At 34.5% G+C, this 72089-nt stretch overlaps 2 protein-coding genes across 2 annotated transcripts; both read right to left on the bottom strand.

Annotated features, from left to right (window-relative positions):
* Positions 1–23017: 23017 nt before the first annotated feature.
* On the bottom strand, positions 23018–32757 carry LOC129319421 (helicase sen1-like). The gene is made up of 8 exons (XM_054964486.1): positions 32384–32757; positions 29331–30780; positions 26701–26889; positions 26294–26389; positions 26054–26213; positions 25820–25949; positions 23967–25733; positions 23018–23861 (listed from the first exon to the last, which is right to left on the bottom strand). The coding sequence occupies exons 2-8, from the start codon at positions 30658–30660 to the stop codon at positions 23532–23534; spliced, it is 4002 nt and encodes a 1333-aa protein (XP_054820461.1). The 5' UTR covers positions 30661–30780; positions 32384–32757; the 3' UTR covers positions 23018–23531.
* Positions 32758–47663: 14906 nt separating this feature from the next.
* LOC129319420 (uncharacterized) lies at positions 47664–67218 on the bottom strand. Its single transcript, XM_054964485.1, has 9 exons — positions 65952–67218; positions 63031–64504; positions 52053–52241; positions 51664–51759; positions 51424–51583; positions 51211–51340; positions 49365–51131; positions 48358–49274; positions 47664–48187 (listed from the first exon to the last, which is right to left on the bottom strand). The coding sequence occupies exons 2-8, from the start codon at positions 64385–64387 to the stop codon at positions 48906–48908; spliced, it is 4068 nt and encodes a 1355-aa protein (XP_054820460.1). The 5' UTR covers positions 64388–64504; positions 65952–67218; the 3' UTR covers positions 47664–48187; positions 48358–48905.
* Between the last annotated feature and the right edge of the window lie 4871 nt (positions 67219–72089).

Below are 72089 nucleotides of genomic sequence, written 5' to 3'. Positions count from 1 at the left end.
ACTGAGAAGAGGATTAGATGGTCCAAGATTTAATGAAGAGATTAGTGCCATTTCAGTAGAGTTGAAGAAGCTCAAGGGAAGATATAAGAAGAATAAAATTGAACTTAGGAACCATAAATAGAGCTTTAAATTGGCAATGGCAATATTGTTAATGTCATGGGTAATCTTCTTGTTTTGTTAGAAGAGGGGTTGACTAAATGGATATGGTTATTGTGTATTGTATTGTAAGTTGTAATGAAAACGGTTGATCCCCTGTTATGATGCTAAATCTATGTCTTTATAAACATAAAATGAGAATTAACGTGCAAGTTTGCTGAACACAAAATAGACTTAACACAAAATGAGACAAAAATGAAATATAAAGTTCCCTGTTGATTTTCATAATCTAAAGTACACAAATTAGTTTGCTAAAAGAAATGCCACTTTACATCAGTGTATCACTTGCATCACTATTAGTGTAACAAAAGAGAAGGCAAAAAATGCCATCACAGTGGCCAAAATGCCATCAACTATAATTTACATTAGACAACTTAATTTTGACAACTTAATAGACTATTACACAAATTACATATTCCTTGTGTTGCCCTTAGTCTTGCCAGTTCTCTTCTCTCTCTCTGCCAAGAGGTGTGATGTTGTCATATATGCCTTGCCCTTCCACATCAAACCAGGGGGATCGATTGGTAGTTGTAAACTTTGTGATGTAGAGGTTACTTCATTAGTTAAGGATATTTTTCTTGACCCCTCTCTAACCTTAGACGTGTAACGTCTTGATCTTCTCATTTCTTTCTCATTGGGTATAGGGAAGCGTGTCTAAAGGTCAGCATTTCACATCATGTATTCCTGTCTAGAGCCTTCAATAATCACTTGCTCAGAAATTTGTCTAGGCTATAATGTTTGGGAAAATTGTTAGTTAGACAGAAATGGAAACAAATATTGAAATAAATCACACATATTCCACTTAAAATAGTAATAACAAGTATTGAAATAAGTCACATAATTGTTGAAATAAGCTCACATTTACACTATCCTACTAGCGTGCTCGTCTATTATGATGCCCATTCTACTTGGTTGCTTCCTTCTAATTGGTTGCTTTCTCCTTAAAATAGGGGGTTGCACAGCTTGAGTCAATTGACTCTCATTGGGTTGGCTCACAGGCATTTCATTGAAGATGCTTTCTGAAATAATAGCATTTAACATAATATTTATTCAAATCTCACAAATACAACGTCTAACAGAACAGAAATGAGAATTTCAATTTACCTCCTTGCAATAAAATTTATTGTGTCCTTTTTTCTTGTAAACACTACAAATGATGGATCCACCCTTCTTGCTCAATTTTTCTGATCTGATTCCAGCCCTAGCCTTCCTCCTATCTATCTCTTCGATTCTAATTCTCTTTTTTTAAGCCTTGCAGGCAACATACAAAGAGGTGGTGGTAGCATAGGAAAAGTATTTTCACTATCCTAAAAATTCTTACCCTTGATAGGCTGCAATTTTTGCCTATGGCTAATGGTGTCTGAGTCCTTGTGATAAAAGGGTGAAATTTGGGTAATGGGGTCCAGCTTCATATGATAAGGCACAAATAGCATGTTGGCATAGGATTCCAGTCAAATCCCATGCCCGACAAGTACTCATCTTCCTAGTTATAAATACTATGTGCCTATCCCGCCCTTTAATGACCTTATAGCCCTCATCCTCATTAAATACAACAGTACACTTAGAAGCAAGTTTACTATTTCCATCAAACAATTCCATACACTTAGTACTATAATCACTTTGCCACTTAGTCACACAATTTTCACTCTCTACCCACTTTTGCATCATTTTTACTCGTATACCATTAAACATGCTAATAATAGGTAAACACCTGTATTCATCAATCCACGAATTAAAACTCTCAGTGAAGTTGGTATCAACTACCCATGTCTGATATCTAAAATTGAAGCAAGCTCTTACCTATGCTTGTATTGGATAACTTAACACTGCCTCTGCTACTTGGCTACTTAAGTTGCTTATAACCTTAAGGTTGTCTTTAAACTATACCTTGAATGAGCTCCAAGCACATGCGAAGAAGATCTTCCTCAATTCATTCCCTTCCATCTCTTAGGCCAATTTGCATAGATATGCTGAGCACAGCCTATGCTCAGCCTTTGGTAGCACATTGGACATAGCAGCCATCAAGCCCTACACAAGAATATTAAACATGCTAAGAACACTAGACAACAACACAACACATACATTTACATTTGTATATCTTACCTTCTGCATATCTGACATAATAGTCATTTTTGACCCATTGCCAAGATCTAGTGACCTCTATAGTTATTGGATAAACCATGTCCAATTTGTGCCAGTCTCTTTTTCAGTCAATCCGAAGGCCAGCAAGTATAAGGAATCATCAGCATCTAAACCTACAGCTATAAGTAAAATGCCCCTAGCTTCTCCTTTAAGAAATGTCCCATCTATTCCTATAAATGGCCTACAGCCCTATTTCCAACCAACCTGAAATATATTATTTATATAAGTCAAACAAATTTTACAAGGTAATAAAAAAAATTCCTAAAAAAACAAGATTTATACCTTTAAAGCATTGAAGCAAAGGTACATCCTCTTAAAAACTCTTCTTCCAGCTTCTAGGGCCTTATTGCAAACCTCAACACTTGCATCAGTTCCTAGATTTGAGATCCTCAACTCATCGTAGTAGGCTTCTAGCTTGCCAAACTCATCTATATAGCTCCTCTCCATCTCTCGAAGTATTTTCCTCTTTGCTCACCTACACTTATGGATACTCACGTGCACCTTCATCTCCTTCTCCACATCTCTTTTCATGTCCTTTAGCTTGAAGTAAGGATTTTCTTGAACTTTTTCCTTGAATTGGTTAGCCAACCAATACATAGAGGCTCGTGGGTTCTTGTAAACCCTAGTACACTTATGCTTATAACACAAAGTCTTCACTTTCATGCCTGGATTGGATCCATCTTTGGAAGTATAGAGAATAAATGGACACCCTTCTTGACATATATACTGGATCCTATTTTTCTCACTCCTATTTACTCTTAGAATCACACCAGTATATACTGCATAGTTGTCTACAACCATTTTAATGGCACTTTTGTCAGGAAAAGTCATGCCCACATTAAAAAAAGGCTTGCTTCCCTCCTTTATAGGCTTTCTAAGCATCTTAAAGGGCCATGGTCAGCTTCAAGGCCTTATGAATCCTCACTGCTTCTCCTAACAGATGCCTCACTTTCATAATATGGAGACAGATCATCTAAACTTTCCTCAATATCATTATCCATAGAATCTTCCTTATAACTCTCATCTTGACTACCAGACAAATCAATATCATCCCTTTCAGATACATCACTACTAGACAAGTCCTTACCATCTTGAATAATTTAGTCTGCAGACTCATCTATTACTCCTACCATCCTTTCCACGTCTTCAGGTATGTCATCAAGACCTTCTACATCCTTTATGTCATCATCAATTACATCTTGCACATTGTTTATCTTATCTTTAGAAGTTAACTCTATTTTTCCCTTAGAAATTAACCCATCGCCGCATAACATATTTTCAATTATTGAATCATAATCACCTCTCAGTCGCCTTCTCGTCTGTTTCCATCTTTTATCTGCTGTATCCAACATTTGGCAATATATAGCTAGAAGCTCTGCTCGTCTCGCATCACTTAATAGCCCTTGGTCATTGCCCTTTTCTTCTACAGCATTAACTCTGGCCATATTACTCTACTCACAAAAAATAGGACAAAAATTAGAGGATGAAAATCCAACAATAAAAATTTGAAGATAAAAATTAAAGGATGAAAATTCATAGATTTTAAGGGGATTTTATTGTTTAAAGGACAAAAATTAGATGATGAAAATCCGAAGATGAAAATCAGTGCTTACATGTGCTTCTATAGATTCCTTTTCTTCTGAAACCCTAGTAAGCAATTCTTCTATCACATGAGCCCCACTTCCTTTGCTACCTCGTGTGTCGACCATTGGTGCTTTTCCTTTCTTTTTCCCCATTACAAAAATCTCAATTCTAGATGAACCCTACAAATCTCTCGATTTTTTAGTTTGAACAAACATACATCAGTTGTGCGTAAGCCTAAAACACAAGAATAAACACATATTTTTATTTCATCATTCTGTGCTTATTTTCAAAAATTGTGTGTCGACCATTGTAGCTGACTCATCATTTTCAAACCTACAACAATAAGCCATATCAGCGTTAGGCTAGTTAGACGATAGGTGGTAAGCAGTTAACACATAAAATAAATGGAGTTAAGAGGCAAGAGACAGATTGGTTACTTTTGCACCCATAAATGTGATGTTATGGGTATTTTTGCCCTTTTCATCACTTAAGGATATTGGGTGCCCCTGACTGCTCACTTTGTGGGTATTTTTGCCCTTTACCCTAAATATTTTGGTTGCCAACTAAGATGCATATATATGTGTTTATTGTATGTTAGGTAACTTGCTCATATAATCTATATTACATCTCGCTGAGTGTATCATAATGGTGAAGGTAGGCCTAAATGCTATTCAAGCAAGAACGTGATATGATGTGTAACTTGTTCTACTAAGTCATAATGTGTATTTGTATGAAACTTGACTAATTAGTAAAGCTTGGCCTCATTTGTATGAGTCAAGTATATTATGGGTCCTGATTATATGGTGGCATATCGCTGTGCACGACACAGAGTAAGAACTCATGGCTCTATATCACATATCACAGTGCATGGCACGTTTTTCAAAAAATAATTATTTGATTTTCCTATGAAGTGGGTATGCATCTATGCTTCTGTAAGCTCTTTTTATTGAACTTTGAATTTATGATAAACATCTTTTCAATGAAGGTGGGATCCCATATTTAAAATAAAAACAAATTAAAGGCTTGTTTGTATTTATTATTCTGTATTTATGTTGTGATTTGTGGTTAGTAAAAGTAAAGTCTATCGTGAAAAGCAAGACTTTACAGTTTCTAGGGAAAAACCAGGGGAGAATAGAGATAATATACAAACGATACAAAGCAGTTCTCTTTCTTTTTTTGGTATGTTTTTTGATCCACAACACTGCAAGTCTAATTGTTAGGTGGAACATATAAGAAGGTGGAACATGCGGTGAAGGTATGAAGGAGAAAGAGTGAAGTCTTGGAAATTAGCGCACGTACTTACACATATATAATATCTATGTGTGTGAGAGAGGGAAAAAATAAAGTTATAGAATATTCTAGAGAGTAGCTGATTGTATATTTTAGTTTTGTATACATGTCTCACTAGAACCCATTCTGTTGTAACCATTTTCCTTATATAATATAAATTAAAGCTTCTCTCTCTCTCTCTCTCTCTCTCTTCTTTTTCCTATTTTTACTATGGCTGCCCCTAAGTCCTACTCCTTTTATTATTTCGACTACCTCAAAGATGAATCCTCTCTTTAGCTCATCTCAGTCTTCTTCCTCAATCAAGTTAGACTAAGGTAACTATATTCTATAAAATTGGTTGCTCTTCCACTCATTTGTTGAAGGCAAAAACTTGAACACCATATTAATGGTCTTGGTCAAATTCCTCCTTACTTGGTTTTGGATAATGCCGCACTAAAGTTAATGACTATAAGGAATGGCTCATAGCTAATCATTTTCTCATTGATTGGTCATGCAACACCATGAGTGTTGATGTTAGTACTCAGTTGGTTTACTGCTAGATGGCTCAAGATCTTTAGGATAGAGCTCAAGCTTTATCTGGTGCTTTCACAAAGGCATGGCTAATAAATCATAAAGTTGAACTCCATATTATTAGTAAAAATGGCATGAAGATGGAAGACTATCTTTAACTAGCTTGTTTTAGCTAGTTCTCTTATCTCTACAAAAGACCTTATTATCCATGCCTTAATGGTCTTAATGCTGAATATGATCTGATTGTTGTTAAATTAATTTGTCCTTAAATCTCTCCTAGGTTGATGCTTAGGTATCTCTTTTGGCTTTTGAAAGTAGAATGGAGTAGCTTAATCATTTTGCTTCCCTTTCTCTAAATCTGATGGTCATTGTTACTACTCGGGATGATAGGTGTAACTCTTGGCATAGTTCACATTCATATTAAGGAAATAGATCTTGTGGATAGTCCGATAGTTGAACTAGTCGACCTTACTGCTATCTTTATTTTCATCATGGACATGATGTGGTGAACTGCTACAATCATTTTGATAAATAATTTTCTCCTCCAACAATTGGTTTTAATAGCACTTCTCCCTCATTTCCACTACAAGCATACTGTGCTAGTCTATATATAGTCACTAATCTTGTGTCATATCTGGACAACTGTGCAAATTACCATGTGACATTTGATCCTGCTCAACTTGATCATGTTACTCCTTTGGGTAAGTCATATCTCACTACATGTATTGGTAAGTGCACCTTGATTTTTGATACTAGTTCTATCACTTTTCCTTGTAATTGCAATTCTTTTCATCTTAATGATGTTTTACTTGTTCCTTCTACCATTATGATAAGTGCTTATTGCCTGGTTGAAGATAATTGTGTTAATTAAATTTCTAATACCAATGCCATTATGAAGGACAAAGAGATAGGTAGGGTGTTAGATGTACGAGAAACCTAAATAAGGAATGCATACAATGGTGGATAGTAATCACTCAGCTTCAACATCTTTTAGTTATATTTTTGAACTAGAGAGAATTTTTTCAAGTTACCTTGACTGACATTACAAGTTAAGCCATTGATAGGATTTTGAAACAAATCACAAATAACTATAACATCTCTGTTGATATTAATGAACATCATGTTTGTGGAGCTTGTCAATGTGGTAAATCTAAGAATCTACCATTTTCTTTCTCTACTTCCTATGCCTTTGTTCTACTTGAACTTATTCATATGAATTTATGGGGTCCATCACCTATGAAATTGGTCCATGGTCATAGGTTCTACATTCATCTCATTGACAATTATAGTTGATATACATGGTTGTATTCTTTTAAATATAAAATTGAAGTGGTTAATGTGTTTAATCATTTTTGAGCTATGGTGAAAAATAAATTTGTAACTAAAATTAAGAGCATTCAATGTGATGGTGACTTTGAATATAAATCATTTATCCCTATAGTTAATGCAAATAAAAACATTATGAGGTTTACATATCTATATACCTCATCACAAAATGTCTATGTAAAGTATACACATTGACATATTGTCAAATAGGTCTAACACTTCTAGCTCAGGCACAAATGCCATCAACATACTAGGTTGAAGCTTTCCAAATAGGTGTGCATTTGATTAATTGACTTCCTATACCTATATTAAATGGTGAGACTCCCCTATTCAAGTTGTTAAAAAAAGAGCCTAATTATAAGAATTTTCAACCACTCAAATGTGCATGTCATTCTTGTTTAAAGCCTTACAATGATCATAAGCTTCAATTACATAGCTAGAATTGTGTTTTCTTAGGTTGTGCATCTCAACAAAAGGGTTCATAAGTGTTTAAGTTCTAGTAGTATGTGTCTTACATGTTTTTTTATCTTTAATTATTTCCTTTCATCACAAGATTTCTGAATCGAAATGCTAGTGCTAAAGTTTTTGAAAGTAGCTCAATCTTTTATTTTGAAAATGTGGTCTATCAAACTACTACAACCATAGTACCCCTTACTGCTATTATGGCTTCTCTGACAGCTTTTTGACTCTTATCGCTAGCATCATTCTCTAATGTGCCTAGTGATATGGGTGTCTTGCCTCGATTGCTTGTTGGATTTAATTAGAGTAGTCCACAATCTATAGACCATCCACCCTTTATGGCATCTTCTGTGTCCTCAATTGAGTCCATAGAGTCTTAACATCATAGTCTAGCCTATAAAAATATCCATCAAATGGTGACTCGATAAAAGTTTGGTATGTTTAAACCAAATACCCATTTATGGGTCTTCTACATGTTGAGGATCCAATCTCTTTAAGGCAAGTTATTGAACCATTCTTTGTACGTGAAGCTTTAATTGTTGTTGTTGTGACAAGTTATGGTCGAAGAATTCAACACTTTAAGAAAAAATTGGATATGGCAACCATTTTTCTACATTAATTCTCAAAAAATAATTGACTGTAAATGGGTTTTAAAACCAAATGAAAAAATTAATACCCCAATCCTTATAATTTTTATTAGTTTTGAATCAGGTCCTCAATTTTTTTTACTTTTTATTGGGTCCTTTAAGTTTCCACTATTAAATCCATTAGTCCTTTATGTATAAAACTATTAAAAAAGGACTAACAATGTTAAGAAAACTATTATCTATTGATGAGATGGCAGACACTTAAATAAAACTTGTCTTGATGGATCTGATTAGGCATACATGTGGAAAATCAAAGCCACGTCTAAAAATAATTTTTTTGGGTTAAAATTAAACCTTAGATAAGGGGATTATGTTCTGGCACAAAAAAGTAAAAGGGTATCGTGTCTTGGGAGTGAATGCAAAAGGTGGCAAGGCACAAAGGAGTCTAAGGTTCATGAACATATAAGGGGAGAAGGGAATCATTCTCGTGAACGTAAGGAGAAATTCAAGAAAGGGATCTCCATTGTGAATGGAGGGAGAATGGAGATTGTCAAGAATGGAGATTGTTGAGAATGGATTTTGCCATCATGAAAGAAAAAGTTGAGAATGGAGATCACCTTCATGGATACAAAAAAGCCTATAATGGAGAAGATAAGGTAAGCTCTTTTTCTCTTCCATTTGTTGACAACAAAAGTATGGTTGAAATTTCATTTCCTTTCTTCAAGAGTTCCTTAGTTTCTTCTTTGTTCCTTTATTTAATTTTCTTTTGTTATTTTACTAAGGGTTATGGCATATGACATAAATGAAAGTTGGATTGAAGGGAAGTTTATGCTTGAGAGGTATAACTTGAAACTCTTATAGGTTCTAGATTTAATAATTTAAACTTGGAAAGGTGGAATTGGAATGTATAATATATTATTTGGTTATCCATCAAACAGAGGGAGAATAATTGTTATAATTTGATATAATTTTATCATCCAATTTTGTTATCCTAAGGAGAAATTGGATTCTTTATTGATGAATCAACTATTTACTATTGTTCTATTGTGTCTTTTAGGAACCATTGTGTTGTAACTATTTAACTAGTTTGATGGTCTAATTCCAAGGCTTACACTAGAAAGAATCAATCAAGGAAGAAATTCCTAAGAATAAGAGTTAAAGTCTTTATAGACTATCATAGTTTTTTTTTACTGGTTGTATATGTTTTTGTGGTTTGGAAAGTATTGAAGAATTAGAAGGATATTATTGTTAGTTTCTCTTGGGCTATTATGCAGTATTAGAACATATTGATGGTTTACTTTATGATAGGATGTTAAAGAATTAGGATGCCACTTGATGTATTAATTAATTAGTCTTCTATGTTGTAATTTTATATTGTTTAGTGGGACAAAATATATGTTGTTATTGATTAATCATCTCATTATATAGAGAAGGGACCATACAAAAGGTCCACCAATCTCTAACTTCTCATAATAAACAAATATCATATGACAAGAAAAAAATTTTTTACACTAACAAGGAAAATTCTAAACTATACTATAGAATATCAACAAAATTTTGCACTCTTTTTTAGTGTAGTATATTATATTCTATATTGAAGAACATAAAAAAAATGCTTTAAAATATTTATAAAAATTCTGCAAGGTCTATGATGGCATGATAATGCAACTTGGTATTTAATAACAACATCCATGCAATGTGCTTGGCATTTTAAACCAGATCCCAAAGATACCATATAGTGCATAATTGGCATGTTAAGCCATATCCAAAATACATTATCAAAGCAAAATAAGATATCATAAGTAATTTCTAAAAAACCTAAAGCATGAAACAACAACATTAATGTTGACTACATCCAAGTCGACTACTTAGGTGAGGTGTAACTTAAGTAGATTCTCGTGTGCATGCATTTAAACTTTGCTTGATAGGTTGGGGATAAGTTCTTCAATTATGTCTAGATTTCCCACAAATCTTACACTTGAGACTTGTATTGCATCTTTTAACTTTATTTGGTAGTGTTGTTCATCACGCTCTCTTCTTCATTTCTTTCTTGGTCTACTAGGATGCTTGTTGTATTTTGGGGGATGAATTGGTTGTAAGTTTGTGTGCTCCCACAAATACTTTCCATTGATAGGCTTGGATTATAGGGGCATAACAATCTATATAAGCTTGAAGACTAAGTATTGAATCCATATAATCAATGGGATTTAGTCAGTTGGTGTAAATGTAGCTAACAATATGCTTAAAATATACATAATAAAATATTAGGAATGTGTTAAAAAATTTCATCAAAATTTGAAAGTGAGTTATAAAAATACCTGTATAGTATTCTACTTAGTTGCCACCATTGACAAGAACAACACCTTAAATGAAGATCAGCAATAAATCATTGAGAGTTAGCCCTCCTCGGTTCCTATTTTCTAGATTCTTTATCTCTTTGTCAAGCCTCTTATAAGGTCAAGGGCACCCAATTCCCTTCCCATGATATCTTTCTGCTTTCATTCGATTTAAGAGAAATCTATCCATCAAGTATGTTTGAATCCAATCAAGAAGACCAATAATTGGTTGTTCCCTTGCCTCCAATAGTCTACCATTAAAAGACTCTAATATGTCATTCATAAAGACTTGCAATAATAATTAAAGTGTGCCATAGACCAACAAGTGTCTTACAAAAAAAAATGGTGTTTTACACCTTCAAGAAATTCCTCAAATGCTTGAACCAAACCCCACACATTAAAAAAAATAATTTTTGATGAACAAATAAATTTAATTAGGATAAATAAATACATTAAACCTTAATATTAAAATCATTACCTTTTGTTGGTTTGAAATAAATACCCATCTCTTTTCAACCATGGTCCTAATATCTCGAACAAATTCTTCAAGAACCACATCCAAGAATCCATATTTTCTATTTCAAACATTGCTACAGCTAAAGGAACATATTGCTCATTAGGATCATGAGCTACAGCCACTAATACTATGCCACCATATAGGCCTTTGAGAAAACATCTATCCAATCCAATAATTGGCCTACATGCCACCTTGAATTCTCTTTTCATTGTTCTAAGCACATATACAATCTCTTAAATATTCATGGACAATCTACATATGGCTTATTAATGACTAGGCAAAATGTGGATCTAGGGTTTTTTGATTTAACTTCCTTATGCTAGTCTCTCAAATCAATATATTCTTCGTTATAATCCCCCTCTATCATCTCCCTTGCTATTTTTCTAGCATAGAAAACTTTGTTAATTGAGGGTTGAGCCATGTAACTTTTTTTATGGTTGTTTGCACATCTGACAACTTAATATTTTTGTTGATCTTGACATTTTCTACTATCTTTTCAAAATCCACTCCTGTGAAGCCCTTTTTGCATCAATTGTTACTCAACAAGCATGGCTTGGATTGAATGTCTTTAGCTAATAGATTGAAAAATCACCTTCTTTGCTTACAAACATCAACCAACCACATCTACTCGTGCATTTAACTTGGGATCTCTCTCTCTATCATTTTTTATATGGTTAAATGTATAACCATTCAGCAAAGAGTTTTCCTTCAAAGCATTCCTAAATTGTTTGATTGAAATAAATTCCATCCCTAAAGTAAATTTAAAAATCTTTATACATCTCTATAGGATTGTACTTGTTATACTTTGCTATAAGCTTATTTTCCTCATCATCAAATGTATAGTCCTCATATAACTCATCATCTTCTAGATTCGACATCAAATCACTAATGTTCTCATTCGATACCCCAGATAAAGGACTAATCTATAAATCCATGGGTTGATGTTCTAATATATTATAATAGCTTCCATTGTCTTGTCCCATATCTTCCACAACACAACATCAATAAATTGATGAAAGTAATCATCATGCAAATCTCCTTCATCACTATCATCTAAGTATTCTTCCATCTTATCCATACTCATTCTTCCTAAATCTTCTAGGGATTCTGTATACCTAAGATTTTTTCAAATAATACAAAATCTTACCAGTCAAATATACTATACACAATTAGTATAAATGAATTATATAGCATACCAAAAATGATATATTATGTAATATTATGCTTGCATGCATGTTTATTTGTGTGTGTAGATATTGAGAGTGATAGAAGAAATAATGATAAACATAAACCACAAAGTATGAGGTATGAGGTATCTATTGGTATAATAAAACTTGGCTTCTATGTGAATAAAAACTATAAAGCTTGCTTTCTTTGATCAATGTTAGCATATGCTAAACACGAAGCATAATAATAAATCTTTCTTTGTATATGAACAAATAATAGTTCAATGTATTGGCTATTATTTTAACTATTTAAACATAGAAGAATATATGACAGTTTTCAAAAAAGAATGTAGAATATGTGATCGAAAGAGAGAATGCAAAAAAGGAGAAGAGAATGCACGCGCTAACCTTCCTTTGTAATGACGGTCTCACAAATATATTCAATTGAATGTGATATACCAATTTTAAATGAATTAGGAATGATATCTATCTAGGGCAAATCAACATATAAGTAGCTTCCATAGTACCAGGCCTTCTTCGATGTCTCGCCTCCTTTATTTTGATTTTAGATGTGAATTTTATTTTCAAATGTGGCTTTGATTTTTCACTTGTATACCTAATCAGATCTATTTAGACAAGTTTTATTTAAGTGTCTGCCATCTCATTAATAGATAACAATTTTCTTAACACTGTGAGTCCTTTTTTAATAGTTTTATCCCTAAAGGACTAACAAATCTAACAAAGGAAACTTAAAGGACCTAATAAAAAGGAAAGAAAATTAGAGGGACCTGATTTAAAACTAGAAAAAATTAGGGTTAAGGGTAAAAAATCCTTGAAGTACACACGAAAGGTCACAAATGACCTTAAACTCAACAATGGGTCATTTATATCTCTCAACTTTAAAAAATTATTTCTCCATTACCCTAACATTTAGTCAATCTAATGACTCTATCTTCATGCTAATGTGTATGTGTTTGATTGACTAGCCTTGTACATGTGGACAAAGTGAGAAAGACACGTGGTCATGATTGGGTAAAAGGGAAAAAATAAAGAAAAGAATGACAAAATTATAAGCTAACTGATCTATCTGATATTTTACATATTATACACTTGGTTTTTAGCATCAAATAGTGCATATTAGGGTTTATTTCCCAATTTTTAGTTGTGTTTTTCTATATTAACTTTATGAACCCCAATAATGCTATTTGATGATTGTTTTGACACTTTTAGATCTTAATTGAGATTTTGGGCATAATTTCTCTCTTCTTTCCGTTTTAATTGTCTTTCTAAAATTTATTTAGTTTTGTATCTTTTATTTTTATATTTTTGGAAAAAGCAAATTTGGAGCTAAGAGGCAAAGACAAGTCAACTTTATTAGAGAAACTAAGTGCAATAGAAGAGAACAAAAGAGTGGCTTATTGGCGTTACAAGGCCAGATTTACCTTGGCTGAGTTGGTGTGATTAATGGCAGAATTAATTGAAGAATTAATTAAATAAAAAAAGCCAAGGAATTAATTCATGCATAAGATGACATCATCATTAGTCTTGGAAGAGCACATATACATGAATTAAATCTGATGCAAGAAGAGGCAGTAGATGACATCATCATAAGGATTAAGATGCGCAATTTGTGCATGACAATTCAAGCTGAATCTGAAGATGAATTCACGTGGAAGCTGAAGCAAAGCTTGGAGAGTCATGTTTTTCATGAATCAAGTCACATTTCTCACGATCCTTCATTCAGCATTTAGGCACCATTTTTCTCAATTTTTCAGATTTAATTCTTCAATTTTTAATTCAATTTTTCTCAATTTCAGATCTGGACTTTGGTTATATCACCATCCAACTTTGGAATTATCACCTTGACTCACATGGATCACACATATAAAAGCCATATTTTCAAATTAGAGCCTCATTCTTTAGATTCCACTCTCTCTCTCTTTAGCCACACTTTCTCTCAATTCTTTCATTTTTTTCCTTTATTCCCTCAAGAACTCGTCCAGCTTCATTCCATTTTCAGGTTCAGATGTCATCTTCAGCCATCAAAATTCATGCCATTCCTTAGTCTTCCTCACTGTCCAGATTTATTTCTTCACTTCTCCTCTTCCAATTTACCATTTCCTCTCTTTCTTCTCCTTCATCCAGCATATATTTTGTTTAGATTTCCTCCATTCAGCACCATATCTTCACACCATTCTAGCATTTAAGCAATTTTCCAGATTCATCTTCAAACATTCCATGGAAGCTTCTCAAGCTCAAGAACTCATTTAAGTGAAGGAAAGGAGCATGAGTGGCTGATTTTTCATTGACCTTCAAGGAAGATGAACTTGTGATTTGAGATTTTTAGATTTGCTTCCCTCACTTGTATTTTAAATTCTACAATTTTTTCTACTCTTCTTATGGATTCAAATTTTAGTAGCTGTTATGTTAGTAATTTTTGATTCCATTTCCTTATTAGATTGAAGTTGTGGATGTTGAATTGATATTTAATATTGTGTTTCAGTTTTGGAATTTATGGACTCATTTGAATGTTCTTGAATGTGTTCACATGTTCTTGATGTTCTTGTTTAGATTTCTTTATATTTCAAGCTAGATCCATGTATGTTTGTATGAATTTGATTTGAGAGGTTTTCCTACTACTTAATTTATAGAAACTAAGAAAAGATTTGTGTGTGAGGGCTTAGAACTAGAGAAAGGTGTAAAGTTAGATGATTTGAGTCGAGGAAAGGGATTAAGTAGTGATAGGAGTGTCAAGAAAGTCTCTGATGTGGACCATGATTTTGAGAAAGAATTTGATAGCTCGAATGGTGAGGTAGATGATGATCAGAGGGGAGTCGAAGATGAGGAAGATGATGAACAGAAAGGAGTTGAAGGTGGGGGAGACAAGAATAAGGAAATTAATGCTTATCAATTTACTAGGAAGGATACATTTGATGATGACATGGTTGAAGCTTACTTAAATTGGCATAAGAAGTATGAGAAATAATTGGAGAAGACTAATAGAAATGTAAAGTATTCACTTGCTAATATAGAGAATCTGAAGAGAAGTGTTAGATAGAATCATCTGACAAATGAGGACAGTAGAGGTGAAGAGGAGGCACTCAAAGGTGATTTCAACTAGTGAAGATGACACTAGTAAAGAAGTGAGGATAGTGAATACTCTAGGCATTAAAGATTAGATGGAGATAGTCATAGTAAGGATATTGAAAGTGAAAAGAATGGAGTGGGAATAAGATGGGCCTAAGCAATGTAGATGGGCTTGAAGTTGAAGTTAGAGGGCCTAAGGATGAAGATAGGCCTTTCTTTATATTGGGCATTGCCTATAGTAATAGAGAAGAGTTAAAACAAGCCATTATCAAGTATGCCACAACCAAGGGCATGAATGTGACCTATGTCAAGAGTGAACTAATAAGGGTCAGGGCCAGATGTACGGAGGGATGGCCATTCTTACTCTTTGCTTCTGTGGATCAAAATTCACTTGAACTAAAGATTAAGACCCTTTGTATGGAACACATATGCGTAAAGGTCTTTAAGAACCATATAGCTTTAGTTAACTAGATCGTAGAGCACTTTAAAGACAACGTTCAAGAGAGGCCACAATAAAAGATTTTTGACATGAAGAAAGATCTATAGTATGAGTTCAAGTTGAGTGTAAGTCTGCAGAAGTGTAAAAGGGCTAAAAGGAGGATAATGCAAGAATTGGAAGGGAGATATAAGCATGAATTTTTGAAGGTTGAAGCATATTGTTGTGAGTTGAGGGATTTAAATTCTAGATCTAACAAAAGCTTAGAGCTAAGTAAAGAAGCTGCAGAGCAAGGAAGGAGGGTCTTTAGCCGTATATATGAATGCTTCAATTCATCAAAGGTCTGATCTAGACCTATTGTGTTTAAAATAGCTTTCTATGTTTAAACTAAGTTACAAGAGCGTACTTCACCTGAACTTCAGCAGGTTGATTGGAGATAAGGGTGTAGGCCTTTCATTATGTTAGATGGCACTTTTTTAAAAGGGAAAGCAAGAGGCATTCTACTGACTTCTTGTGCTTTGGATGCTAATGATTCCCTCTACCCTATTGCTTTCAGTCTGACCCAGAAGGAGAATACCAACAATTGGAGATGGTTTTTGCAGTGGCTTCAAACATGTCTTGAATTAGATAATGGCTCATCTGTCACTTTGATGTCTAATATGCAAAAGGTAACTAAGTAAATTTTTTTTGACCTAGTATGATTTACACTATATTGACTTATTGAGTTCTTTTATTCATAGGGGCTCTACTTGATTATAAAGGAGATCTTGCCTATAGCCAAGCATAGATTATGTGTAAGACATATATACCTAGATCTATTACTAGCCCATCTCATCCTCAAGTCCCTAAGTATGGTGTACCATTAAACTTAATGGACACTAATGAATCTAGGTCAAGTGAACTTAGAATCAACACTATGTCCAGCCTTATTTTACACAAGTTTCAGGCCCCTAGTGGAAGAAAAACACCTTAAGCCAAATTCATACAACCAATATGGATCTAACTCAAGTCTAAACATGAACTTGAGCAAGAATCAGCAAGAACTTATGAAATAACCCTAGAACATCAAGTTAAATCATAAATTCTAGATCTGGACATAGCATAAAAATCTAAATTCAACATTCATATTCTTATCAAATCTGAATTAGAATTACAAAATCTTTAACCCAACTAGGCGCAGAATTCGAAATCCTCAAGGAATCAAGAAAAGAACATGAAACCAAGAAAATAAATGAAAATTACAAATCTGAAAATCTCATAATGTCAAATTATCCTTCTTGGAGCTCTAAGTGCTTAGCCTCTCATGCTCTTCCTCTTACTTGAATCAGACCTTGAGCTTGAAAAAACTTCATGAAATCTAGAAATATGTGGCTAGAAATGGACTTGATTTGGAGGAAATAATGGTGCTGGAATGAGAGAAAATTAATGACACAATGGAGAATTAGGGAGAAGAAATGAAGAATCAGATTCGGACAGTGGATGAGATGAAGAGATGGCGTGGATTTTTTAGGCTGGAATTACATTTCTGGTTCTGGATTGAGTTGAAGCTAGACGTGTTCTTCAATGGGAGATAAAGGAGATGAGAGAAAATTGAGAGAGAATCAACTGATGAGAGAGATTGCAATGCACATAATGAAGCTGAAAATGAAATAAAATGGTTTATATAGGTGTGATAAATGTGAATGGGTGATAATTCCAAGCCAGATCTGAATGTGGCTAATTATGAGTTGGAAAATGAATTAAAAATGAGCAAATAAATCTGGAAAATCAGAGGAAGTGAGGCACCTAAGTGCTGACATTGAAAAGCAAAAACCACGTGAATGAAGCAAGGCTAATGTGACTAATTTGAAGGCTTAATCAGATGCCACATATTTAGCCCCTTAGATTAAGATGGTGTCACGCATGGAATGCTTCTCTTAAGCCTCATGATGATGTCATCTTATGCTCTCATTTGGATCAGATTGCATTCACACACATATGCTTCTTTGTTTTCCCTTGATGATGTCATCCTATATTTCTCTTCGATTAGCTTTGTAATTCACGCACATGCCCTTATATTTTATTTAGTTAATTCCTCCAATTAATTTCTGAAATTAGGTGCCAACTCAGCCCCCATCAAATCTAGAATCAAAATGCCAAATACCTCCTTTCTTGCTCTTGAATTCTCCAATGAAGTTGACTTAGTCTTTACCCCTTGGTTCCAAATTTGCTTCCTCAACAATCTGAAAATAAAAGATACAAAACTAAATAGAATCTAAAAAGAGAATTAAAAAGGAAAGAAAAGAGAATTTAAGCCCAAAAATCTAAATTAGCATTTGCAAGAGTCAAAACAACCATCAAATAGCATGATTAGGGTCATAGAGTAAATATGAAAAAGAGCACAATTTGATGCCAAAAAAACAATTATTTAGTGTGTAAAATATGAGATAGATCAGTCATAAATACATTGCTAGAATAAGTTGAGTGCAATTTCACGCATGATTTAGCAGGTCACTCGCAAAAAATAGCACCAATGGATAGAAACATTATTCTAACGATCTATCAACTACCGAAACTATATATGTGATTCATTTCAAGCCTGAATGAGAACTATTGTTTATTGAGCGAACTTATCTTCATCTTACCATTCAAAAAGCTTTCAAATTGTGCTTAAACATCTTGCATTCATTCATCATGTTTGAAAAGAATTGTAAAAAAGCTTTTATAAGTTTATAAGCTTTCAATTGTAATTTCATCTACTTTTTAGGAGAGTTTTCTGTGAAAGTTTATCTTCTACATTGAAATCTTGAGAAGGTATTTTTCAAGTGTTTGTAACAACTTGTTAGGTTATAGCAAGGTTTGTTGATCGATTTAGGACAAGTTAAGTCTTAAGAGTTGTACTGTGGTAGCAAGTACCCATTGAAGCTTATGAATTTAGTTGAAAATTTTAAGTGTGATCTTAAGAATTAAATGTAGGCCAAGTTTGAGGATAAAAACTAGAATAAATCTTGTATATCTCATCTTCTTTCTTTATACTAAAACATTTCACTCTTTTAAGTTTTTAAAAGTTTTAAATATCACCCAATTCACCTCCTCTTGGGTGCTAGCCTATCTTACATAATGCCGGCACCATTCCTTTGTGTTTTGTATGGAGCCATCATTTTTGTTTTGTATGCTAGCTGTGATTTAGCTATGGCCTTGTTTAGTTGCTTTAGCCTTGTGTAGAGCCATCATCTAAGATATTGTAACTTCATAACAATATTGATTATTTTTATTGTCTTATTGGCCAACCTTTAAAGGCTTCTTTGTTTAATTTTTCTATTTTGATAGTAATTTATTGAAGTTCACTTTAGTTGTTCATTGTTCTATGTTGAGCTGCTTAACTTCATCTCCATTCTTCATCATCTTAGCTAAATATGCATGGGTGTGTGCATATAGTACAGAGAAACATGGCCAAATATGCCATCATCATAAATGCATAAGGACATAATTCTTCTTATAAAGGAACATAAGCATAAAAGGTCCACAACCAATTCTTCATATATTCCATCTTCTTGCAAAATTCCAAAAATTCAATAGTCCCAATCATTCTAATCTCCAATGGTCCCAAACAAAAGCATACAATTTTTGTTAAATCATGTATTTTGATAATTACAAAACTAAAAGAAGAAGTGTTTGTTACTTGTGTAGATATCAAGATTCATGAATGTGACAAAACCTCCAAGAACTTGAAGAATCAAGAGAAGAAGATCTACAGGTTTAGTTATTTATTTCTTCTAGATTCAATGTAAAAATTATCAGAGCTTAATCAGAATGTCATTTATTTAAAATGAAATGCATCATCCTTAGGCTCTTAGGCTCATAAGTCCATTGATATTTCTTTATAACAAAGTTAAAAATCTTGAAAATAGATTTTCCAAATGAGTTATAACAACTTACTAATTGTAGCAAGATTTGTTGTTGAAATAAGACTAGTCAAGTCTTGGGAGTTGTATTGAGGTTGCAAGCACCCACTTGAGCTTGTGATTATAGTTGAAAATCTCAAGAGCGATCTTGAGGACTAGATGTAGGCCAAGTTGTTAGGCTGAACTAGGATAAATCTTTGGTGTAAAAGCTTTTCTTCCTTGAATCTTCTATTATTTGCTTATACTACTCTTTTATATCCAGAAAAATTTATTGTCATCCAATTCACCTCCTCTTAAATGCTAGCCTTATCTAACAAGGTCCACGTGATCATTACAAAAATACACTACATTCTCATAAATAAAGGAACAACTAAAAATGACCTAAGGAACACCCAAGACAATATTAAAACTCCTATTGCCATCTTTGGCTTCTTCTTTGTCTCATCCAACCCACGTGTAATGCCATCAATCTCTTCTTCCTTCTCTCTTTGTCCACACTGCCCTTTATTCTCTTTAGTCAACCTCTCAATATGACCTAAAGCTCAAGAAAACTCTGCTTTAACCTTTCCTCTAGTTCATCATCTAGCCACAAGAAAAAACAGCATCTACCCAGACATTGATACTCGACACTCAAATGCCCAAACCACACAAATTCAGATCAAGAGAGATTAGTGCTAAGGCATACCTGGCTGTAGTTTTTACACCTGAAATACCTTCTTCCAAGATTGTTCTCAGTCCATGATGTCTACCTCAGTGCAATTTCTCCTTAGAAACAATACCTCGGTGGAGGTAGGTAGTCCACATCTCCAGCTCCTTGACTTCTAAATGACACCCTCCTTCTTCAACTGGTACCTAATGAAGAACTTGCAAAAATACCCACATAACTTGCTCATGACATTTTACTCATTGAGAAGCACCTTTACTCGGTTTCAAAGGGAAAGGTGCAAAAGATGATCTTTGGTTTGCTTCAGTGTTTCTTTGACTTAAATGCCTCTTCGTACTCCTCATCTCTTCTTGTTTTAGACAAAATGCCATGCGACCTATTGATACCAACACATTTGCCAACTTAGCCATTAATCCAGCATACATGGCTTGCTAAATATGCAAAATCTTGGGCCCCACAGGCGGACAAATTGTCAACATACATTGACTAAATGTCAAGGTAACAAAGCAACAATTTTTTAAAATTAAGGTATACAAATGACTTATAGTTGAGTTTAGGATTATAAAGACCCATAACTCAAAAAACTATAAGGACCGAGGTATTAATTTTTCCAAAGCAAATTCAACCCTTATGGTTCGTTGCAAAGGCATGTAGCGAAGGGCCTAATCTTCAAGCTAGCCATGATTTGTATAGTGCTCACTATTACTTTTATCTGGGAGATCTATCAATTTGACATCAACAAGGCCTTCCTTAATGGGTTGTTGCATGAGGATGTGTATGTATGTCAGTCAGAAGGTTTTGTGGACTTGAAGCAACCTACCTATGTTTGTAAGTTGATCAAAGCTCTCTATGATTTGAAACAAGCTCCTAGATCCTGGTTTGATCAATTGAGAAATACATTGTTGCCATGGGGTTTTCAAAATTCAAAGAGTGATATCTCTTTGTTCTTTCTTTGTACTCGTAACTTAATTGTCTTCATTCTCATCTATGTGAATGATATACTAGTTACTGGTAATGACTTAACTTATTTGAAGAGTTTTATTCAAACCCTCAAAATCTCTTTTACCTCAAGGATCTTAGTCCACTACACTATTTTTTGGGAATAGAAATTTTTTGTGACAGTCTTGGGCTGTATCTAAATAAAGTAAAATATACTCTTGATGTGCTAAAAGGGTTCAATATGTTAGTTGTGCTCCTGTTCCAACACCTATGGTCACTAGTCGCCAATTGTCTAGTAGTGAGGGAGAAGTAATGACTGATCCTTTAGTGTATAGAAAAGCTATTGGAGCACTTCAATATTTGACTACCACACATCCTAATATATCTTATTCTGTAAATAAACTAAGTCAGTATACGTCACAGCCTACACTTATTCATTATTAAGCTGTGCTTCATTATCTAAAAGGAAGTAAGGAACATGTAATTATGATTTACATGTTAAACCTGTTGCTTCTATTAGACTCATGGCTTTTACTGATGCTGATTGGGCAATTGGTGTTGATGATCAGAAGTTTGTGGCTGGGTTTTGTGTGTATTTGGGAGGAACGCTCATTTCTTAGGCACCTAGAAAATGAGTCCAATATAGAGTCTGAATATAGAGCTCCAGCTGATGGTGCTGCTGAGTTAAATTGGATCTCTTCTTTAATGTTTGAGCTTGGTCTATCTCCCAAATGTCCTCCAGTCATTCGGTATGATGATATTAGTGCTAGTGCAATAGCTGCTAATCCTGTTCAACCTGCTCGTAATAAGCATATAGAGATTGACATACATTTTGCTAGAGATCAGGTACTTGCTTGGAAGTTAATTGTTAGATATGTTCCATCCTCCAGACAAATTGCGGACTGTTTAACAAAAGCTTCGACTTATCCTCAATTAGCAACTTTGAGATCTAAACTCAAGGTTGTTTGTTACACTTTCTCGTTTGAGGGGAAATGTTAGAGCATAGTATTATTTATGCATCGTATATAATATTCTAAAGAGTAGCAGAATGTACATTTTAGCTTGTATACATTTCTCAGTATAATACATTCTGCTGTAACCATTTTCCTTATAATGAATGCACTCAGAGCCAACCAAGGTAACGTGGTCTAGCAATATTCTTTCATTTTGTCCTCATTCAATCTGTGACCAATGGGAGATTAAGATAGATGAGGAGGACAAAGAAGGATTTCACTTGTAAGAGGAACCACTCGAATTATTAGTAAATATATTTCAAAACAGAATAGTGCAATTCAATGGGATTCATATTATTATGGGCAGCAAACATAAGCTAGGTGTTGTCTCTATTCTTTAAAATACTGTGAATGTGTTCAATTAAAGGAGCTCTTAAATTCTTGCTTTAGCTCGAGGCAAGACTTGACGCGACGGTGCCAAACGTTTGAGGCTAAACTTTGAACTTAAAATACCTTTTTTCTTGGTGTTGACTACGCACTATAGTTCTGGAGCTGGAAGGCAAAGATGAAAGAGGATGGACGAGAGAAACAATGTGGGGAGGAGAAAGAGAGAAGAGGGCGGGGGGCAGAGAGGGAGAGAGAGAGAGAGAAAGTGGGGGAGGAGAGAGAGATGAGAGGAGGGGGAGAGGGGGAGGGGGAGTTAATATTTTATAATAAAAAATGAATTATAGAGCCCACTAACACTAACAAACAGTATTAAAAAAAAAAAGATAAGGTAACGGGGCAACGAATCTTTAAAGTTAAAAATAAATTATTCATAATTAAATTTAAAATCTCTATTAATTTTTTGGATAAAGTTAAAAGATAAAAATAATTCAAATCTTATTTTATACAATGCAATAATTTCTAATAAATATCAGCATCAAAGAACAAAAATACTAAACCGGTCAGACGTTGAACTTCCTGCAACACCACCACCCATTAAATAAGTCAGTAATTCCAATATTTCCTTTCTTTAATCATTTCAAAGCGATACACTTATGTTTTTCAAATATGAAATGACACATTATTTGCTAAAAGTTAAAACAATAAAAGTATGTACAAGTCATTGACACCACATTGCCACCAATCCTTGAAAGGAATCATTTGGTCTCTTTCCATATTCATCCAAAATTGAGTTTTCTCCTGCCATTTTAGCTTGACACCGCAAGATGCCTCATTTTTTACCTCCATATCAACATGGCAACGTGGCTGGTTTTATGCACATTGCATTCTTCAAGCTTGTGCATCTGGCTCTCATAAAGCTCAGGCAGATTGACAAACCCCTGGCAATCCGAGGGCAAATGCCACGGCGAGATCACATGATCGACAAATCACCGCCCATGAGGATCCCTCAAGATACAGGAGGAGAATTTGCCAATGAACTTTGGATAAACGTCTCTTTTTCCATCAAAACACCAGCCATCCCTAGATTTATCACCTGGATTATTAAAAATCATCCAGAGTTCTCCCTTGAATACCTTAAGGGGCGATGATACCCATTTCTGAAGCTCGATGATGTGCCTGTCTTCTCTTCATCTTCAGGTACTGTTTCTGGCCTGGATTCCATTTGCAAGTCCATTGATCTATACCTTGGTCCACTTGATCTCAAGTTCCTTGTATTTAAAGAACCCTTGCCAGGCAACGGTGCATAAGCTGGTACTTTGGGAACCAGAAAGTCCTTGGGAAGAGAGTCCATGCCCATTAAGCAATTTCGGGATTTTGCATCAGCAATTAATGCAGCCCAGTCATCGGACTGCACCAATGCATTAGCATTTCCCATAACCTGTAAAAATTAACAAACTTCAATGCTCACCAAAAGTATACATTTGTTCTGTGTGAATGCAAGAAAGAATTTATCATTAAAAACAAATTCTGAAGAGATCCATACCCAAAGAGCTCTCCTTGCACGGGTAAGGGCAACATTCATCCGACGAATATCTGCAACAAAGCCAACCCCATGATTGGATGCCCGCACACAAGACATTATAATGACATCACGTTCCTGACCTTGGAAAGCATCTACAGTGTTAATATATATGTCTTTCCCTTCTTCTGAATTTAGCACTTCCTCAAACTCACGCTGGAGGCATTTCAACTGCAGCTTGTAAGGAGTAATTATTCCAACACTGATTTTTCCTACGCCCAAAGTTTTCAATGTTTTCTGGAGATGTTCATACAATCGGAGGCAAAACTGTGCTTCATGTACGTTTTGATAAGAAACTGATCCACCCCGGTGAGACTCTCGTCCATGACTAATATCAAAAAATAAATAAGGTCTAAGTAAAGGGTCCTTGTAGTATGCCTCATCAGGCGACTTAGCCACACTCTCACTATCAGCAAGGCGTCCTTGGTAAAAGTAACGGGAGGGGAACTCTCGGATCTGAGGATGCATTCTATATTGCACAGACAACAATATTGTTGGGCACCCTGCCTGTTGGAACCTTTCAAAGAGACTCCTACTATACATCAATGTGCCAGCTGCCTTGCTGATAACTGTGGCAGGAAGTTGCTGGGGATCTCCAACAAGAACACATCGAGCTGCACCAAGAGAGAGAGGAGGAAGAATTGCCACCTCACTGGCCTGAGCTGCCTCATCAATGACCACCATATCAAAACCATGGGTAAGGCGTGAGAACAACTTACGACCACTGCTAGAGACAGTAGTAAAAACTATCTCAGCCTCATTCGCAAAGCTTGCCTCAAGATTAGCACGGGCCTCTTCTAAATTGAAACTACTACCAGGACGGAACCTGCTTTCTAAAATAAGAAGGCGAGACATCTCCACCAATACTTTATCCCTGCTTTCAACGGCAGCTGCAAGGTTTTGTAGCAATGTATTTCGATTCTGGTCTCGGGCCATAAGAACATCAGGGTCTACTCCTACAGACCCCTGTGAACAAACAGCAACAGCAGCAACATTAAGTTCTCTTTGAAGACAGCTTATCTGCTGAGATAACTGTGCCTCACGATTCTTTAATTGATGCAACCACCCTAGAATTTCTTCACGACTTTTGATCAAAAGCTGCTCAGTTCTACGCTCAACAGAAACTGCCTGTGCAGCACGTGTCTGAGAATCAACCCCAACTCGAGCAACATCAGGCCTATAAACTTTCATTTCTCCATCAATAAATCCACGATCCAGAACACGCGCAAGAAGCTCATCAGTGGCAGCATTGGAAGGAGCACAGACCAGCATTCTTGGTTTTGGGCAAAATTTTGGTAGAGTACGGAAAAGATTCTGGTCCATGTTTTGAAGAACTTCATCAATTGATCCCATAGGCACATTTTCTGAATTGCTCTCGTTAGCTTGCTTGTAGCTTTCAGGGGCTAGTTTCTTAAGCAAGGAGGTGTAGTAGTGTTGATACTGCACCAGGTGGATGACATTTAGCATTCCCCAGACTGTATGTGTCTTTCCTGTTCCTGGAGGCCCTTGAACAAGGGTAAAGGGCCAAGGATCCTGCCTCTTAGTGGTCCCACTACTTGTACCAGCAGCAGTGTGAGTTGCTGCCCATTGGATTGCAGCAAGCTGGGGTTCATTGAAGGTTCTATGCAGATGCTCAACAAAACTCTGTGTGAAGCAATCCGGAACAGCTGGTGTCTGTTGCTCATATTTTGGGAAATGTTCAGGACTCGGCCGTAGAATTGCAGTTTGCATCTGCAAAATGAGAAATCATTAATAACTAGGAATTAAATATTGTTGAACCATGACTACTAGACATTAAAACACATTTCAGCTTATACCTGCACATTTAAACGACGAAATGCATGTAAAGCAACATACTCCCTCTGTGTTGTAGCCAGAGAACCAAGCACAGTGAGGTACCATATGCTTCCTCCTTGAAGCTTTCTTAAGATATGATCATCATCAACCCTGTCATAAACAACCACCATATACAAGTAAACAAAGAATAGAACTTAAAAAACACATACCAAAATAAATAAAAAGAAAAAAAGATCTATAATGGGCAGACTTACTTGCTTGGGTCACAAGAGTCCCCAACATAATAATGGAGAATTGCACCAGGAGGATCCCGTGTATCTATGGGTATGTGTCGCCTAATTGTACCCACTACACGTCCAGTAATCTCTGGCTCATTTTCACCCTGTAAAGATGCACTGCTCCGCTTGGCTCTAACTGCTTGACAAAGTCCCATTATCAAAACAATCGGACTAAAGAATTCCACAAGAAAATATATTAGAAATATGACCACAAACCTGAACCAGGCCTTGGAAATGAAAGAATTGCAACATCACCCTCCTTGAATGTCCATTTGGTTTCATGTACTGGAAGAACTTTCACATCATACCATCCTAAGAAATATTAGGAAAACAAATCAAGTAAAAGAAATTCCCATCACAAAAAAATAAATAATAATAATAAAAATAAAAGCATCAATTTTTGGAGCAAGGCTAAGTCAAAAACAGGCAGCGAATTACAAGTCAAGAACATTAAAACGTGTAAACTTGGGAAGAACATAGTTCACAACATAGAGATGGAATATGGGTTAATATCAAGAAGTGACTGACAATGGAACATGTTAACCCAAAAAAATTGATTTAAAAATAAAATAAAAGAAAATGCCATTCTAAGGAGAAAAAAAAAACCAAATGGTAAAAAGTACCTCTTTCTCTAGGTTCATTGGTCTTCACACGAACCATTATGTGTGTATCCCTTGATACTGTCTCTATTAATTCTTCCCACGTATTGTACAGCTGAGCACGGCATTCCTCAAAAAGCAAAGGCTCAAATACTCTAACATACTCTTCCACTGATTCAAATTGGCCCGGTACACACTGTAGCTCAGTCTCCTCTGATTCAAATTTTTCCAATTAGCTATCAATGAGTGAAAAGATAAACTATACAGAAGTACTAACAAATACTGTATCAGTAGCTAGAGAGATAAAAAGTTTAAGACAGGTCATTTTACTACAACAGCATTTGCATTTTACCTTACATCCTACAGCACTTACAGCAAGCGAAAGCCTTGACCAACAAACAAACATAAGGAGTGAGCCAAATGAAACCATGAGTGACACTCACAAAAATCACCCACAATGGATCGATCAAGGTTGTTGAAGGCAAAAGGCACACTCAAGGTGCAAGGCCTTAAAAACGCCTTAGGCGCGAGGCACTAGAAAGGCGAGCGCCTGAATGAAGCAAGGCACTACCATGTGTTGTAGCCTCTAGGTGTTGTTGCTCTATTCTAAGCTTCTAAAGAATTATAATAGGTTCTCTTTTATAACCTAAATAGTATAAGTTGGGATTAAATTTCCCTGAAAATTTTCCAAGGGTCACTGTGATTTCACTATCATGTTTAAAATTTCAATCGAAGATTATTTCATGTATTAAATTTAAATATTTTCCTATTATGTAATTTTCCTCTCTCATTTTAAAATTAAATGTTTCCTATTTGTTTTTACCTTGTTTAACTTATCAAATTTTATCATATTTTAATGGGTTATTTATTAAAAAAAGAGCAAACCCATTGTCTTCTTCAATATGTTACTCCATAGAAGTTGATTAAAACAGACGATGTTGTCCTCATCTTCTCTTCTTCCATACCCAGTCAGCATCGTCCTTGTCCTCATCTTCTCTTATTCAATACTCAATTCCGGTCGGTCATTGTCTTCTCTTCAATACCCAGACCCAATCAGTCATCTTCTTCACTTCAATACCCAGTCCCAGCCGGCTGTCTTCATCTCTTCTTCAATGCCCAGTAGTCGATCATCATCTACTCATCTTTCGTTCCCCTATTATTCAACCTACTTCAACTAGGCGCCCTCAGGCGAGCACCTTTTGCTTGTGCAAGGCGCTCTCAAGCACGTGCCTAACTAACCCCACAAGAGGTGATGGCCCTGTTTAGCGCCTCACCTTTGCGCCTTAGGCACTGAGGCAAGCACCTTTAACATTAGGATCTATTATTAGCTAAGCTCTCTTCTAGCACATATATGATTATATATTTTGTCATCAATCGTATCAATATAACATTGAATTCATCATTTCCACTCACACATAATCTCATATCCACCTTATTTTCACTGATTTCACAGCTTCAATGATCTTTAAGATCCAGAACCAGCAATATTTGCACGGATATCATACATGTCTAAGACATCTAAGACAATTTTAACCTATCTATGACTGAAACCATCCAACATTTGATACATCTATATATAGATGCATGCATGTATATGTATATTTATATTCAAATTCTGATCAACATGCATATAGAAGTATCAAACATCCTCACAGACGTTGACCTATGTCAAATAAAACTCAAATAAGAGGTAAAAAAGCAGACCAAGGATAAAAAAAAATATAGTTTTCTCATTTCCATAATCAAAATGATAAAAAATAATAATTTATTCAGCGAAGAGAGTGGAACGGATAACTCTGAGCCTTCTTAAGAGGGGTAGAGGAAGGTCAAAGAGAACACTTTTGCAAGTTGTTGACGAAAACCTGTTAATTAACAACATTTCTAAAAACTTGGTATATGATAGATCACAATGGCGTCATACAATCCCTTTAGCCAATCCTGCCTAATGGGATAAGAAGTTGTTGTTGTATACTTATTTAGCAACAGGCTGATAGCAGTCCTATAATTCATAAAATTATCCAATTAACAAACATTAAGCAAATAGATTAGCAACTATACACATGAAGCAAATGTTGCATTGTAACTGCACTTGCTGCTAAAAGTTCAGGACAACAAGTAACAACCTAAAACAATGGCTCAAGTGCACAGAACATTAAGTTGACCCATAATTTTCAAATACTGGCCACTAATATCCAAATATGAACAAATATAATTGGCTTTCATGCATTGATTACAACATGGAATTAATAAAATGAACATGTAGAGAGGCCATTGTGATAATTAATATAGCAGATTGAAGTGAAGATCTAAATTACCCCTCCATCTGTTATCTTTTCTTCTTTATGAAGAAACAATCCACCTTGAGAACCATAACACGGAAGAGGCATATGTTGGTGACTGGGTTACATCAAAAATTCATGTAAACCAACAGTAGCTATATATTTAAAATCAAAGCTTCATTAAAAATTACAACTGTCATCACCTTTAGAAGTCTCTCAAGTGTTATGACACTCACAGTGTGATAACTGGAGGAAGGGAGCAACAATAAGATAAATCAGAAACAACTTGACTGCAAAGGAACTAAAAATTCAAATCCAACAAGATCATGAATATTAACACAACATGCACTGAAAAAATATTCAATTACTTGATACCTGGGCGATGCCAAAACTTTTCACTGGTCACCTCCCGTATAAGGCGTTCTACTGACGTGTCCTGAGATAAAGTGGTCACAGGAGTTTGCTTCTTGATAGAAAAATGTTTTTTATTTCCAGGCTTCATATCACTAGAGCTCTGACCAGTCAATACCAACTTCTTATTAGAAACTTGTACATTTTTCTGCTGCCTCAAATCAGTTGACTGTTTCCATGAACTCTGTCTTGAAACATGATTCAAATTGACTTCTACGGAATGTACATGTTCACTATTTTGCCTCTTAGGCCAACCTAATTGTTCATAAATATCACCATTACAGTTAGGTTCATAAGCATCAGCATGGGAGCCTCCTTCACTAGAAGATATGTCAACTTGTTTGTGATCCTTGACTATTCCAACACGATCAATTGGCGCAGGAATATTATGGACTTCCTTTACACCACGATTTACAGCAGATGATGAGGAAGCCTGCCTTCTTGGTGTTGAGGTTTTAATAGGACCTGCTTGCATTGCATCTTCCAAATTAAGAACCACAATTTGCCTATTACGTTTCTTACCCAACATTTCCTCTTTGCGTTGGTCCATCTTCCTCTTTCCAGGATTATTTGCACACCTAAGTGCATGGATTGCTTCAATACCCTTCACTTCTTTTTGCTTTGGAATTGTACTAGGTTCATCTGGTGTGTTTGCAGAAGGTTCACCTTTTACAATGCACTCAGAATTCTGGATACCATTAATTTTCTGTTCATGGGGACCTGTTTCAACATTGATAGAAGCGTAACTACTCTTTTCAACAGGTGGACCATCAGAAACTTTGCCCACTGCTACTGCAACACATCCTTCTGCCATTCCAGATATGGCTTGCTCTTCAGAAGTTCTGCCTTGTTGAAGCAAATTACTACAGACATTCACATCACCAGAGCCCTCAGCATCAGACCATTCCCCTTCTTCTCTCTCCACAAATTGAGAATTTGCAGAACTTAGTGCCTTTGGCTCCATGACTCTCATATCCTCATCTTTAACATGCTTAGATAACGAATAATTCTTTGTTTTCTGATCTGCTCCCACCAATTCAGCATATTCCTCAGGTACATAGGTGGTTTTAGACCGAACAAATGGATGAATTTCAGAGAAAGAAGATGCATGCAAAAAGACCTGAGTTTTTACTACCCCTTGGATTTCCGCTGATGCCACATTCAAGTCAGGAGCATGGGGACTTGTAAATGGGAGTGTCTTCTGAGGCTGAAAACAAAAGGGGTCATCCTTCTCATCATCATACACTGCAGGTGGTTCATTGAGATCAAAAAATGGCCTTTCTCGAGAACCCATCTCATACACATATGTTTAGAAACTAGCCTGTGAATAGAAACTAAATGAACAGGCACTTCTCTTCTTTTATGTTTAGAAAATGTCCATGACATGCCCAAAACAGATCCAGACGTGGAGGACCTGCAAATCCAGAGGAGCAAAAAGGTTTAGATGGTCTAATAAAGTGGTATCTTAATAGGAACCATGCCAATGAATAAAACACAGTAATATAACTTAGTATAAAACAATAGAATGAGTCAATGCCCAAAATAGTTTGGGTATCCAGAAATCAAAATACAAATAAAAAGAAACTCACATCACAGCACAACCAAATCTATGTTGGCCAGAGCATGAATAAATGTTGATCACAATCAAACATAATAAACAGATGGTTTCAGTAACAAAATCCTCTCAGGCTTCATAGTATAGGTATCCAAATGAAAAATAAAACCAAACTATTTAACATCAGTGCCTCCAGGATTACAAAAAATAAAACCTTAAGCAAATTTGACATGCCCAGCAACAAATGAGTCTGTCTCCAAAATCATAATCCAAGGGAGAGCCTTAACCACCTGTAATGATCGTGCGTGAACTATTTAACACCATAAAAGTGACTCAACAATAATGCATAAATCTAATAGTCAACCCAACATGATTCAGCATCTTTGCTTATACCATACAATAATAAAATTCCCATATAACCAGATATCCACCAGGAAATTCTTGAGAAAATATTTATAATAAGAGAACTAATATTAATTTTGGCAAAAAAAAAACTAATATTAAGAATTAGTAATTAATTATGCTTGGATTTACATGTCTGCAAGTAGGGGTACATGGATTGGACCATATTAGGAATTGTCCTGACCCAGTGCCGTGCCCCAGATATGCACTATGCTACAGTTCTTGGCCTGCCCAACCTGAGGCCTGAGCTGCCCTGGCATAGTTGGCGGGCCAGACCAGTATGGGTCTGAGCCAGCCCAGTAACGACTATGTCACTGAAAATGTAAAAATTTTGCACCAATTTATAAACTTTATATAGATTATCATGTGTTTGTGTTATGGGATTATGGACAAATCTGGGAAAAATGGAACAATTAAAAACCTGGCTCAATGAATAAGGCATCTTGAATTTAATTTAAGTACTAATTAAATACTGCTTGGAACAAGTACAACTATACACAGCTTGGTCCAACTCCTGCTTTGGCACAAAAAAGATGGGCTATATATATAAACACGGAAATTAAAGAGAGAGAGAGAGAGAGGGAGAGAGGGAGAGAAGAAACAAAAAGGAAAGATAGGCCTGCGTGTAAGATGCTGGATGACAACTTTGTGTATAATATGAGACCGAAAGAAACTTATCGTTGCATTCTTCATTCATTAACATGCTTATCACCGTATTTATTAACATATCACACCCAACAATTAAAGAGCCAAATATCAAGCACAATTGCTTTACCAGCTTCTAGTTTGCAAACCACGACATGACAGCTTACACATTTTTCACCAGGCAAGAAGCGATCAAGCAGAGTTAGGATAAAGATAGCCCAGGAAAGACAATTGACAACAGTAGTAAAGATAGATAAAGCGGAAATCCTATTATCTGATCCATATTCTTTTGTAAACAACTGAAATCTAGGATAGGACAGCAGCAAGCCAATGGTTACCCTAGATATGTTTCAATCAAGCACTACATACGTGAGGAAATTTATCAAAACCGTATAAACAAATATAGTCCAATTACCCTTTATAATCATTCAGCTGCTACAAGGACCACTAACAATGTCTGATCACGTAAAAAGTCAGACGCATTTTCGAATCAATAAATGTTGAAAATCGAAACTTAATGTCGCATGACACCGTTTTGCGGCAGCTGGTGAGGAGGCGATTGGCATAAAGGCGAGATTTGCATCGGAAGAGAAGACCAGACAGAGGAAACTAGACACCAGATAGCAGTCCAACGCGTCACCAGACTTAAAAGAGAAGAAGAACAGAAGCAACAGTGTCCGGCGGCGACGAGAAGGCGAAGCAAGAAGATTGCTCTGAAGCACAAAACCACGGAAGAAAGTCAAAATCAAATAGAAGTTTAGGGATTTAGCACGTAATAGAGAACCCTGATCTTGACGATGATGTTTTCTCTGAAACGTCCAACCGCCCCGGGGGTGATGTCGAGAACACGACGTCGTTTCGGTTATCTTGAGGAAACGTAACCTCCCATCCATTTATCCGTTTATTTAAGATTAAAAAAATAGATAATTTTTGATAATTTAAAAATTTTATAAAAAAATTAACTTTACATAAAAATTATTTTATGTTTAGTTAGGATAAAAAAATAATTAACTAATAAATTTATGACATCTTTCTTACTTTTTATTTTAGAAAAATAATTTATTATTTAATTATTTTAAAATTTTATTATATATTTACATATTTCACATTTTAAAAACATTCTCTCTCATATATTATTTTCATTTGAATAGCTTTATAAAATAATTATAAATTTTTTATTTTAATTATTTTTAAAATTTTAAAAATCTTATGAATTCATTTGTTCCAGCTTATTTTATAAAAAAAATTACTTACTTTTTTAAAAAAACTTATTTACTTTTTTTAAAAAACTTATAGTCACTTTTTTAAGAAAAAAATCTATTTTGTGAGTTTTTTATGCTTGTTTAAAATTTTAAAAAATCAAAATTTAAAAAATTCAAATATCTGATTATTTGAAAAAGTCATTTGTAATAATTTAATGTAGTGGATGAGAGTGTGTATTTTCAATAAAAAAGATATGCAAATATATCATAAAATTTTAAAATAATATAATAATAAATTATTTTTATAAAACTAAAATCAAGTAAGATATTATAAAATTTAAAAATAATTAATTAATAATCATTATTATTATTATTATTATTATTATTATTATTATTATTATTATTATTATGTAACAAACTATAAAATAATGTCTGTATTTTATAAAATCTTTTTATATTATATCTAAACTATCAAAAAATTGTTTCTTTTTTAATCATAGGTTATAAGCCTATGAAAACTTGCAAATCATTTTTTTCAAAAAAATAAGTTATTTTCTTATAAAATAAGCTAAAACAAATGGTCGTATATATTCAAATGTTGCAAGATAATTCTCATTTTTTATTTAAATTTAATCTTCAACTCCTATAATTATAATAAAGACTAATTATGGTTTTAAGTATTTGTTGTCAATGTTGTTTCGATAATGGAGTTGATTCAATTTTCAATGACATTTTCCATGAAGGTAGATTAGTGATTTAAATATATGAGATAAAAAAAGTATTAACTTCATCGAAAAAGAAGTTTTAATTAATAGATTATTTAAATTTAATTGATTTTTTTCTAATTCAACTTTCAATACCTGTCATTCTCAGGTTATTCTTTTTGTTTCTAAAGAACGATTATATGTTTTGTCGTATCATACAATCATACAAGTCATACCATGATCAAATAAAATCACATAATTTTTAATTTAAATTTTTAAAAATAAATTAATTTATTTTAGATAGACTATGACATTTTTATATATGTATATGGTTCCTAAAAATTATTGTTATTGTAAAATTTTAAATTACAAGTTCATGATTTAATTTCTTGATTTATTAATAGAATTAATGGATTAATGAATAATGTATTGATGTAGAGTTGCTTATATAACAAATAAATAAAAGGGATCACCGTATGCAATTTTGCCTTTTAGCATTTGAAAATAGTATATTGAACACCTTAATATTTAAAAAGTTAATTTTAATTATTAGTTGACTGAAAGTTTACAAAAAAATGACCTAAAAATTATAAAAAAATGAATCATAAAATTGCTAATAAGTACATGGGTAAGAAAGTAATATTGATTAAGTCCCTAAAATAATAGTTGATCAAAATTATATTTTATCTTTTTACATGAGTAAGAAATAACATTTGTATCTATTTATTTATATATAACTCAAGGGACTTAATTTATATTAATTTTTTATATGGACTTATGTTTAATTTTATAAGTCATTTTGTTTAATTTTGATTTTTTTTTAATTTTTCAATGAATTAATTGATGGAGTTAATTTTTTTACTGATCAGGTGCCTAATGCACCCTTTTCGCACCCAAAAGTGTTGAAAGACAAATTGTGCACATGTAAGTTTAGAATATAAACATTTTCAAATAAAAAATTGAGAAGCAAAAATGTTATTTAACTCTAAATACAATATAATAACTAACTCAAATATGAGTATAGAGGCTATAAAAAAAGGTGTATTTGGTTTGAGGAGATATGAGAAGAGGGAAGGGGAGAGAAAATGCTACCCTCCTCTTATTTGGTTGAGAAATGTGGAAGGAAAGAGAGCCAAAATTTATTCCTTCCCTCCTCTCCGATTGGTCCCCTCCAAATTAGAGTTTTTTGGAGGGAAGTCAAATATTTGCCCACATTTATTTTATTATATTTCATTTTTTATAAAGTCAATAATTTGAACTAAGTCCGATGGGTTAATTAAACTTGCCCAAAAGATTTAAGATCAAATCTAAAAATATATTAATTTTTTAATGTTCAGTCTATTTGGGTTAGCCCAACAAAATTCAAGCCAAGCCCGATTGAGTTCAAACTTGTCTCGAATAGCCAAATAAAAATAATTTTTTAAAAATATATAAAATATAATAAATATTAATTAATTCTTTATGTTTTATGTCATTTAATACTAAAATGCTATATATTTGAATTCATTATTATGGTTATTTTTAAAAAAATAATAATATTTATATTTTCATATTATTATTATTTTTAATCTATAAAATATCTCAAAATAATATTTAAAATATATTTTAATATTTATTTTTATATTTTAAGACCCATTTTAAAAAACAGTTTTGAGCTCTATATATCATTTGTGTATCCAAAAAAAGATATTTTATATTTTTATAAAATAAGATAATTAATTTTAAAGTAAAAATAAAATTAAAAATAATTTTAAAAATAAAATACGAGCATATATGAATTCCTAACTCTGCTACGAAATAAACATAATAAATAAAATAATATTATTAAATAATTATATGGTTAAATAATATAAAAAGTTAAAGAAAAAATATTTCCAAAATAAATAGTATTTTACTCATAATTGAATGATTTTTCTTATATAATATAATGATGACTATTTTTTTATATTCTTAAAAACAAAAAGTACAGTTTACCCAAAAATTATTAAAAACTTTGAACTAATTGAAACAATAATTTTATGTTTGTAGTATAACTATAATTGAATTGAGATTAATTTGATCATAATTAAAATAATTTAATTTAATTAAAATATATAAAATATTTATATATGATCATGATAAGAGAAATATTTAAACAATTAAGATATTAATTTACAAGTAAAGAAAACATTATGAATAAATTACACATAATACAACAAAATAATAACAAAGCAATTTAAGTATAAAATTGATAATTTATTATTTTTTATTTTATTCTTTTAATGTTAAAATAATATTTCATGCTTAACAGAATTATTTAAAAATTAAAATTGGTTAAAAAATAAAGAAAAAATATGTTTAAAAAGTTTTGAGTATTTAGGCCTTTTTGAATAAACCCGAAGCCCAAAGGTATTAGGGTAGAGCTTGACTATATGGCTTTTTAAAAGAAATAGACACTTTAAACTCGATCCAAATAAACTCGATCCGCCCAGATTACCATCTCTAATCCCTCCATGATGGACTCCTCCTTTTGCTTACTATTGTTGAAACTTATCTTGCTAGCATTGTCTCACCATTATTTGTCCATCAAACGCCCTCCGACAAGTTTGCCTTTATCCTTGTTCATGTTGCAGTTCAATCTCTTGCATACTCTCCAAATCCAAACACTACTCTCAAGCTCCAACCTTTATACAAAGATGTCTTTACATTAGTTTTTAACCTTTCTAACCTCTTTGAAAAATTCTCAAGTTCTCCTTCAATCACATTGGCTAATTCTTCAAGACAATCGACCTCATATGCACTTGTCTCTCCCATACTTTACTCAACACTTTGTAACTCTAATCAATTCCATACATAAACAAGTAGAGTTCACATGTTTAAGGAGCAACTGACTTCACATTGACACAGCTTAAACAAGGGCAAAAAATTCATCTGTAGTCTTTTGGATTTGGCTAAGGTTAAAGGCTTGTTTGGACCCCTAATTATCTAGGTAAGCTTACCAACAATCTTCTCCACCTATCTACCTTAGCTTTCTTAGATTTTAAAGAAAGATTGGTTAGGTTATGAGTTAGAGGGGGATTATACTCAAACCTTAAGCCTTGTATGTGGTTGTGGAGTTTGATTTAAGCTTCATTGAGTTAAATAAGTGTTAACATGAAGATTTGGGTGGTAGATTGGAAGGATTGAATGAACCCTAGTCATAATTTGAGAGTTTTGATGTTATGGGAGCTAAGTAATGATACAAATTAGCTTGTTATTGCTAAATAAAGATATTATGAGTAGTTGTAGCTTCGAATAGCTCCACGATAGAAGTTAGGGATTATTAAGTAACTAAACTTAACTAAATTTAGCTAAGATATACTCATATTAGGCTTGAAAGCTAACATATAGTGCATATATTGTAGATTTTAGTAGTTGAGACCTCCTTGAGGTTAAGGAAGCAATAAGAGCACATGTGAATCACAAGTAACCTTTTTAGTGACAAAAGAGATGAAACAACCAAATAGTCTACAGTATTTATTAATGGGTTTAAGCATGTACAAAAGTAGTTCCATGTATATAACTAAGAATGTATAATATTTTGGGTTGTCAATTAGGAATGTATAAACTTGTTGAGTTGCACTTGTATGATAATATGCTGTGATGTATTTTAACCCATGAATTGTATTATATGTGGTGATATGTGTGGTGATGGGCTAAAATACTAATACAAGTGCTAGTATATCATAAAATGTGTTAAGATATGTTTAATTACTTTTATAGTGAATTTGTAATATTTTGGCCTAATGAGAATGTTTGGCGAAATATTGTAAGACTAGGTTAAAATACTATTACAAGTGTATTTGGTGATAAATAAATGTGAATTGTGGTGATGATTTGGCTAAATAGCAATTATATGAGGAAAAGTGGTGACTAGCTGTTGCACCCGGAAAATACGACGCGGACAGTGCGAGAGCAGAGGTTCCGGCCTTTGGGAGGAAGATCGGAGAAATGAGAGTTGCCACCAAAATTTTGAGGAAAATCTTGAAAAATTGTTTAAAGGTGAATAAGGATGGTCTGCAAAAATGAAAAATAGGTTCGAGAGTCGGTTGAGTGTGGGGAAGGTGTTAGGCACCCCACAGCACCCATTCGTGAGAACGATTACCTAAAGTTTGTTGTGCGATATTAATATGGTTTTAAAATTATTTTAATTATCCATTTTATATTCATGTGTTCGACATAAAAATAATAACAATTAAACGAGAAATACTTATTTATTTACGGGAAGACTTGACTCAGAATCTGACTCTGAGCCCTACGTACCCTGCGGTGGAGATCAAAGTAAAAATTAAGTGAGAAATATTTATTTATTTACGAGGGAGGACTTGACTCAGAATCTGACTCTGAGACCTACATACCTTGTGATGGGAATAAAGTCCACATAGTTCGGGCTTAAAAGTTTGTTGGTGAAAATATTTTTTGAAGAGAAATTAATTAGAAATAATTCACCATTTTGCAAATAAAATAATTTCTAAAATTTTGATATGTGTGTTTTAATTTGCAAAAAGTAATTTAAGTTTAATCATTTTCTCAATTTTTAAATTTTGGAATAAGAAAAAGGTAAAGGGTTTAAGAATTATTTTTTATTTTTATTTTTCATATTTTATAATCGAGAATTTAATTGCGATACCTGTAGAGCCTTATTAGTTCATACGGTAATATAATTATTCTTTATATCTGTGAAGATTTTAAAATATAACACGATAAAAGAATTTAGCAACTCAACTTGTTTACTTAAATTTTTAAACATTAATAATATCATTATTTTTTTTGTATGTTCATACATATATACCTTTTTTTTTAAAAGACTCTTAATTGTCATACCAGCAAAGCTTTACTGACTTTTATGGTAATAAGATTATCCTAAATATCTGTGCAAATTCAAAATTCTCACACCATAAAGGATTAAATATTATATATTTTAATGCGTAATTATACAATTCATATTTTTAAACTAGAAATCTTAATCGCTATACCTGCAAAGTCTTATTAACTTTCACGGTAAAATAATTAATCTAGAGGTCTATAAACATTTCAAAATCTTATATGACCAAAAGATATAATTGATAAATATGGTTATAATTTAAATATATTAATTTGGTTAATTAATTTTTCTAAATTGTATTATATGATTATTTTTAAAAATCATTTATTTATTATAAAAATTGAGAATCACTATATCCGCGAGGACTTAATATCCCACACGATGAGGTGATTAATTTAAGTCTCTACAGAGAGTCTTAAAATCTCACATGAGACTTAAATAAATTATTAATTTAGATTATAAAAGAAGAGTTAATTTTTAATATATACGTTTTGCTCTCATATCTACGAAATCTTATTTATTTATATGACATGAGATTATTTTAAATTCTTGTGAAAATTCTTAAAATTTCTCACAACAAATAAGTAACAAATAAATATATACTCTCTTATTTTTATTGAATTTTAATTATAAAGTTCAAAATACCTAAAAATGGAACTCCCTTCTGGTGATGGCATAATGCGCATGCAAATAGATAAAGAAAGTAGAGAATCATGTTAAGGCATTACAAATAGATAAAGGGCCTCTATCAATATAAGGATTAATGCCAATCCACCACATATCCACATATCATTTTAGGCTAAAAATATATTCAAAAACCATGTCTAAAAATTCTACTAATTTTGTTATTTAAGATAAAATTATAATGAGATTATGCTCAAAATCAAATTAGGCTAATTATGATAGCAAGCAAAAATTTTATTTGTAATCTCTTTATCGTTCTTCTTCACACTCTTGCATCCATCAAGCCATGTGTGAACATATGTAAAATTTTGCAGTATTCACAACAAGAATGCTTCCAGAAAAGCCAAATTCCATATCAAAAAAAAAATCTAATGAAATGCAAGGATCTAAACGCTCAAAGAGGCATATGTCAACCTTTTGTTTAGAAATTTTTCAGGGACCCCAACACTGATCAAAGCTTTAAAATTTGTTTGGAAACAACAAACTGAAATCAAATGTAAAACATTCCAAATTTAGAAGCAAGCAGATTAAAGAACCTAAGCAGCACGTCTTTTTCATTCGTCTCTGCAAAACGTAGGTCTATTTCTCCTTTTTTTCTTAGCCAACTTCTACGTCTGATCTCTGCCTTTATTCTCTCTACTTTGTCTTTCCAGAAATCTTCTCTCTGATTTCGGTTTCTCTCTGTCTCGGTTTCCTCTTTCTTCACGTTCAGTTTCCTCAAATCTCTCTCAGCTTACTCAATCTCTGTTTTTACGTTCAGTTTTCACGTCCAGTTTTCTTCTCCCCTCTTCCATCCATCCTCGTGCTCTTCTCCTCGGTCTGCTGCTCTAGTTTTCTGCTTCGTTTTCTCATCCTTGTTTCTCCCTCTCGGTCTCTCTTCTTGGCGTCTAGTTTTTTTTTTTCTCAGTCTTTTTTAGAAAGCTCTCATGCCTCTGTCTCTGTCTATTTCCCTCAGCCAGAATAGTTCTCTCTCTCGTCCTCTCGGTCCCTTTTTTTTTCTTCTCCTCTTCTCTTTGCTCCGTCTTCGCTATACTTTCTCCCTTCGGTCTCTCTCTCTCTCAGTCTCTGTTATCCTTCTCTCTTGTTCGTGCTCTATTTTTAACTCCTTCGATCTCTCTCTTCTTTGTCACGGTTATCTCCCTCCATGATTGTGTTTATGGTTCTTATCTATAAGCTTTGATCAATGTTGGGGACCATGAAAATTTTTTGAACAAGAGGTTGACATATGCCTAATTGATCGTTTAGATGCTTGCATTTCATTAGAATTTTTGGATATGGAATCTGGTTTTGTTTGGTGTATCTGGAAGTGTTCTCACATATAAACACTGTAAAATTTTTACATATGTTCTTGTATGGCTTGATAGACGCGATTGTATTTCTTTAGGCCATTCAAAAATTGCTATAGTTGCTATTCTGATGTGGTGTATACTCTTTGAAGTGGATGGATAGGCTTTCCTGTCCCACATTTTTCAGTTCTTAAATAAAAATTAATGTGATTGTCATTTTTTAAATAAAAATTAAAAAAAAGAGAGCGTGAAAAGAAGGATAAAGAGATTGTAAATAATAATTTTTAATTGCTATCATAACTAGCCTAATTTGATTTTAGGTGTAATCTCATTTCAAATAATGAAAGAATTAGTGCGATTGTTAGACAGAGTCTTTAAATATGTTTTTAGCATGAAAGGGCATATTAATATGTAGGGGCATGATTTTACATCTCCGTATTAGTTCTAAGGTCCCTTACTTGTCTATAATATTGTTACACTCATATCATATGGCACGTTCCATAATGATTACATATACAATTTTAATTATTATGATGGGCCCATTTTATAAAAGGTTGAGGGGAGAGAATTCGATTCTTATCTAATTAAAAAAATAATAAAATGAATAAGAGAATATTTCTTTCTAATTATTTACTTATTGTGTGAGATTTTACGAATTTTTGCAGACATTTAAAATGATCATCTACTGTGTAATCAATAATAAGATTTTACAGGTATAAAGATCCAATTTATATATAGTAAACAAGGATTTCAATGACCCACCAATAAAATTAACTATCTTTTTATAATCTAAATAATTTATTTAAGTTTTATGTGAGATTTCAAGAATCTTCATAGGAATTTAAATTAATCATATCATCGTGTGGGATAATAAGTCCTCACAGATATAATGATTCTCAATTTCTATAATAAATAAGTGATTTTGGTAAATAATGATATAATACACAATTTAAAAAATTAATTAATCAAATTAATGTATTTAATTTGTAATCATATTTACCGATTATATCTTTTAGTCATGTGAGATTTTTGAATCTCTATAGACTTCTAAGGTTATCATGTTATCATATGAGTCAATAAACTCTGCAGATATAACGATTAAGTTTTTAAAGAAATATATAAATTATATATTAAATTAACTAAATTAAAAATGTATTTAAATAAATTTAATTCTTTTATCGTGTGAGATTTTGGAATCTCCACAGATATTTAGGATAATCATATTACTGTATAAGTTAATAAGGCTTCACAGGTATGATGATTAAAATTTTTTTTTAAAAAAAAAAACACACACACACACACACACTTAAACAAATTATTACTAACACTTAAAAATATAAATAAATTAAATTGATAAATTCTTTTATCATGTGAGATTTCAGAATCTCTGTAGATATTTAGAACAACTGCATTACCATACGAATTAATAAGGTTTTGCCTATAATGGTTAAATTCCCAATCAAAAAAAAAAATTTAAACCCTTTTCTTTTCTTTTCTTTATTTCAAAAATTTAAAAATTGAGAAAATAGTTAAAATTAAATTACTTTTTAAAATTTAAAACACATATCAAAATTTCAGAAATTATTTTATTTGCAAAATAGTGAATTATTTCTAATTAATTTCTCTTCAAAAAAAAAAATATTTCCACCAACAACTTTCAAGCTTAAACTACGTAAACTTTGATCCCTATCATAGGGTACGTAGACCTTAAAGTTGGATTCTAAGTCAAATCCTTCCTTGTAGATAAACAAATATTCCCCACTTTATTATTATCCTTTTTTTAAAACACATGAATGAAAAAGAGATAATTAAAATAACTTTAAAACCATATTAATATTGCGTAACAAACTTCAAGTAACCGTTCTCATGAGCGGGTGTTGTGGGGTGCCTAACACCTTCCCCACACTCAATCAACTCTCGAACCTATTTTTTATTTTCACAGACCATCCTTATTCTCCTTTCATTGGTTTCCTAAGATTTTTCTCAAAATTTTAGTGGCGACTCTTATTTCAGTTGGTTCCCGCCGTGAAGGCCGGTACATTCACTCGCGCGCTATCCGAGTCCCATTTTTCGTGTTGTATTTTTCGGGTGCGACAATAATTTACACTTATTGATTATATTACTTAACTGTTTGTGACTACATATGTGGACTTGAACTTGAGATTTGATAACCTTGCATATTGTAAAATGTGGTTTTGTGCATGAAAATCTATTTTTGCAAGTAATGAGTATGATGAAAGTTATATATAAATAAGTTGAGAAATTTGAAATGTTTATGTGATATATATGTTGAGTGTGGGCATGATCATGTTAGGAGTGAGAGTTCACCCGTAGGAAAGAGTAGTGGAAGTCCATATGGCATGTATCTCCTTAGTGTCTAGTGAGGCACGGTGATGGAGATTTTCTCCTTAGTATTCATGCGGAGCATCAATGACGCAGTGTTGGAGTAATAACACCTTGATTCATGTGCGATAGGGGGAAACCGTAGTCCAGAAGTGGGATAGGACACCTTTGACTGAGTGATTCTACCATTGAAGGTGAGCTTCGATCATTGTGAATGTGCACTTGGTCAAGAGCCTACGATTTTGGTTGGGGGTGAAATGGAGGTTCGGATGATAGAATGATCATGCTAGTGGTAAAAGATTTGTACTGATAAAAAGAGTATGTGGTGACATGCTAAAAGTATATTTTGGTGTCTTATAGTTTTACTCTTTTATGGTTGTGCATGTTAATTAATAGTAATGAATTATTCTGTTATGAGATGCTTATCTGACCACATGGTTATATTTTACAGGTGAGGACTTCGGTAGAGGCAAGGGGAAGGAAGGGACAATTGAAGAGTAAAGAGCATTGAAGTGTAGCTCTTTCCTATCTCTTTTGGGTTTGTAACGGATATTACTATTATATATTGCCAAGTTAAGAACATGACATTATTTTGGATATCATTTGTATGAATTTGTGATAAGTGTGCATATCTTAGTCCAAGATTGATGTTGTGGATTAAGTGTGTGAGCTTGGCCAAGTTACACTTACATGTGATATATATTTCAAGTGTTTTGTGTGCCAAAATGACCAATTGATTTGTGCGTCAAATTTTATCTGCCCCATTGTGTTATTGTCAAATGGGAGTTTGGTGGTCATTTTGAACGTAATTGCTTAATTGTGTGATATGAATGAATTGTTATGTTGTGTGTGGTCCATTTGAGGTGGTCAAAGTGTCTTTGGGGCTAATGGCATTTGGTATTGTAAGTTGGACACCCTTAATGTGTGTTTTGAAGTGAAAACAAACCATTTTAGATTCGAGTGTTTATCTTTTAAATGGATGATTATTTGAGTGCAAAACTAATGCCATTAGTTAGAGGGCTCAAAGAATTTAGTGTGGACACTTGAATCGCCCAAATCGAACATCGAATAGCGAAACAACGCACTTCAAAAATTTAGAGGGATGCCATGACAGCAATCTGCTGTCATAATAGTGGGTGCATGCCACGGCACGTGGTTGTTGTGCCGCAGTGCAAGAGACCTTTAAGAGACTTGTCCCTTTTGCCCGCCCGCTATGACGGACGAAATAGAATTTGCAGAAGAATGGCATTTTTAGCTAAATTTTAATGTGGTTTGTTTCCCATGCTTCAGCATTTGTTCTAAATTGATTTTTTAACTATGTTTGAGTTTAAACAATATTTTTAAAAAAGGTATTTTTTAGGATCCCAATGTTTTAAACTAATTATCTTCAAACCCTTGAGTTGTGGTAAATTCAGTAGGGGATTTTATTTAATCCTAGTTATCACAACGATGTATGAGAGTTGTCCTAATAATGTCAAGGCATGCATTACAATTAGTTATTTAAATGGTCAATTAGGTGTATTTGGTCCATTGAACTTGGTTCAAAACTCAAAACGGGATAATGGTATAAGTTTTGAATTTTGGATATTTGGATGCATGAAAATAATTTTCAAATTTAACTTTTGCATCCGGATGTTCAAATTTCACATACGGTATCGAATCGTAATGAAACTTGTACCATTAGCTAGCTTATTGAATAAGCTTCATGTGGACATTTGAATCACTCTAATTGGATATTGGATGCGAAAATAGAGCAAGTTGGAAGTTTGCCATGAAAAGCTGTCATGACAACAAAATGCTATCATGAACTAGTACGTGCACCACGACATAAATTGAGTATGCCATGGCATATGGTACAATAGTAAAATTGAGCCCTTTGTGCCATATGATACGGCATAAGTACCATAATGTAGAAAAATAACATTTTTGCCTTCTTTTCAAGTGTTTTACTTTCCAAACTTTTCCATGCTTCCCATATAGTTAAAAAAACCATTAAGTTTGAGATCAAACTACTTATTTAAAATGTTTTTTTTTTCGATCCCAAATATTCTAAATGATTTTTAAATGTTTATTAGATTTAAACCTACCGTATTTAAGGTGAGTTTAGGAGCAATTTAAAGCTCCTAATTACCATTCTTGATTGTGATTGTGTGGTGAATATTGATAATGTTAAGGTGAACATTACATATGACTGTTCCACCATCCTATTTATGGTCTCCAACACCCGTTGTTAGTTGCACCCAACAATGATGTAGGACTCAATAACATGGTAATCAATGTGGCACCATTAGAGGTTGAAGCAAGAGTTTAGTCCTTAGCCTCCATTAGTCAAGCTTCTTACACTCTACCAATTTAATGATCAAACGTTTGGGTTTTAAATAGTAGGGGCAACATTGCTCCATCTTAATTAGTTACTCCATCTTAATTAGTTTAGGGAATAACATTACTACATTGAATAGTTTATAATCAACAATGCTCCCTTGTGAATAGTGTAAGAGTAAAATTACATCTTAACCCTAATTTTTATTATAGTCCACCTTTTATACTCAACACAAATTAATAATGTATAATATTTTTATGACTTTCATATAATTTTTTTATTCTTAGTTATATGTGGTATCCATTCATCTTCCAATAAATTTTTTTGATACATGAAATTTCATCAACTTTATCAAATTATTTTATTTTAAAATAATTTTTTATTTATGTGTAGTATTGTTGATATTTTCAAAATAGAAGAAAGAAACAAATTATATGTTATTGTTGAAAAGAATCTTTTGTTACCCTATTGGTTTGCATTATTTGAATGGTTTTTACTACTTAAAACTTATTTACGCCTTTGAATGGAACATTTGGTTTGACTGATATATATATATATATATATACTCCCTTTCATATGCATTCTTACATTTTCTTTCCCTTACCATCATTACCGTTAAATAAAAATCCTTTTAATTCACATGTGCATTTTGCTACAAGTAGTGGAGATGTAGAATTTTGACAAGTTTTATGATAAGGTGATTAGATAAGTGGATTTGAGTAAAACTAACCTTAAACACTAGTGAGATGAGTGTAAACACTTCTTTTGTGTGGCCATCTAAGTTTGATTCTTTCTTACTAAGTGTTTATATCATGGAACTCTTTGCATATTGATAATTAATTGGATAGTTGATTGATGAAAGGTCATTGACACTTGAGTTTGCAACTTCTACCTCTTCATTTTCTAACTTAATTTTTTTTTCTTCTCTCAATCCTATTTTTGAAATGATTTTGTCTAGGAATGCAAAAAGCTAAGTGTGAGAAAATTTATATATTTTTATATATTTTTCTCTCACTTTTCTTCACTTTTAGCACTTGCTTTGATATATTTGGGAATCATTTTGTCATGTACGTGATTAAAGGGAAAAGACTAAATATTTTTTAGGTTAAAGCACATTTTCTTTTGTACTTTCATTCAAGGAGTGCTAAGTATCTTATACTAATAAATAAAATTTTTTTTCCCTAAACCATTTTCTGGAAGAGCAAAATCTCCCTCCCTTAGTAATTTGTTAATTGTCCCTTTTGCATCTTTGCTTTCTGGCAATGCTAACACTTGCACACAAGAGGTTCCACATTATACGGCTGACAAGTATGGCTCTACTTCACACAAATATGATGCCTCTTCTTACAGCACTTCTTCACGTGCATCTTCTTTATATCTCGAGCATATATGTTATGATGCTTGGGATACTTTGCTAGTTCGAAGTAGTGTCGTACCAAGGGAAGCTGAAATATTGCAGTTTAATTGCAATAATTTTGATAACTCTTCGTTTGCTTTTTCTTGCCTAGTTTCACTTGATCTTGATTTCTTGGGCAGAGAGAAAATCGTTTGGCATTGATACAAGTGGAAATGATGGCAAGGCCGCCCAATCACATTTTCACATTAGAATACAACCAAGGTGTCCTAAACTTAACCAATGTGCCAAAAGTTCAATCCAACACTGAGATTACACTCAATAGACTTAACCCAACTTATGCAACAAACCACAACATACCAATATCACATATAACACCATTTCAATCCTTAACCTCTTGATTTCAAAAATGGCAGGGGAGGTAATCAATATCAAATATCATAATCTATTACAATCATGCTATTCATACTTTTACCAGTATTTTGAACTTGCTAGATACCTTAAAATTACAAAGCACATACGCTATGGCCTGTAATGCAACTTTCCAATTAATCATACAAGTACATAACAAAATATGCCATCTTAGTTCACAATATCAAATTAGATTACACATATATAAATCAAAATATAAAGTCATTATAGTAGGAATAAACATTCCTTAGCCTCTGACACTTTCCTTTTATCCTACTTGGAGCTAGTGCCCGTAAAATATTAAAAAAAGAGTGGGTACAACCACTCAATAATCAATGTAAGCTAATATATGTTCATGAAAGTCAATTAATCATATATATGCAAAGTGGGCATACAAATATAGGAATCATAATCACTTTCATACGTAGCACATTGTAGTCATAATATTATCAACCATATGACAATTATCAATGAAATGCATGATCAATAACCTCCCTTATCACCTCCTCATACCTCTGACTAAAATCATGAGCTAGATGATAAATCAATTGTAAAACTAGAAAAGATTATATTATATTCCTCTCAATAACTTGCAATATTGTTGATCAAAAATAAAAGTATTTAGTAATGACAAACATCGATAACTAAATTATCAACAATTGTCCAAAATTTACAACAAATGAAAGTTATGGTGCATATAAATTGCACTACATAAGTTGAAGAGCTTATTAGTTCAATGGCCTTCTATATTTTAGGGAACCAAGGAGTCAAGGGTTCAAATCCCTATTAGCACAATTGGCTGGAATTTGACCATCATTGCCATTGCTAGTGCCAGAGCTCCGGCTACCAGTGGTGGCAGCCTCTTGTTGGCATGATGGCTTTGGTGACTGGGGATGGTGCACTTTTGAAAAATACAGAGACAAGGATATTTTAGTAATTGACACTTAAAATTTGGCAGTTTAGGGCGCTTCAACATTAAAACTGCATCCATATCATATGTTAATCTGTTTCATATTGTGACAAGATAAATAAAGGGAAACATACCAACAACAGTAGTCTCGTTTCAGGTATACTGCAAAGGTAGAAAGATCACATCACAAAATGGGAAGAGAGGAACTCAACTTCCTCGTGAAAGGTTGAGCATACTTGATTTCTCCTTTTCATTTAGAGATGTATATTATTTCCTTTGACAGATAATAATTTTTAGAAAAATATCAAATTTGAAGGATAAAAGTACTAAACCTGTCGTCGGGTTGAACTTCCGGCAACCGCAACACCACCACCCAGAGAAGTCAGTAATCCCAACATTTCCTTTCTTTTCATTTCGAAGCGATACATTTCTGTTTTTCAAATATAAAATAAGACATTATTTGTTAAAACAATAAGAGTGAGTATGTACAAGTCAGTTGACACCACATTGCCTCCTCCAATCCTTGAAAAGAATCATGTGGTGTCCTTCCATTTCCACACAAAAATTGAGTATTTCCCGCCTTCAAGAAGGTTGTCTCATTTTCTATTTTCATATAAATTGTCTGGTAAATACCTTGATCTGACATGCACATCCAGCTACATGCACTAAATTGTCAGAACCAACACAAGCATTTCTCCAGTGTTAGTAACAAGGTTTAATGCACAATGCATTCTGCTGCCTCTTCCAAGCCTATGCATCTGGCTCATAAAGCCATGAGAATCCCACAAGATGCAAGAGTTAAAATCTACCAGTAAACAACGAATAAACATTGCTTATTTCCTGCAGCTCCTGCTTAGCTTGGCTTCTTCAGAATGCCATACTACCAAGCATCCCTAGATTTATCACCTAGATGATCAAAAGCATCCAGAGAGTTCTCCCTCGAAAACCTTAAAGGACGATGATTCCCATTCCTCAAGCTCACTGATGTGCCTGTCTTCTCTTCATCCTCTGATGGTGTTCCTGATCTGGATTCCATTTGCACTTCCAGTGATCTATATCTCGGTCCACTTGATCTCAAGCTCCTCATATTTGAGGATCCCTTAGGAAATGGTGCATAAGCAGGTCCTTTAGGCACCAAAAAGTCCTTAGGAAGAGAGTCCATGTCCATTAAGCAATTTCGGGATTTTGCATCAGCAATCAATGCAGCCCAGTCATCTGACAGTACCAATGCATTGGCATTTCCCATGACCTGTATGTAATAGAACACTTCAGTACCAACCAAATATGAAAATGTAAACAAGAATCTATCATGAAAAACACATTTTCAAGAGATCCATACCCAAAGAGCCCTTCTTGCACGGGTAAGGGCAACATTCATGCGACGAATATCAGCAACAAAGCCAACCCCATGATTGGACGCACGCACACAAGACATTATAATCACATCACGTTCTTGACCTTGGAAAGCATCAACAGTGTTAATATATATATCCTTCCCTTCTTCTGAACTCAAGACTTCTTCAAACTCACGCTGGAGGCATTTCAACTGCAGCTTGTACGGAGTAATTATGCCAACACTGATTTTTCCAATGCCCAAAGATTTCAATGTTTTCTGAAGATGTTCATACAATCGAAGGCAAAACTGTGCTTCATGTAAGTTTTGATATGAAACTGATCCACCCCTGTGAGACTCTCGCCCATGTCTAATATCATAGAATAAATATGGTCTCAGTAAAGGGTCCTTGTAGTATGCTTCATCAGGCAACTTGACCACACTTTCACTATCAGTAAGACGTCCTTGGTAAAAGTAACTAGAAGGGAACTCTCGGATCTGAGGATGCATTCTATACTGCACAGACAACAATATTGTTGGGCATCCTGCATGCTGGAACCTTTCAAAAAGACTCCTACTATATAACAATGTTCCAGCTGCCTTGCTGATAACTGTGGCAGGAAGTTGCTGGGGATCTCCAACAAGAACACATCGAGCTGCACCAAGAGAGAGAGGAGGAAGAATTGCCACCTCACTGGCCTGAGCTGCCTCATCAATGACCACCATATCAAAACCATGGGTAAGGCGTGAGAACAACTTACGACCACTGCTAGAGACAGTAGTAAAAACTATCTCAGCCTCATTCGCAAAGCTTGCCTCAAGATTAGCACGGGCCTCTTCTAAATTGAAACTACTACCAGGACGGAACCTGCTTTCTAAAATAAGAAGGCGAGACATCTCTACCAAAACTTTATCCCTGCTTTCAATGGCAGCTGCAAGGTTTTGTAGCAATGCATTTCGATTCTGGTCCCGGGCCATGAGAAGTTCGGGGTCAACACCAACAGACCCTTGTGAACGAACAGCAGCAGCAGCAACATTTAGTTCTCTTTGAAGACAACTTATCTGCTGAGATAATTGCGCCTCCCGATTCTTTAACTGATGCATCCATCCTAGAATTTCTTCACGGCTCTTGATCAGAAGTTGTTCAGTCCTACGCTCAACAGAAACTGCCTGTGCAGCACGTGTTTGAGAATCAACCCCAACTCGAGCCACATCAGGCCGATAAACTTTCATTTCTCCATCAATAAATCCACGATCAAGAACACGTGCAAGAAGCTCATCAGTGGCAGCATTAGAAGGAGCACAAACCAACATTCTTGGTTTCGGGCAGAGTTTTGGTAGAGTACGGAAGAGATTCTGGTCCATATTTTGAAGAACTTCATCAATTGAGCCTGCAGGCACATTTTCTGAATTGCTCTCATTAGCCTGCTTGTAGCTTTCAGGAGCTAGTTTCTTAAGCAAGGAGGTATAGTAATGCTGATACTGCACCAGGTGGATGACATTTAGCATTCCCCAGACTGTATGTGTCTTTCCTGTTCCTGGAGGTCCTTGAACAAGGGTAAAGGGCCAAGGATCTTGCCTCTTCATTGTCCCACTACTTGTACCAGCAGCAGTGTGCATTGCGGCCCATCGGATTGCAGAGAGCTGGGGCTCATTGAAGGTTCGATGCAGATGCTCAACAAAGTTCTGTGTGAAACAATCTGGCATGGTTGGTGTCTGCTGCTCATATTTTGGGAAATGTTCAGAACTTGGCTGTAGAATTGCAGTTTGCATCTGTAAAATGAGAAATGATTAATGATTAAGAACTATTAAACCATGCTGGTTAGATATCAGAATGGATTTCAGCTTATACCTGCACATTTAAACGATGAAATGCATGTAAAGCAATATACTCCCTCTGTGTTGTAGCGAGAGAACCAAGCACAGTAAGGTACCAGATGCTTCCAACTTGAAGCTTTCTTAGGATATGATCATCATCAAGTCTGCTATAAACAACAACCATAACCAAGGATGTCCATATGAAAATTTACCAAAATCAGAAAGGGATCCATAACGGCAGAATCACCTGCTAGGATCACAAGAGTCCCCAACATAATAATGGAGAATTGCACCAGGTGGATCACGGGTATCTATTGGTATGTGTCGTCTGATTGTACCCACTACACGTCCAGTAATTTCTGGCTCTCTGTCATCCTGGAAAGATGCGCTGCTCCTCTTGGCTCTGACTGCTTGACAAAATCAAACGATCAAAATAATTGAACTAGATAATTTTATTAGAACTACTACTAGATATAAGACAACAAACCTGAACCAGGTCTAGGAGATGATAAAATTGCAACATCACCCTCCTTGAATGTCCATTTGGATTCATGTATTGGAAGAACTTTCACGTCATACCAACCTTATCACATGAAGTGTAAATCAAATGAAATACAAAAAATTTCCTTCATGTAAGGAAAAAGGGGAAACGATTAACAAAAATAGAAATAAATTCCAGGTTTTTATGTTGCAAGGATGGAGGAAGAAAATGAGTAGACTTGAGGAGAACAAAGTTTTTCAGCATAAAGATGGAAAATGGGTTAATATCAAGAAGTAGCTGACAATGAAACAGTCAAGGTGGAGACCCAAAAAAAAAAAACAGCTGATAAAAATTTAAAGCATCACTCTATCATAAACTAGGATGGTAAAGAGTACCTCTTTCTCTGGGCTCATTGGCCTTCACACGCACCATTATATGAGTATCCCTTGATACTGTTTCTATTAACTCTTCCCATGTACTGTATAGCTGAGCACGGCATTCCTCAAAAAGCAAAGGCTCGAATACTCTAACATACTCTTCTAATGATTCAAATTGGCCCGGTACACATTGCAGCTCAGTCTCCCCTGATTCACATTATCTCCAATCACTTACCAAAAGGAATCAAAACATAAACTCTATAACAGTACTGAGGAATATTGAATTGGTAGCTAGAGGTTCAAAAAAAAAAGGTTGGAGTCTAGATACAGTTAAAAAAAGAAATGGGTAGAAGAGAACGTGCATCTCAACTAATATTCAAGAATATTTACAATAAAAAGCCTTGACCAACAAACATAATTAAAACTTGCTAAAATCTCCCCATTGGTATTTTGCCCACAATCTCTTTAATATCCTGATAGGACCCAAGATAGGTAGAGAGAAAGAAAGAAGACAAATCTTTTCACCCCTGGTATTCAAAAGAAGAAAAATCTTTATTAAAATATGAATCACAATCTAACTTCATAAAGAAGTAAAGATGAAGGAAAATCTCTATTAGAATGAGCAAGGATCTTAAACTCATGCCACTAATAAAACCTAAGGAGAATCTCCCAAAATTACAATGAATCTCAAAATCTACTCCCTCTCTCTAGTAGCTTCTGCCTTATTCATAATATAAAAATAGATATTAAATAATAATAAATAAATCAGAAAACAATGGACTAGATCCTAACTAACATTGACTCAATAAGAATCAAATCTTAGTTGAGATATTTATAAATAATATCCCTTTATTATCTATGACAAAATGAAATAACAACTCTTAAAAATATGCAAACAAACTAGTCGACTACTTTGTCCACTTTCAACCACAATCCTATAATAGACGGCACTCTATCATAGCCATCCCCTTTTCTAGCCTTTTATAACTATAAACCTTATCATCAATCTTACCAATAGAACAATGGTATTCATCCTTTTAAACTAGAATTCAATGTCCCTAAAGCACTGGAACCAGCGTTTTGCCAGTAGATGCAGTGCATATTCAAGGCATCTAAGACAGTTTTGACCCATGTACAATTGAAATTCGTTCACTTTCGATATATAGGTATATGTGCGTTTGTGTGTTCAATCTGCTATCTACATGCATGTAAAAGTATCATATACCTTTGAGAAGGTTGACTTGTGACAAAAAAAAAAAAAAAAAACTCTAGAAAAAGCAACCAGAGACTTTAAATGGATATCGAGAAAAAATATATATTGTTTTTTATTTCTTTTTTTAATAAATATAACTTTTTATTTCTATTATGAAAATGTTAAATAGAAACTCTTACACAATTACTTCAGCCAAGGTAACTAGTAAAGAGCTAATTGATAAACATTATGAAAATGAATGAGTCATACTATCTAATGAAGAACACGTGACGCACACATATATTGTGACTGAAGTAACAGCTAAGAAAATTGAGTTAGACAACCTAAAACCATGGCTAGTCAACAGAATGTTGAGTTGGTACAACTAATTTTCAAAAGTGGCCTTTATAATAACTGTTGGAACTGGGCTTGCTTAGGCCCATTAGAAGTGTCTGACCAGTTCCCAATACAACATGATTATTAGAATATTTTCTTTTTATGTTTTATATCCCCAAATATATGGGATTTTCCCGTTTTAGTTTTGTTGCCTGATACGACCAGATTTGATCATACCTCCTGCACCTATATGTACTCGATTCTTCTTCAATGAAATAAGAAGAAAACTTACTCAAATACTAGTATGGTATCAGAACCATGAGTGGCGTGATGGACTATCGCTTAGCACTGGGCTTTCCGACGTGGGTCCTTGCCACAGATGTAGATCCTCTGGCTAGTGGGGGATCATCATCTTTGCGATCGAACTCGGCAGTGATAGATTTGTCTTTGCGATCAAACTCAACAGGGGTAGATGGTCTCTCCTCTACTGTGATGGGTTCATCCAACTTCGCTCTTCACCTCATCTCGCATCATCTACTGAACACTACTATCTCTAGTGGCCCCGAAGCATGTTGGTGATCATACATGGTCAACAAAAGGAGTGTTACCTAATGTGTATTCCTCCTCCACTAAATCCTGCCAAGTCCACATATGACCAATGGTGTGTAGAGAATAATTTGGTGATGGCTTGGTTGATTCACTCAATGATGCCAAAAATTAGTGAAAATTATATTCTTTCTATCCCTGCTAAGGACATATGGGACTTAGTCAAGACAATGTACTCTGTGAAGGAGAATACGGCAACCATATTCCAAGTCAAGCGCCAACTACGGCTACTAGTTCAAGGTCGTCTCACTATTACTCAATTCTTTAGTGCACTAAAACGTTTATGGCAGAAAATTGATCTATACAAAGTCCATACATGGTCATGTACTAAAGATGAGTTATACTACAAGCAATTGGTTGACCGAGAACCGTGTTATGAGTTTCTTTTGGATCTTAAAGACTCATTTGAAGATGCTCGTGGCTGAATTATGAGTGTTAAACTATTGCCGACACAGGAAGAGGTCTTCAACATGATTAAATGTGAAGAAAGTTAGAAGGTACTTACTAAATCTCACACGGGGTCTTCTTCTATCTCCATTTCTCCCTCTCTAGACGTCTCGGCCTTGGCTGTTCATGCAACACAAGAAGATTCTAAAGGGAATAAAGCTGGTCATTGGTGTGATCATTGCCATAAAAAGGGTCTCACTCGAAAGGTTTGTTGGAAATTACATGGTAAGCCCTCCAATCAGAAATCGAGAAGTGATAGCAAAGGCATGATGGTGGGACCAGCCCAATCAGATAATGGGTCTTTAAGCCCAGAGGAGCTTCTTGTTCTTCAAAAACTCTTAGACAAACATGGTAATCAACCTGCTCCTCCTTCTAGTGAGACGCACACCCCTTCTGTTACTCTAGCACAAGCAAGGTACTGCTCTTACTCAAGCACTCAGCAGTGCTTCTTCTTCTTCTAAAAATATCTAGATTGTAGAGTCTGGTGCTACAAACCACATTACAGGTTACAAGGTGCTTTTTTTGCATTTACTGAATTCAAAGAACATAATATGGTGGAAGTAGCTAGTGGGCAATTTGCTAAGGTTATGGGAATGGGAACAGTGGTCATTTCTGCAAACATAGTATTAAGAAATGTTTTCTATGTTCTAGAAATTAAGTGCAGCTTGCTATCTGTGCATAAAATTGGGCATCAAATTAATTGTCTTGTTTTCGACAAATTTGGGTGTGACTTTAGGATTTGGCTTTGGGGGGAATGATTGGCAATGCTAAGGAGTGGCGTGGACTCTACTATCTTCAACGAAACTTACCAAAAGCATGTATTTCTCGTGACCCTACCTCTTTGTCTGTGGATGATGTTCAATTGTGGCATTCTAGGTTAGGCCACCCTAGTCTTAGCTACTTGCAAACTTTGTTTCCCAATATTAGTAATAAAATTATTGCTGATTTCCATTGTGAAATCCATCACTTTACCAAACAAACTCACAATTTTTATCCCAGTCATTCTTACAATCCCACTAAGCCATTTACTCTCATTCATAGTGATGTATAGGGTCCATCTAAAATTGAAACTAATTCCAAAGCTTGCTGGTTTGTTTCTTTTATTGATGATCATATTCAATTAACTTGGATCTTTCTTATGAGGAATAAGTCCGAAGTCTTCTCTATTTTCAAAAGCTTCTACACGTTTGTAAAAACTCAATTTCACACTAAAATCCAAATTCTTAGGAGTGATAATGAAAAGGAGTATTTGAATTCTCAATTTACAGAATTTTTTAACCTCCATGGTTTACATCACCAAACATCTTGTGCATATTCTCCTCAACAAAATGGGGTTTTTGAAAGAAAAAATAGGCACCTTCTTGAAGTTGCTCATGCACTTATGATGCCTGGCAATGTGCCTAATCATTTTTGGGAGGATGTTGTTCTTACCACTGCATATTTACTAAACCTCATGCCTTCCAAAACTTTAAATTTTTCCACCCCTCTTCAGAAATTTCCTGAAAATTTCCCTAATTCTCCTTTAATTTCTTCCATTTCTCCTAAGGGTTTGGCTGCACCACTTTGGTTCACAATAAAGGAGGAGGCAAACTTGATTCTCGTGCTTTAAAATGCATTTTTGTGGGATATTCTTCATCTCAAAAAAGCTACAAATGTTTTTCTCCTTCTAATAATAAGGTTTATGTGACTATGAATGTCACATACTCACATTTATTGAAAATCAGCCATTTTTTCCCAAATCACCCATTTAGGGGGAGATGACTTCTGAGATCTCTAAGTATGAATGGATCATTTGTGAAACCAAGCAAGATTATTTCACTAATTCTGACCAGCTTGAGCCACATACTTCTATACCTCCACATCTTCAATCAGACTTGTTTTCCGCATACACTTCACCTCCAAATTCACCTTCAAATTCTGAAAACAGCCTAGAAAATTCTCACTCACTACCTACCAGCACTGAATCTTCATTCACTAGGTCCAGATTTCAAGACATCAGTCCGTTTGAACCTTTGAACCTCATTTCTGAAACAAATTCAGTTGACACTATGATGGCAGAACCTTTAAATGCATCTGAACAGCAACTTGGTGAGTATGAGTCCATTGCTACAACAAGTCAAAGTCAAGAGTCTGCACCTAAACCAAGTCTTGAAGACTTATACTGGCCGATTGCCTTAAGAAAAGGAAAAAAGAGTTGCACTCAACATCCCATCAGCAGGTATGTTTCATACAAGAAGCTGTCTCCTCATCTAAGAACCTTTGTTGCTAATGTTGAGAAGGTCAAGATACCCAATAGTTATGAAGAAGCTGTAACAGATCCAAAATGGAGGAAAGCTATTGATGATGAACTACAAGCTCTTCACAAGAACAAGATGTGGAAGCTTACTAAGCTACCTGAGGGAAAAACTATTGTGAGCAATAAGTGGGTCTTCACAATCAAGTATAACTCAGATGGAACGATCAATAAATACAAGGATCAACTAGTTGCTCGAGGGCTCACTCAAACCTATGGCATTGATTATCAAGAAACCTTTGCTCCAGTAGCTAAACTTAACACTGTTAACGTTTTGTTATCTATTGCTACAAATTTGGATTGGCCATTACATCAATTGGATGTTAAAAATGCTTTCCTAAATGGTGATCTCAAGAAGGAAGTATATATGGAGGTACCTCTAGGATTGAGAAATGTGGGAAACTCAAATAAAGTTTGCCAACTTTACAAATCTCTCTACGGACTAAAACAGTCTCCAAGGGCTTGGTTTGACAAATTCAATCAAGCAATAAAGAAACATAGATATACTCAATGTCAAGTAGATGATATCCTATTTGTAAAACACTATGGTTCAAAAATCACTGCTCTTATTGTATGTGTGGATGACATCATCCTCACAAGAAATGATGCTGAGGAGATTGTCAACTTGAAGGAGAAACTAGCTGCTGAATTTGACATCAAGGATCTTGGAAATCTAAGATACTTCTTGGGCATGGAGGTAGCTAGGACTGAAAAAGGAATTAGCATGTCTCAACGCAAATGTGTTATTGATTTGCTAAAAGAAACGGGAATGTTGGGAGCTAGACCAGCTCACCAGCACATATACCTATGGAGCTTAATCAAAAATTGATGAATAGGCTAGATGGTAAAGCAGTTGACAAGGAAAGATATCAGAAATTGGTGGGAAAATTGATCTATTTGTCCCACACAAGACCTGATATATGCCATCCTGTAAGTATGGTAAGTCAGATCTCTAGTAGTTCCCAAACTGAAAATATGATGGCCGTGTATTGGATTCTCAAATACTTGAAGAAAATGCTAGGGCAAGGCTTGTTCTTTGAGAAGGGTAACTCTAGAAGCATAGATATGTGCACTGATGCAGATTGGGGAGGTTCAAAAAATGATAGATGCTCCACTATTGGCTATTGCTCCTATGTGTAGGGCAATCTTGTAACATGGAGAAGCAAAAAAACAGCCCTTTGTATCAAGAAGCTCAGCTGAATCTAAATATCGAGCATTATCCTTAGGGGTGTGTAACTCCGCCTATGTTTATAGCCGGTCCCAAGCCCGGGTAAAGGAGGAGGGTTGTGTTAGGCCATCAACAGCCAATGTAAAAATTTGTTGAATCTATCATGAACATGGACAATAGACGTTATAATGTTAATGCTAGGTCGTTGCCCGTAAGTAACGCGCTGCATGGCTCGAGTACAGTGATAAGTGAGTTAGAGCCGCTGCATCGGCGCCCGGATGTAGTGTTAAATGAGCAAGGGCTACCGCGTCATTCTGGACGCACGCGGCTAAAGAAGTTAGTCCATAAGAGCAAAATTAGATTTGGTACTTGGAATGTTGGGACATTAAATTGTAAATCTGTAGAGGTTGTAGGGGTTATGATTCAAAGGAAAATCAATATCATTTGCTTGCAAGAAACAAAATGGCGTGGAGAAGAAGCTAAGGATATTCAAGGTTTCAAACTTTGGTATACAGGAAAAGTAAGTGCACGCAATGGAGTAGGCATCATTATAGATAAGGAGTGGAAGAAGAACGTTGTAGCAGTTAGCAGAATTGGAGATAGAATTATTTCTTTAAAAATGATAATTGGACGTGAGACTGTTAATATTATTAGCGCTTATGCGCCGCAAGTCGGGACAGAAGCCAGTCTTAAGGAATTATTTTGGGAGGATCTAGAGGGGTTGATTCGACACATACCACAGAGTGAAAAGATTTTTATTGGAGGAGACTTTAATGGGCATGTCGGGAGGGAAGCTGGTCAGTATGCGAGGGTGCATGGTGGTTTTGGTTTTGGAGAGCTAAACAATGAAGGACAAACTCTTCTTGATTTCTCATTGGCGTATGATTTTAAGATTGCCAACACTTGTTTCAAGAAGAGAGATGAGCATCTCATCACTTACAAAAGTGGAGCCTCAAGGTCGCAGATTGATTTTCTTTTGGTTAGGAACACAGATAGAAAACTTTGTAAAAATTGTAAGGTGATACCCGGAGATGCTGTAACGACACAACATAGGGTCCTAGTCCTTGATGTGTGTATTATGAGTAAAATCCAAAAACGTCGACAAGTAGTAACACCAAGGATTAGATGGTGGCAATTAAAAGGTGAGAAGCAAGATATTTTCAAGCGAAATCTTTTGGATAAAGGAATTTGGGATTCTCAGGGAAGTGCTAACATTATATGGGAGGATATGGCTAAAAAGATACGGGAGGTTGCAAAAGTAGTTTTGGGAGAATCGAAAGGTTCTGGTCCGAGAGATAAGGAGTCTTGGTGGTGGAATAATAGTGTACAGGACAAAATCAAGTATAAGAAGAACTGTTTTAAAGCCATACATTTGTGTAACAATGAGGAAAATTGGGAGAGGTACCGTATGGCTAAGAAGGAAACTAAGAGAGCTGTGGGTGAAGCTCGTTCTAAAGCTTTTGAAGAATTTTATAAGAACCTTGAGACGAAGGAAGGAGAGCAAAATATTTATAAGATTGCCAAGAGTAGGGAAAGAAAATCAAGAGATCTAGAACAGGTAAGGTGTATTAAGGATGAAGAGGGAAGAATTTTAGTTACAGATGATGAAATTAAAAATAGATGGGAGACTTATTTTTCTAAACTTTTCAATGATGGAGAGGATTCATCTAGTAACTTGGAGGATTTAGTAACTGGTGAAGGAGAACAAAATTTGTCATTCTATCGAAAAATACGTGATAAGGAGGTAAAGGAAGCTCTTAAGAAAATGGCAAATGGTAGAGCCAACGGACCTGATTGTATATCTATCGAAGCGTGGAAATGTTTAGGTGAAGAAGGGGTGAGATGGTTAACTAAGTTATTTAATGTGATTTTACGGTCCAAGAAAATGCCTGATGAGTGGAGGAGAAGTACATTAATTCCTATTTATAAAAATAAAGGAGATATTCAGAATTGTACTAACTATAGAGGGATTAAACTCATGAGCCACACAATGAAATTGTGGGAGAAAGTAATTGAGCACAGGTTGAGATTGGAGACAAGTATTTCTGAGAATCAATTTGGTTTTATGCCAGGTAGATCAACTACAGAGGCGATTTATCTACTAAGGGGATTAATGGAAAAGTATCGTTGTAAAGATAAAGATCTACACATGGTTTTTATTGATTTGGAAAAAGCTTATGACCGTATACCAAGAGAAGTGCTTTGGAAAGCGTTGGAAAAAAAGGGAGTACGGATTGCTTATATTAAAGCCATACAAGATATGTATGAGGGGGTAAAAACTAGTATAAGAACGCCTAGTGGTCAAACAAAGGATTTTCCTATAAAGATTGGACTACATCAGGGATCATCTCTGAGTCCTTATTTGTTTAACTTGATTTTAAATGTTTTGACGGAACATATTCAAGAGGAAATCCCGAAATGTATGCTCTTCGCGGATGATATAGTTCTTATAGCAGAGACAAGAGAAGAGGTTAATTGCAAACTTGAGTTATGGAGGAGGACATTGGAGTCGAAAGGTTTTCGTCTGAGTAGAAGTAAGACGGAATATTTATATTGTAAATTTGGTAAAGGACTATTCGAAAATAATTTGGAAGTGAAATTGGGAGATCAAATTATACCTCAAGTGGAAAAGTTTAGATATTTGGGAGCCATTATTCAAAATGATGGCGAAATCAGTGGAGATATTTCACATAGAATTCAAGCTGGGTGGTTTAATTGGAGAAAAGCTAAAGGAGTTATTTGTGACCGTAAGGTGCCTAATAAACTTAAAGGAAAGTTTTATCGTACTGCTATCAGACCGGCAATGTTATATAGTAGTGAATGCTGGGCTCTAACGGGACAGCAAGAGCATAAAGTTGGAGTAGCAGAGATGAGAATGTTACGATGGATGTGCGGACATACACGTAAAGATAAAATTCGAAATGAGCACATACGCGAAAAAGTGAGGGTGGCACCTATTGAGGAAAAAATGGTAGAAAATCGGTTGAGATGGTTTGGGCATGTACAAAGAAGACCAAGGGAGGCACCAGTGAGAAGAGTGGAACATATAACTTTGAGTCCGATTAAGAGAGGTAGAGGAAGGCCTAAGAGAACACTCTTGGAAGTTGTTGAACGTGATCTCTTAATTAATAATATTTCTAAAAGCTTAATAAATGATAGAGCACAATGGCGTCTTGCAATCCATGTAGCCGACCCCACCTAGTGGGATAAAGGCTTGTTGTTGTTGTTGTTGTTGTTGTTGTATCCTTAGGGGTGTGTGAAGGAATGTGGCTCATTAGACTTCTAAGAGAGTTGAAGATGGATGTAAATTCTCCGATAAAGGTTTGGAGTGATAACATGTCAGCCATAAAAATTGCCAAAAATCCGATCCAACATGATCGAATGAAACATGTAGATATTGATCAACACTTCATCAGGGAAAAAATTAAGGACAAGATAATTGATTTAGCATATATCCCTTATGGTCAACAAATTGCTGATGTGATGACAAAATCATTGACTTAAGACAAGTTCGAATGATCTAGAAGCAAGTTGAGAATGATTAATATCCACTCGCCAACTTAAGGGGGAGTGTTGGAAGTGGGCTTGCTTAGGCCCATTAGAAGTGTCTGACCTAAGTTACCTAATATTGATTATTAGAATATTTTCTTTTTATGTTTTATATCCCCAAATTTATGGGATTTTCCAGTTTTAGTTTTGTTGCCTGATACGATCAGATTTGACCATACCTCCTGCACCTATATGTACTTGGTTCTTCAGTGAAATAAGAAGAAAACTTACTCAAATACTAGCAATAACCAAATGTTGGTTTACATGTATAGGCTACAATATGCAATTGACATAATGAACATGCTAGGTGGTCATCATTTTAATTAACATAACAAATTGAAGTAAAGCTCTAGATCACCCAGAGAGCCATAACACGAGTCATATGATGGTCAATTGGTTACATGGATAACTGTGACTATCAATTTTGAAACCAAAACTTAATTTTAAAATTTAACTATCACTATACTTGGAAGTATCTTGAGTGTTGACACTCACAGAGCAATAACAGAAGGAAGGAAGAAACACTAAAGGTGTGTTTGGATTTTAGTTTGGTATAATCGGTTATGACAAAAATTGATTAATATGATTGGTTTTGATTATAATTGATTGCATTATAATGTGATTGCGTTTGGATATTATTTTCTTGAATTGATTTTGATAAAATTAAACATATTAGCATGACTTTAGACAAAATTAATTTTAGATGTGAAAATTACAATAAAGGACATTGTCTTTTATAATAATGTGATTAAATCTGTTAAATTTTATCTAATAAATAAAATGAAATATGTAATAGCTATAATTTTGACATGCAATGATTAACACACACACACACACACACACACTGATTAACAAAAGCCACCAGTTCACCCTGAATCAATAAATTTGAATTAAATGGATAGTTGGTATTTAACACATACATACATACATATACATATCACCCATCCCTCTCTTATGTTGACCTACCCCAAAACACCACTGCCATTCGACAATATCAAAAAGCACCATTTTTCAGGGTTAAAATTGGAGAGTTAAAATTACTCTGACAACAATAACAACTCCAAAGTGGTAATTGATTCTCAAGCTGCAGAGAATAGCTTCCTTCACAATGGAGGTTTTTAGCCAAGCGTAATTAATGAAAATTTTGGGGTGTTTGGGTTTTTTTTTTTTTTTTTTTGGGGGGGGGGGGTTGGTTAAAACCATGGTTTTGATAGGCATAATTGATTAATTGGGGGTATTCAAACAGGCACTAACATAAACTAGAAACAACTTGAGCACAAGAGAAATTCAAATTCAAATCCAAAGAGATCATAAAAAGAATATGAATAATAACAAAGCATAAAATTGCACCAATAAACACATTCATATACTCAAATCAAATAATATATATTCATGTACTTGATACCTGGGTGATGCCAGAACTTTTCGCTGGTCACCTCTCGTATAAGGCGTTCTACTGATGTATCCTGAGGCACAGTGTTCACAGGAGTTTGCTTCTTGATAGAAAAATGTTTTTTGTTTCCAAGCTTCGCATCATTAGAGCTCTGACCAGGCAGACCCAACTTCTTACTCAAAACAGGCACATTCTTTTGCTGCCTCAAATCTATTGGCTGTTTCCATGAGTTCTGTCTTGGAACAGGATGCAAATTGACGCCTGTTGAAAGTTCATTTTCACTATTTAGCCTCTTAGGCAAACCTATGAGTCCAGAATTATCACCATTACAGTCAGATTTAGGTTCATAAGTATCATTATGGGTGCCACCTTCACCAGAAGATATGTCAGCCTGTTTCTGATCCTTTACTACTCTAACACGATCAACTGGTGCAGGAATATTGCGGACTTCCTTTACAACACACTTTATAGCAGATGATGGGACAGTCTGCCTTCTTGGAGTTGAGGTTTTAATAGGACCTGCTTGCATGGCATCTTCCATATTAAGAACCACAATCTGTCTATTCCGTTTCTTTCCCAACATTTCCTCTTTCCGTTGGTCTATCTTCCTCTTTCCAGGATTATTTGCACCTTTAAGTGCATGCACTGCTTCAATACCTTTCACTTCTTTTTGTTTGGGAATTGAACTAGTTTCATCCTGTGCATACACTGAAGCTTCACCTTTTACTCTGTACTCAGAATTTGGCATATCATTATTTTTTTGTTCAACGCCACCAGATTCAAGACCAACAGAACCATGACTATTCTTTTCATCAGTTGCACTATCAGAAACTTTAATATTGTTAGAGTTACTGTCCACTGCTGCATAAAAACGTCCCTCTGCTGTTTCAGATACAGCTTGCTCTTCTGAAGTTTTGCCTTGATGAAGCAAATTATTACAACCCTTCACATTACCAGAGACCTCAGCATCAGACCATTCCCCCTCTTCTCTCTCCAAAAATTGAGAATTTGCAGAATTCAGTATTTTTGGCTCCATAACTCTCATATCCTCATCTTTACTATTCTTAGATGATAAGTAAGCATTTGCATTATGATCTCCTGATCTCAATGACCCATAATCTCCTTCAGGGATACAAATTGTTTTAGACCGAACAAAAGGCTGAAATCCTGAGAAAGAAGATGCATGTGAAAAGGCACGATTATTTACTATCCCTTGGATACCTGCTGATTTCACAAGCAAGTCAGAAGCATGGAGATTTGCAGATGGGAGTGCCTTTTGAGGCCGGAAGGAAAAGGAATCATCCTTCTCATCACTATCCTCTGCAGGTGGTTCATTGAGATCAAAAAATGGCCTTTCACGAGAACCCATCTTATATGCATATGCTTCCAAACTAGATTGTGAATAAAAACTAGATGAACAGGCACTACTCTTTTATGTTTAAAGAAAAATGTCTATGGTATGCCCAAGACAAATTGAGGTTGGGATCTGCAAGTCAAGTGAAGCAAAAATTAAAATTAATAAATGCTTTAACAAAGGGGAAGAATCAACAGATTTAGTGCCAATGTTTCAAGGAATAAACACCCAACATAAATTCATACAGTGAGTCAACAAATATACAACTAAAAAGAAATTCACATCAAAATACATCTACTAGTTTGGGGAAAATGTTAAAACTCATGTTTTAATAAACAAGCTCTCAAATTCTTCCTCTGAAATGTTATCAAAAAAGGTTGGTCAGGTGCCAGAGCACGACTAGATGTTGAGAACAATCAAACTGATAAATAAAAGAAGATTTCAATAACAAAATCCTGTCAAGATTCAAATTCTAAGTATCCAAATGACAAATCAAATCAGTTTGATAGCACCTCTAGTATAACAAACTAAAGACTCGAGCGAATTTGATGTGCCTATCAACAATGGTCCTAAAACTCCAACCCAAATAAGGGGGAAAAGAAGCTATATTCAAGAATTAGATCAAGAGGGCAGAAGTAGACAATCCCACCTAGGCCATTGAAACATGTCAATTTGCAAAAGAGCAGAACACATTCCAAGCTCGGACAATAACAACTTCAACTCCTTGCCCCTCAAATCATCCTCCATCATAATCAGTAAATTTTCCAAAGGCTAATCCGACAATAAACTGCATATGGTGAAACTACCCATCGTCTAAGGTTTTCATAATCAACAAAGCTCGCTCCACTTCTCAACCCTTCCAAGATAAGCCAACAACCTTAACCAACATCTATATGCACGCAATCCCTTATAAAGATCAACCAACAATTGTTTAACACCACAAGCACATCAGCAATAATGCACTAATCTAATAGTCAGCACTGCAGAATCAGCAATTCTCTTCCTACCGTTATTTATGCTACTAATTCCTATACGAGATATCCATCAGTAGATTATCACGAAAATATATAAAATAACAAAATTAATAACCCACAGAAAAAAAAATCTGATCTATGGATGGGGTGCAAGCAGGGGTGTATGTGGGCTAAGCTGGGCCAAGTATTGTCCTGGCCTGGCTTACAAGACCACCAAATGACAACTTTTCTTATCCAGGAAAGACGCAATTAAGGAAGTTAAAAGGAGAAAATAACTAAGGGAAGACAATGGACAGTAGTAGAAAACACAGTTAATAATCAAATCATATTATCCTCTCCATGTTTTATGTAATTAACTGGGATCTATGATTGGGTTGAACGAGGCGAATGATCTTCCTACATATGATTGAATAAAGCGCTAAATACAAGAGGAAAAATATTAAAATTCAAACATACAGTTTAATTACCATATATTATCATTCAGCTGCCCCAAAGACCATTCACAATATCCGATCACCAAAAAAGTAATACCCACATTCGAATCGGCAAATGTCGCGTAAATCATAATCGGCAAATGTCGAAAATCAGAATTTAACGTGGCGTACCAGTGTCTTGCGGCAGTTTGCGAGGAAGTGATTGGCGAGAAGAGGAGAATTGCATCTGAACAGCGGATAAGAAACAGAAGCCCAGACACCAGATTGCACTCCACCAAGCCGCCAGGCCAGAGGAGAAGACGGCCGGAACAGCCAGTGTCCGACACCACAAGAAGGCGAGGCCAGAAGCCAAGAAGCACTTAAGAGCGAAGACTGAACTTGAGAGCACGAGGCACAAAGGAACGCCAAAAATTAAATAAGAATTTAGGGATTTAGCAGGAACAGGAGCACCCTGATCTGACGCTGAGCCTCCTCCCTGAAAGTCTTAACCAGATTGGGTGAGCGGTAAAGACGCACGATGTCGTTTTAAATACGTCGTCGAAGGAAATTACTTTAGTTTGGTAGCCATATTAGTTGGACAATCTTGCCTTTGCCCAACCTGGCAGCGGCTTTTAAAAAGTTCCTTCGAGAAAATTTTATTTAAGGACTATAGTGACCAGTTAATTTACTCTGCAAGATTTTGGGGTTGAACTTAAATAGATTGCTCTAGCAAAATGACTGAAATGTCCTTCATTGGCAAAAGGAAAAATAGGCAGACTATCGAGGAAAGAAAACTCGCGCCAAACTAACTCGACATGCATTCTGTTATTTCTCAACATTCATGCTAAAGACAGGCTTGTAAATCACGTCATAGCGCATCTTTCTCCTTCTACAGATCGCGCCGTTGGTTAATTTAATGGAGTCTAGTTTTGAGTATTTTAGACAGTTTCATAGGAAGTTGCCCAAATGGAGGATAGAGCTTTAGTAATCATTTGTGTGGAAGCTGGGGCGGAACCAACACAAGATTTCAAGGAGGCCAAAGTTAGATTACACAATCCTAAACAAATGATTATATATATGCACATACACTTCATCCATCTTATTTACAAAGCAGTTTTAATTTATTTTGTTGGAATCAAAAAAGAAATTACAAATCAGTAATTCTTTTTAAATACTTAAAAAGTTTTTCAACTTTGCTTTTATTTAATATACAAACTTTATCAATATATTTTTTCTTACCAACATTTGCCTTTCGTTTGGATTAAAGAAAATAGTTAGGAATGAAAGAAAATTAGGAGAGAAAACTCTTAAAAATAGTTTTTTTTAAAAGTACAATTTTTAAAAATTTCTCTTCTGAGTTTTCTCTTGTCCCTATCTTCTTTCCACATTTCCCTTCATCTTAATGTAATAAAGAAAAAAAATAAAATAAAAAATTAATGATATGCCTATAAATAAGATTAAAAAATTATTTTATCCATGTAAACACTGCATTCTGTCCGGACATTTTTATTTTTTTAAATTTAATAAAAATAATAATAAATAATTAAAACATATAAAAAACACAAAAATAAAATTTAATCCTTTTTAGGATTATATTTTCAAAAAAAATAATGATAATATCTAACAAAATTTTAAAAAAATAATCTTGCTTAAATCTTTAAAAATCTCTCCCAAATCATCCCAACTATTCAAAATATTGGGAATCAATTTTTAAAAGTCAACTTTTTAAATTTGATTGTTTTTCATAAAAATAAATATGCATGTCAAAATTAAATTTTTCCCTCTCTCCCTTAATATGATTAACACAAAAAAGGCATTAAAATAAAAAAAATATAGAAATGGGGTGGGTGAAATTTTCACCCAGCCCAAGATTGCTTCCAGCACAGCCAAAACGAAACAAGCTCCTCGGCCAGGCGTAGAAAAAACAGACACACGAGCAGAGAAAAGAACCTGCCAAACACAGTAGCGTGAAAATAGCATAGAAAAAGTAGACACAGTGAACACACGAAACACACGCACAGCACGTAAGCTTTTCACACACAACTCTCCCTGTTTCTGCTTTAAAACAGATGAAAAAAGACCGAGTGAGAGATACACGAGAGAAGGATAGAAAATTGGAGAGGAGATGGACATGAAAATGGAAGAAAAACAGAGCATGCAAGTGAAAAAAAAATGCAGAGAAAAATAAAAAAACAGAGCACGAGAATGAAAGCAGAAAACCGACGAAGGAGAAAGTAATAAAGCACAGAAGAAGCCTGAACAAAGAAGAGGAGAGCTTCAGCGAAAAAGCGCACGAGAACCAGGCGAAGAAGACGGAAGAAAAAAATAGAGACCGAGGAAGAGAAGGGAGAAATCGAGGAAGAGAAAAACAGAGCATCGAGGAAGGAGAGAGCGCTATCCGAAACTAAACGAGAAAGTAGAGGCAAAAAAAAACAGAGAGACGTGAAGAGAGAGAGAGCGGTGCTCTATTTTTGTTTGTTTCCTTCGTTCTTCTACTTCGTCTTTGCCTCCTTCTCTTCCATTTTCAGCCATCACCAATGAGAGTATTGTCACCGTTTATTTCGTCCACTGTTGACAAGTGTTGGGGATTCATTTGTAGCCACTAAACATCGACAAAAACCCTTCCGAACCCTTCCGTTCTTCTCTGTTTCAATATCACCGTGCACGTCTTGTTTTTTTTCCCTTCTCTACTCTGCTATTGAACCAAAGAATGCAGCAGTAAGAAACAAGAAAAATAAAGTAAAAAGCTGCTAAGCAAAGTTGGAGCTCCTTACCTTAGCAAAAATCTTCACCAACCAGACAAGTACACCGAGGACAGCAAAGTGCAAGATAATAAGGAGAATGAGAATGATATCTGCCTGAGTTTCACATCATCATAAGGATAGCAGCAGATGTTTGATAAAGGTTAATAACTACCCTGACCTTTCACATGTACAAAAATTGAGCTTTAGGTTTACCCCCGATTTTGGTCTAGAAGGATTGTTTGGGGCGTGTGTGAGAGAGAATTTTAATTAACTCTTGTGTTGAAATTTATTTTCAATATTTTAATTATACATAAAATTTTATGTTAAACATATATAAATTTTACCATACAGTATTAAAATTAAAGAATTAAGAAAATAAAATAAAATTTTATATAAAGTTAGAAAAATAAATATATTTTAGATTCTTGATGATACTTCCTTGTATTTGAAATAAGGAAATTTGGAAGTTTTGAAAGTTTAAGTATGGATAGGGAATATTTAAGAAAATATTTGAAGAGAAAGTAGCTTTGTATCATTGTGTTTTCTTTCTCTAAATCATGCTGTGTATCTTAAATATGCTTTAATGTGTGTTTATTTGCTTTTACAAATGAGGTTCATTTAGTTATAATACTTTCCCATGATGCTTTTGATTCTAACATTTGAAAAAAAATATTGTTAAGCTAAGTGATAAGTTAAATTCAAGTTTGTCTTTTGGCTTGAAAGAGTATTAATTGTAATGTTCACCTTGGCATTACCAAAATTCACTACAAAATCACAACAAACAATCATAATTAGGAGCAAGGATTCGCTCCTAATCTCACTTATATATATAAGGGTTAAAACTAATAATCTTTTAAAAATAATTGAGGAATATTTGGGATCCCATAAAAACCCTTTAAATTTATAGTTTGAGCCAAACTTAATGTTTTAAATAGGTATTGGAAGCATGGAAAAGTTTTGGGAAGCAACCTACTTCAAAACAATTCCAAAAATGTCATTTTTGAGTGTTTTGGTCCATGCGCCACGGCTCGTGGTCCATACGCCGTGGCATGTGACATAGAAAGCCATGTTTTCTAGCTGTACCGTGCGCTGCAGCTTGCACGAAATGCGCCGCGACACACATGTCCATGACAGCAATGTTGTCGTGATAGCTTTTCTGGATGAACTTCGAACGCGCGCCATTTTCACATCCAATGTCCGATTGGAGTGATTCAAGCACCCACGCAAAGCTTATTCAATAAGTCAACTAATGGTACAAGTTTTGTTACGATCTAATACCGTATGAGAATTTTAAATACTCGGATGCAAAAGTCAGTTTTTAAAGAGGTTTTTCGAGCATCCAAGTACCTAAAACTCATAACTTATACCGTTTACCCATTGTGAGGCTTGAACCAAGTCTAATGGATCAAAATACACTTGAGTGACCAATCAAACACACAAAAACATACCAAATACAAAATTTGGCCACTCAATGGCCATTTTGCCCAATATGGCCAAAATACACAATTAACACTACAAGCACTAATTGGCCTCTATTGCCACATAATACCCTACAAATATATTTTCACCACATAGATAAAATATTCTTTGCACTTGTATTAGTATTTTAGCTCATCACACAAAAATTACCACATATTTACCTTATATACAATATTGGGCTAAAATACACCACAACATAGTAATGAAACAAGTGCAACCAATTAAAATGATATGTATTTCTAGTTGGAAACATATAATATCATATAATAAGTTTATGTACACTACTCAAATTGAAATCAGGCTTTACAAAAAGTGTAGCAGATATGCTAGCCCCTGCCCGATTCCCTTCTTGGCTCAATCTCACTAGTAGTACCTATAAAATGATAACCATGGGATGAGATAAAAATCTCAGTAACTAAGATAATCTACATTATTGATTAACAAGCCAAGTTATAAACAAGCATTAAAATAAGTAATATAATCACATTATATAAGATCACCATAAATTCACATGCATGATCCCTAACCATCCGGTCCTCCAATACTTCCGACCGAACCAGTAGGGTATTTCACAAAACCAAACCACATGTATGGCCCCCAAGCTCACCATCCATGGTAGGACTACCGGCCAAGGTGTCCTAAACCACTTCTGGACTACTGTTTCCCTATTATAAATAATTGGGGTGTCGTTACTCCAACACCACATCCTACGGATACTAAGAAGCATAGTCTCCAACTCCGCACCCTTTTGGGTACTAAGGAGAGTAAGTCTCCAACACCACACCCATTTTTGAGTACTAAGGAGATTAAATGCTGCACCTGGTGTCCCAAGGTGCCAGTAATGCCATATAAACTTAATCTTTACTATCTCCACTAGGGTGACCTCCCACCCTCTAATATGCCACATTTCACTACATATCTCCACTTAACCATGTATAAATAACTTTCCAAACAAATATAACAAATCTTATCATTTACTTCAAAATATAAATTTTACAAACCAATACTCCACTCATTTTCTAAAATAGTTAACCTTTAAAGAATTTATACATATATACTCAACAAATCATAGAAAAGCACTTGAGAATAACTTATACAAGGTAATAAACAATGCAAATTATCTAATTACCTCAACCCTTTTGTTACTAAAAGGGTTACCCGTGGTACTAATTCTCTTCTTGTGTCAAGGTAAGTCTTCTCACACTACAATCTAGAACAACAAGTACTATATGTTAATTTTCAATTAACACAAGCACTATTAACTACCAATAACCTCCCAATTTTCCCACTTCTCACTCATATTCTCAACAAAGAGGCTTGTTAAGATTAGAATTTGTTCACACCATCCCTTTAAGTCACTTTCTAACTCCATCACAATATAAAACTCAATATCTCAACTTATCACACTTCAACACCCTATGATCAAGTTAAGGTTTGATCCAAAATTTACCAAACAAAAAAGTAGCTTCCTATTACCACATATCCAAGATCAATAAACCTAAATTAAACCTTTAAAGTCAATAGAAACCTTCAAAACATTGACTCATGGCTTAATCCAATCAGACCAAATTCTCACTCTTCCAAATCCCATGGAAAATGAGATGAAAAGGTAGAGGAGAAGGGTAGAAAACTTACCCAAGAGTTTGAAGGCTCAAATCATCTTCAAAATCCTCCTAAATTGATGCCCTAGTAGTGCCCAAAGTTTCTCCCTTTGTGCTTTAGGTTTTCCACCCCAAAATCTATCAATTTTTGATCATTTCTGAAAATTTAAGTTGCCTGCTGTGCCACGCGCTGCAGCGCACACCATGCAAGCTGCAGCTCACGACACAGCGAGCAACAAGTTGATTTTGCTCCTCCTGATGCCTCTCGACTTAATCCGACTTTTATCCTATCTCAATTTAGAGCCAAATATGACCCAAAAATTCAATTAGCCACCAAAAAATATAATTAAATAAATTAATCATATTTTTAACTAATTTATCCTTTAATTAATCAACTTTTCCAGATTTAAAGTTTTAGGATGTTACATTAATCAAATTAAATTTGATTTCTATTTCTTTATTTCTCAAAGTTATACATTATTTTGTGTTTAATTTCAATTTGAGAT

This window comes from Prosopis cineraria, unplaced genomic scaffold (assembly GCF_029017545.1).
Source record: "Prosopis cineraria cultivar Desert tree isolate PC_DT_omini unplaced genomic scaffold, ASM2901754v1 PC9, whole genome shotgun sequence".
NCBI lineage: Eukaryota > Viridiplantae > Streptophyta > Magnoliopsida > Fabales > Fabaceae > Prosopis > Prosopis cineraria.
Note: the sequence above shows the minus strand (reverse complement) of the source record. Positions and strands in the feature narration are given on the sequence as shown.

Excerpts from the sequence above, each read along its gene's own strand:
- LOC129319421 (XM_054964486.1), bottom strand. The coding sequence starts at position 30,660 with ATGGGTTCTCGAGAAAGGCCATTTTTTGATCTCAATGAACCACCTGCA. Across the intron at positions 26,390-26,700 it reads CAATGAACCTAGAGAAAGAG|GATGGTATGATGTGAAAGTT; the intron begins GTACTTTTTACC and ends AATATTTCTTAG. Across the intron at positions 25,734-25,819 it reads TTCGTCGTTTAAATGTGCAG|ATGCAAACTGCAATTCTACG; the intron begins GTATAAGCTGAA and ends CTCATTTTGCAG.
- LOC129319420 (XM_054964485.1), bottom strand. The coding sequence starts at position 64,387 with ATGGGTTCTCGTGAAAGGCCATTTTTTGATCTCAATGAACCACCTGCA. Across the intron at positions 51,132-51,210 it reads TTCATCGTTTAAATGTGCAG|ATGCAAACTGCAATTCTACA; the intron begins GTATAAGCTGAA and ends CTCATTTTACAG. Across the intron at positions 49,275-49,364 it reads GTGCAAGAAGGGCTCTTTGG|GTCATGGGAAATGCCAATGC; the intron begins GTATGGATCTCT and ends TATTACATACAG.